Here is a 69,177-nt window from a genome sequence, read left to right on the forward strand (position 1 = left end):
GCCGAGGCGGAGAGGAGTTCAGCGGGTGCGAGTTGAGGGGAGGGAATAGCGACGTAGGGGGGAGGAGGAAGGGGGAGCCCGCACGAGAGCCAGATCGAGGGGGCCTCCTTAGATCTGGGCCTAGGGCAAGGGTCCGGTCTACCCAGACTGGGCGGACCGGGAGCTGCGGGGTGGGCCGAACCGAAGCGGGCCGCGAGGGGCCCATCAGCCGTGGTGGGCCGAGGCCCAGCAGCCCAACCAACCGCGCGGAGCAGTCCACGCGCCGGGAGGGAGCGGGTGCGAGGAAGGAAACCCTACCGAGGCCGTCCACCGGCGCCGCCGCCGCCGCGGGACCAGCCCGGGCGGCAGGAGAGGCCAAGGCGCCCCGGTCCGCATGCACCTGGAGCCTGGAGGATCCGAAATGCGCGATGAACGGCCTGCACGGGGCGGTGCGGCGCGTCTTGGACGGGAGGAGGGGAGGGAGGGAGAGAGGCGACGGGGAGGAGGAAGGGGGGGATCGGCGGCCGCGCCACCACCACTGGGCGGCGCCAGGAGGAGCGGGCGGCGCCCCGGTCGGAGCGCCCGGCCACGCCCCAGGCAAGCTCACGTCGGCGGCGCGAAGACCGACCAGCCAAGGTCCCCCCTTGGATGGCATCCGCCCGAGCCGGGCTCAGGGGAGCCGAGGGGGGAGGGCGGCGCCCGCCTGCCAGGAGCCGAAACCCTCGCGTGGGGGGCTGAGCTCCCTGGCCGGCGGGGCGGAGCGAGCCGGCGACCGGAGCAGGGAGACGCAGGGGCCGGGGGAGCTATGGGAAGGGGGAAAGGGGGATCATCCGCAAAGTCAGCCCAGCAGAACCTGGCCAGCGGAGCGGCGGCTGAGGGGGTGCACGCCGGGGAGGGCGGCACCGGGACCGCGGAGGAGGAAGGGGGAGCCGTGGAGAGGGCGAGGCAGGGCGCCGGCGGCGAGGGGTCGGGCGTGGCGAGGGCGCCCGTGGGGTCGCCAGGAGAGTCGCCCATTATGCTGGAGATGTTTTAGTCACCAATTTAGCATCGGAGACTGGCTCGAGCACATTTTTCAAATTTCCCCTTTCATCCCTCACTAGTAGAAAAAACCCCATTCGTCCCGGTTCATGAGGGTCATTTGTCCCGGTTCCCCAATCAGGACTAAAGGATCGGTACTAAAACCCTACACCTTTAGTCCCGGTTCGCCCAGGAACCGGGACATATGGGGATCCACGTGGCCACTGCCGCTTGCCCAGGCAGGGGGACCATTTGTCCCGGTTTACAAGTCTACATACTCGACTACCACAAGTTTACAAGTCTCGGGATGACACAAGATGAAATAGTTCTCAAGCACATACAAGGAGCAGTTTCAAACACAACATAACATGAAGTTCACATGGTTTTGGATATCGGAGTGGTAACATCAACATCCTGTGTGGCGTTTGCTTCCCCAACTCCACCAACTTGAGGCGGAACTACCGGAACATTGTTTGACCATTGTGATGAATTGACCCAATAATGAGATGAATGCATATGGTAATGCCGAAAATGGTGATAGAAATAGTTTGAACGAAACTCACAATGTTCCACTCTAGCGTTGGTGGCATCTCTAGCACTGGTTTTCCTTGCATGGAATAAAGATTGGCCACCATATGTTGTAAAGACTTCACTAGATAATCTTGTGCCTTCAACTTAGCCCGGTCTTCATCTCGTTCTTTCTGGGTCTCAATCAGTCGAGTCTACAATATAGCAATGCAAATGTCATTCATGTTGAAATGCAAACATGCAGGACCATGAAGGATCAACAAAGAAGCGCTGACCTGAATATCCTCAATAATGGTCGTGGTATGTGGTACGTACGTGACGCTCTATGGTAGGAGTAGAGCCGGTACTCATAGCACGGACCGTGTTGACTCTCGGAAGGCAGGAGGTTATGAAAGAATCGGGGTGAACCGCCATTCGGCTATTCGGTCTACCGCCTGCCGCGACAATGGCCACAAGAGGGTCAAACGGCAGCACATGAGGATCAGCCTCTTGCCATATGTCTCCTTCAATTTTTCGTGTAGTTCTCCCCATCTGACCAGGCTTTAGAGCTGATCCGGTCCCCCTCCGGGTGGAGAGGGTTCGTGTCCTTGTCGTCTATGGTACGTTAGATGGTCCATGCCTCGAAGTAAGAGATATCCTTGCCAGTGTCTTCTTCCTGCAAAAGAAAACGATCCAAACAATCAAGGGAATGCCCACAAATGAAAGAGAACATGATGAAAATAAAAGGATGTTGTTGCCTACATGTTTGCAGAAGACACCTTGATGGTGAGGTTGCCTTGAAGGTGTCCTGGACAACCCATTAACTTACACAGTTACCCTATGATGTAGGGTAGAACCCTAGACGTCTGATCTTTCACGTTTGGAGAGAATCCTACCAAGAAAACGAAGAACACGAGAGGGGAACATGAGAGAAACACAAGAGAAAACACTCAACCAACAAGAAGATAGTCACACATGTGCTAGATCCTCGAAACACGGTACAAGATCCGAATCCAACAAGGGATGATACATAGGGTAACAGGTTCTTCTCCGTGAGGAGGTCTTGAAGAGGGTCTTCTCCGAGAGGAGGTCTTGAATCCAAGTGGATCTTCTCCGAAGAGGTGATGGTCCCTAGCGATGGGGTAGATCCGGATGGATGAGCAAAGCTCTATCTCAAAGTATGAGCTATCACAATGCTAACCTTGACTAGGAGGAGGAGGAGGTCTATTTATAGTCTAAGTGCAAAATGGGGACGAAGTGAAGGGGTACATGGCCTTTGGGGCCGAGACTGCGCATTCAGGTAGCGGATGTCCGGTCTCTACCGGTCGTCTAGTCGCTTGCAGAGGTCCGGACGTCTAATAGGGCTCGGACTTCCGCTGATTTGGCTCGGGTGCAGGGGTGCCGGACGTCTGGTGGTTTCCAGTCTTCTGGCCGTCGGCTGCCTGCTAGCTTCGGTCTTCTGTAGATTCGGCTTGCTTGCTGACTCGCCGGTCGTTCGGTGTAGGTCGGTCGTCCGATCGCTTGGTGGTGTAGTCGGCTGGGCCTTCAGGGGCCGGACGTCCGATCCTTGTCGGACGTCCGCTGGCTGGAGCATCAGGCGCCGGACGTCCGGTCCCTGGCGGACGTCCGCTGGCTGGAGCTTCTTCGGTCGCACTTCTTCTTGTCCTTCATGCTCGGTGTCCTCGCTGTCTTGGCCATTGGGCGTAGCTGTTCCGTGGCCTTCTTCTAAGTACCTGATCACACATAGTGTTTCCGCTTGAGGTAGTATCCATGTCTCATGTGTAGAAAAGGGTAGTTCGAAGAGGATTGAGTTCACCTTATCTTTGATAGCCTTTGCTGGAGCTTTTGTCATTGGTCCAAGTGGTGTCGTGGGAGATGTAGGTACGTCCATGGGGATGATCGTGGGATGCTTCACATCATCTCCCCCCCGGGAAAGATCCAACCTCGGATCAAAAGCTTCATCACCATGGTATGGCGAGAGATCTTTGACATTGAAGCTGACGCTCACGTTGTACTTGTTGCTTCGAAGGTCGATCTTGTAAGCGTTGTTGTTGTAGCATGCTAGCACCTTGAAGGTTCCATCGGCTCGTGGTAGAAGTTTCGACTTGCGTTCGTTGGGGAAGCGGTCCTTGCAAAGGTGTAGCCACACTAGATCTCCAATGTTGAATATCATGGGTTTCTTGTTGATGTTGAGCTTGGTCGCGATTCGTTGTACTTGGCGCTCGATGGTGTGCCTTGTATCTTCATGCATCTTCTTGAGGTAGCTTGCTCATGCACTCGCGTCCATGTTGGTGCACTCTTGTAGTGGAAGAGGTAGAATGTCCAATGGGGACAAAGGGTTGAAGCCATAGACGACCTCAAAGAGGGACTTGCCGGTAGTCGAATGTCTTGCGCGGTTGTAGCATACTCGGCGATGGGTAGGCACTCCTCCCACTCCTTGATGTTCCTCATAATTAACACGCAAAGTAGAGTGGAGAGTGTACGGTTCGTCACCTCCGTTTGGCCGTCGGTTTGAGGATGGTATGCCGAAGAGAACAAGAGCTTGATTCCAAGCTTGGCGCATAGAGTCTTCCAAAAGTAACTCAAGAACTTGACATCGCGGTCCGGGACGATCGTCTTGGGCACTCCATGTAGGCGCAAGATTTCCCTACAAAAGATATTCGGAATATGTGAAGCATCGTCTATCTTGTTGCACGGGATAAAATGAGCCATTTTAGAGAATCGGTCCACAACAACAAACACGGAATCCTTTCCATTTTGAGTTCTAGGCAAACCAAGTACAAAGGCCATGCTAATGTCTTCCCAAGGTTGATATGGTATAGGAAGAGGCATGTAAACAACATGGGATTGAGCTTTTGACTTAGCTTTGCGACATGTAGAGCATCGGTTGGTGAAGCGTGAGACGTAGCGGAACATCTTGGGCCAAAAGTAGTTCTTGGAGAGCATGGTGAATGTCTTGTCGCGTCCAAAGTGTCCCATGAGTCCGCCTCCATGAGCCTCTTGCAAAAGGAGCAAACAAAGAGAAGACTCGGGAATACAAAGTGTGTTAGCTCTCATAAGATAATCATCCTTGATGTAATATTGTTCCCAAGAAATATGCGTCAAACACTTGGCATAAGTGATATGTCTCCAACGTATCTATAATTTTTGATTGCTCCATGCTACTTTATCTACTGTTTTGGACTATATTGGGCTTTATTTTCCACTTTTATATTATTTTTGGGACTAACCTATTAACCGGAGGCCCAACCAAGAATTGATGTTTTTGCCTATTTCAGTATTTCGAAGAAAAAGAATATCAAACGGAGTCCAAACGGAATAAAACCTTCGGGAACGTGATTTTCTCACCGAACGTGATCCAGGAGACTTGGACCCTGCTCCAAGGAACAACCGAGGAGGTCACGAGGGTGCCCCCCAGGCGCGCCCCCCTGCCTCGTGGGCCCCCTGTTGCTCCACCGACGTACTCCTTCCTCCTATATATACCTACGTACCCCCGTCAAATCAAATACGGAGCCAAAAACCTAATTCCACCGCCGAAACTTTCTGTATCCGCGAGATCCCATCTCGGGGCCTGTTCCGGAGCTCCGCCGGAGAGGGCATCTACCACGGAGGGCTTCTACATAAACACCATAGCCTCTCTGATGAAGTGTGAGTAGTTTACTTCAGACCTTCAGGACCATAGTTAGTAGCTAGATGGCTTCTTCTCTCTTTTTGGATCTCAATACAATGTTCTCCCCCTCTCTTGTGGAGATCTATTCGATGTAATCTTCTTTTTGCGGTGTGTTTGTTGGGACCGATGAATTGTGGGTTTATGATCCAGCTTATCTATGAATAATATTTGAATCTTCTCTGAATTCTTTTATGTATGATTGAGTTATCTTTGCAAGTCTCTTCGAATTATCCGTTTGGTTTGGCCAACTAGATTGGTACTTCTTGCAACGGGAGAAGTGTTTAGCTTTGGGTTCAATCTTGCGGTGTCCTAACCGAGTGACAGAAAGGGTTGCAAGGCACGTAATGTATTGTTGCCATCGAGGATAACAAGATGGGGTTTTTATCATATTGCATGAATTTATCCCTCTACATCCTGTCATCTTGCTTAAGGCGCTACTCTGTTTTTAACTTAATTCTCTAGATGCATGCTGGATAGCGGTCGATGAGTGGAGTAATAGTAGTAGATGCAGAATCGTTTCGATCTACTTGTCTTGGACGTGATGCCTATATACATGATCATACCTAGATAACCTCATAATTATTCGCTTTTCTATCAATTGCTCAACAGTAATTTGTTCACCCATCGTAGAATACTTATGCTCTTAAGAGAAGCCACTAGTGAAACCTATGGCCCCTGGGTCTATTCTCATCATATCAATCTTTATTATTTTATTACTTGCTTTGTTTTTACTTTAGCTTTTACTTTTCACTTTGCATCTCTATATCAAAAATACCGAAAATATTATTTATCATCTCTATCAGATCTCACCCTTGTAAGTGACCTTGAAGGGATTGACAACCCCTAATCGTGTTGGTTGCGAGTAGCTATCGTTTTGTGTAGGTACGAGGGACTCGTGCGTGATCTCCTACTGGATTGATACCTTGGTTCTCAAAAACTGAGGGAAATACTTACGCTACTTTACTGCATCATCCTCTCCTCTTCAGGGAAATCCAAAGCAGTGCTCAAGAGGTAGCAAGAAGAATTTCTGGCGCCGTTCCCGGGGAGGTTGCGCAAAAGTCGACCATACCAAGTACCCATCACAATCCCTATCTCTCGCATTACATTATTTGCCTCTCGTTTCCTCTCCCCCAGTTCACCCATGCCATTTTATTCACCCTCTCTTTCCCAATCTCCTCCTCTCTTTCTCTTTCGCCTTTTTCTCATTTGCCCTTTTGTAGCTTGTGTGTTGGATTACTTGTTGGCATGGCGCAAGGTAATACCAAATTGTGTGATTTCTCGAATACCAATAATAATGATTCCTTAGTACTCCAATTGCTCCTCTTAATAATGATGAGTCTTGTGAAATCAATACTGCTTTGCTGAATCTTGTTATGAAAGATCAATTCGCCGGCCTTCCTAGTGAAGATGCCGCTACTCATCTAAACAATTTTGTTGATTTGTGTGATATGCAAAAGAAGAAAGATACGGATAACAATATTGTCAAATTGAAGTTATTTCCGTTTTCACTTATAGATCATGCTAAAATTTGGTTTTCGTCTTTGCCTAAAAATAGTATTGATTCTTGGAACAAGTGCAAAGATGCTTTTATCTCTAAGTATTTTCCTCCCGCTAAGATCATCACTCTTAGGAACGATATTATGAATTTTAAACAACTTGATCATGAGCATGTTGCCCAATCTTGGGAAAGAATGAAATTGATGCTTCATAATTGCCCTACTCATGGTTTGAATTTATGGATGATCATACTAAATTTTTATGTCGGATTAAATTTTGCTTCTAGAAATCTTTTAGATTCGGACGCGGGAGGCACGTTTATGGAAATTACGTTAGGAGATGCTACAAAATTGCTTGACAATATTATGGCTAATTATTCTCAATGGTATACCGAAAGATCTTCTAGTAAAAAAGTGCATGCTATAGAAGAAATCAATGTTTTGAGTGAAAAGATGGATGAACTTATGAAGATGTTTGCTACTAAAAATACTTCTCTTGATCCCAATGATATGCCTTTATCTACTTTGATTGAGAATAATAATGAATCTATGGATGTGAATTTTGTTGGAAGGAATAGTTTTGGAAATAACGCATATAGAGGGAATTTTAATCCTAGGCCTTATCCTACTAATCCTTCCAATAATTATGGAAATTCCTACAACAACTCTTATGGAAATTTTAATAAGATGCCCTCTGAATTTGAGAGTAGTGTTAAAGAGTTTATGAATTCACAAAAGAATTTTAATGCTTTGCTTGAAGAGAAATTGCTTAGGGTTGATGATTTGGCTAGGAACATTGATAGATTTTTTCTTGAAATTGATTCTTTAAAGCTTAGATCTATTCCTCCTAAGCATGATATCAATTAGTCTCTCAAAGCTATGAGAATTTCCATTGATGAGTGCAAGGAAAGAACCGCTAGGATTCGTGCTTCCAAAGATGCCTTTATTAAAGTGTGTTCTTCCAATTCCTATGAAAATCAAGATGAAGATCTAAAAGTTATTGATGTGTCCCCTATTAAATCTTTGTTTTGCAATATGAATCTTGATGAAACTGAATATGATCTTCCTTTACCTAGAAGGCGTTCTAAGAATTCGGAGTTTCTAGATCTTGATGATGAAATTGATGAAAGTGGGATTGAAAGAAATAAAAATCTTGATGTTGCTAAAACCCACTATTTTGGATCTCAAGGAATTTAATTATGAAAATTGCTCTTTGATTGGTTGTATTTCCTTGTTGCAATCCGTGCTAGATTCTCCTCATGCTTATAGTCAAAATAAGGCCTTTACCGAACACATTGTTGATGCCTTGATGCAATCGTATGAAGAAAAACTTGAGTTGAAAGTTTCTATCCCTAGAAAACTCTATGATGAGTGGGAAACTACTATTAAAATTAAAATTAAAGATTATGAGTTTCATGCTTTGTGTGATTTGGGTGCTAGTGTCTCCACTATTCCCAAAACTTTGTGCGATTTGCTAGATTTCCGTGACTTTGAAGATTGTTCTCTAAACTTGCATCTTGCGGATTCCACTATTAAAAAGCATATGGGAAGAATTAATGATGTTCTTATTGTTGCAAATAGGAATTATGTGCCCGTAGATTTTATCATTCTTGATATAGATTGCAATCCTTCATATCCTATTATTCTTGGTAGACCTTTCCTTAGAACGATTGGTGCGATTATTGATATGAAGGAAGGGAATATTAGATTTCAATTTCCCTTGAGAAAGGGTATGGAACACTTCCCTAGAAAGAAAATAAAATTACCATATGAATCTATCATGAGAGCCACTTATGGATTGCCTACCAAAGATGGCAAAACCTAGATCTATCCTTGCTTTTATGCCTAGCTAAGGGCATTAAACATAGCGCTTGTTGGGAGGCAACCCAATTTTATTTTGTGTTTTTAGTTTTTTTGCTTATGTTTAGTAATAAATAATCCATCTACTTTCTGTTTAGATGTGGTTTTATGTTTTAATTAGTGTTTGTGCCAAGTAGAACCTATAGGATAAGCTATGATGATAGTTGATTTGATTCTGCTGAAAAACAGAAACTTTGCGCTCACGAGAAAAACTTCAATAAATCACAGAAACGTGCTTTTGTATTGATTCTTTTTGCTGCTGATCAATAAACAAATTTTCCAGTACGTCCTATTTTGGTAGAAGTTTTAGAGTTCCATAAGTTTGCATTAGTTACAGATTGCTACAGACTGTTCTGTTTTTTGACAGATTCTGTTTTTCGTGTGTTGTTTGCTTATTTCAATGCATCTATGGCTAATAAATTAGTTTATAAACCATAAGGAAGTTGGAATACAGTAGGTTTAACACCAATATAAATAAAGAATGAGTTCATTACAGTACCTTAAAGTAGTCTTTTGTTTTCTTTCACTAACGGAGCTCACGAGATTTCTATTGAGTTTTGTGTTGTGAAGTTTTCAAGTTTTGGATGAATTCTTTTGATGCATTATGGAACAAAGAGTGGCAAGAGCCTAAGCTTGGGGATGCCCATGGCACCCCCAAGATAATCCAAGGACACCAAAAAGTCAAAGCTTGGGGATGCCCCGGAAGGCATCCCCTCTTTCGTCTACTTCCATCGGTAATTTACTTGGAGCTATATTTTTATTCACCACATGTTATGTGTTTTGCTTGGAGCGTCTTGTATTATTTGCGTCTTTGCTTGTTAGTTTACCACAATCATCCTTGTTGTACACTCCTTTTTAGAGAGCCATACATGATTTGGAATTTGCTAGAATACTCTAGTGCTTCACTCATATCTTTTGAGCGTAATAATTTTTGCTCTAGTGCTTCACTTAGATCTTTTAGAGCACGGTGGTGGATTTGTTTTAAAGAAACTATTGATCTCTCATGCTTCACTTAGATCATTTTGAGAGTTGTTAATAGCATGGTAATTTGCTTAAAGATAATATACTTGGTATTCAAGATTTGTGAAACTTTCTTTTGAGTGCGTTGAATACTAAGATATGTTTGATGCTTGATAATTGTTTTGAGATATGGAGGTGATAATATCAAAGCAATGATAGTTGGGGTGATTATGAATTTAAAGAATGCTTGTGTTGAAGTTTGTGATTCCCGTAGCATGCACGTATGGTGAACCGCTTTGTGATGAAGTCGGAGTACAATTTTATTTATTGATTGTCTTCCTTATGAGTGGCAGTCGGGAACGAGCGATGGTCTTTTCCTACCAATCTATCCCCCTAGGATTATGCGTTTAGTGCTTTGGTTTTTGACGACTTCTAAATTTTTGCAACAAGTGCATGAGTTCTTTTGATTAATGTTGAGTCCATGGATTATACGCACTCTCACCTTTCCACCAATGCTAGCCTCTCTAATACCGCGCATTTTTCGCCGGTATCATACACCCACCATATACCTTCCTCAAAACAGCCACCATACCTACCTATCATGGCATTTCCATAGCCATTCCGAGATATATTGCCATGCAACTTTCCACCGTTTCGTTCATATGACACACATTACTTTTGTCATATTGCTTTTTGCATGAACATGTAGTTGACATTGTATTTGTGGAAAAGCCACCGTTCATAATTCTTTCATACATGTCACTCTTGATTCATTGCATATCCCGGTACACCGCCGGAGGCATTCATATAGAGTCATATTTTGTTCAAAGTATCGAGTTGTACTTGTTGAGTTGTAAGAAAAAAATAAAAGTGTGATGATCATCATTATTAGAGCATTGTCCCAGTGAGGAAAGGATGATGGAGACTATGATTCCCCCATATCGGGATGAGACTCCGGACTTTATGAAAAATAAAAGAGGCCAAAGAAGACCAAATAAAAAAAGAGGCCAAAGAAGCCCACCAAAATAAAAAATAAAAAATGAGAAAAAAAGAGAGAAGGGACAATGCTACTATCCTTTTACCACACTTGTGCTTCAAAGTAGCACCATGATCTTCATGATAGAGAGTCTCATATGTTGTCACTTTCATATACTAGTGGGAATTTTTCATTATAGAACTTGGCTTGTACATTCCAATGATGGGCTTCCTCAAAAGTGCCCTAGGTCTTCGTGAGCAAGCAAGTTGGATGCACGCCCACTTAGTTTCTTTTGTTGAGCTTTCATATACTTATAGCTCTAGTGCATCCGTTGCATGGCAATCCCTACTCACTCACATTGATATCTATTGATGGGCATCTCCATAGCCCGTTGATACGCCTAGTTTATGTGAGTCTATCTTCTCCTTTTCTGTCTTCTCCGCAACCACCATTCTATTCCACCTATAGTGTTATGTCCATGGCTCACGCTCATGTATTGCGTGAAAGTTGAAAAAGTTTGAGATTACTAAAGTATGAAACAATTGCTTGGCTCGTCATCGGGGTTGTGCATGATTAAATACTTTGTGTGATGAAGATAGAGCATAGCCAGACTATATGATTTTGTAGGGATAACTTTCTTTAACCATGCTATTTTGAGAAGACATGATTCCTTTCATTTATTAGCTTGAAGTATTATTACCTTTATGTTAATATGAACTTTTGTCTTGAATCTTTCGGATCTGAATATTCATGCCACAATTAAGAAGATTCACATTGAAATTATGCCAAAGTATCACTCCGCATCAAAAATTATTTTTTATCATTAACCTACTCGAGGACGAGCAGGAATTAAGCTTGGGGATGCTTGATACGTCTCCAACGTATCTATAATTTTTGATTGCTCCATGCTACTTTATCTACTGTTTTGGACTATATTGAGCTTTATTTTCCACTTTTATATTATTTTTGGGACTAACCTATTAACCGGAGGCCCAGCCCAGAATTGTTGTTTTTTGCCTATTTCAGTATTTTAAAGAAACAAAATATCAAACGGAGTCCAAACGGAATAAAACCTTCGGGAACGTGATTTTCTCATTGAACATGATCCAGGAGACTTGGACACTGCTTCAAAGAACAACCGAGGAGGTCACGAGGGTGGGGGCGCCCCCCTTGGGCGCGCCCCCCTGCCTCGTGGGCCTCCTGTTGCTCCACCGACGTACTCCTTCCTCCTATATATACCTACGTACCCCCGTCAGATCAAATACGGAGCCAAAAACCTAATTCCACCGCCGCAACTTTCTATATCCGCGAGATCCCATCTCGGGGCCTGTTCCGGAGCTCCGCCGGAGAGGGCATCTACCACGGAGGGCTTCTACATCAACACCATAGCCTCTCCGATGAAGTGTGAGTACTTTACTTCAGACCTTCGGGACCATAGTTAGTAGCTATACAATGTTCTCCCCCTCTCTTGTGGAGATCTATTCGATGTAATCTTCTTTTTGTGGTGTGTTTGTTGGGACCGATGAATTGTGGGTTTATGATCCAGCTTATCTATGAATAATATTTGAATCTTCTCTGAATTCTTTTATGTATGATTGAGTTATCTTTGCAAGTCTCTTAGAATTATCCGTTTGGTTTGGCCAACTAAATTGGTATTTCTTGCAATGGGAGGAGTGTTTAGCTTTGGGTTCAATCTTGTGGTGTCCTTACCCAGTGACACAAAGGGTTGCAAGGCACGTAATGTATTGTTGCCATCGAGGATAACAAGATGGGGTTTTTATCATATTGCATGAATTTATCCCTCTACATCATGTCATCTTGCTTAAGGCGTTACTCTTTTTTTAACTTAATACTCTAGATGCATGCTGGATAGCGGTCGATGAGTGGAGTAATAGTAGTAGATGCAGAATCATTTCGATCTACTTGTCTTGGACGTGATGCCTATATACATGATCATACCTAGATGACCTCATAATTATTCGCTTTTCTATCAATTGCTCAACAGTAATTTGTTCACCCACCGTAGAATACTTATGCTCTTGAGAGAAGCCACTAGTGAAACCTATGGCCCCCGGGTCTATTCTCATCATATCAATCTTTATTACTTTATTACTTGCTTTGTTTTTACTTTACCTTTTACTTTTCACTTTGCATCTCTATATCAAAAATACCAAAAATATTATTTATCATCTCTATCAGATCTCACCCTTGTAAGTGACCGTGAAGGGATTGACAACCCCTAATCGCTTTGGTTGCGAGTAGCTATCGTTTGGTGTAGGTACGAGGGACTCGTGCGTGATCTCCTACTGGATTGATACCTTGGTTCTCAAAAACTGAGGGAAATACTTACGCTACTTTACTGCATCATCCTCTCCTCTTCGGGGAAATCCAACGCAATGCTCAATAGGTAGCAGTAAGCAATAGCAAAAGTAGGATCATCCGCATACAAGTCTTTTATGTTCTCAAAACCAATGACATTCAACTCAAGTTTTGTGACGAGCGTGCATATGTGGGAAAGGGCATCCGCCACTACGTTTTCCTTACCTTTGATGTACTTAATGACATAAGGAAAAGGCTCGATGTATTCCACTCCATTTAGCGTGACGCTTATTCAACTTAGTTTGTCCTTTTAAGTACTTAAGCGTTTCATGATCGGTATGAATGATAAATTCATGAGGGCAAAGATAATGTTCCCATTCACGCAAAACTCGCACTAAAGCATGTAGCTCTTTATCATAGATGGGGTAATTGAGTTGCGCTCCAGAAAGTTCTTCACTAAAATATGCTATGGGGCGCTTCTCTTGCGTTAACACACCTCCTATATATGCCATGACCTTTAGCATCGCAATGAATTTCAAAAGGTTTGTCAAAGTTGGGTAAAGCAAGCACGGGAGCATGTGTAAGCAAATTCTTAAGCTCATTAAATGCGGTATCTTGGGATGGTCCCCAAACAAATGGTGTATTTTCTTACTCAAAGAATGTAAAGGAGAAGCAATGGTGCTAAAATCCTTCACAAAGCGACGATAGAAACCGGTTAAACCAAGAAAACTACGCACTTGTTGCAAGTTGGTTGGTTGGGGCCAAATTTTAATAGCATTGATATTAGATTCATCTACATGAACACCCTTAGAAGACACAGCAAAACCCAAGAAAACAAGCTTATCAACACCAAAAAGGCATTTTTCCACATTAGCATAAAGGCGCTCTTTCCTAAGGGTTTGCAACACGGTTCTAAGATGGGTGACATGATCTTTGAGAGATTTGCTAAAGACAAGAATATCATCAAAATAGACCACAACAAATACACCAATATAGGGACGAAGAACAAAGTGCATGACTCACATGAAAGTACCTGGTGCTTCAGATAGACCCATTGGCATAACTAGCCATTCATATAAGCCAAATTTGGTCTTAAATGTGGTTTTCCATTCATCACCTTCTTGGATGTGTATTTGATAGTAGCAACTCTTAAGATCAATCTTAGAGAAATGGTGGCTCTGCTAAGCTCATCAAGCATATCATCTAAGCGTGGAATAGTTTAACGATATCTAACGGTGATAGCATTGATGGGACGGCAATCGGAAACCATGCGATAAGTACCGTCTTTCTTTGGAACAAGTATGACCGGAACGGCACAAGGGCTCAATCTTTCACGTACTTGAGCATTGTCGATGAGTTGTTGGACTTGCCGTTGGATCTCCTTAGTTGGGTTGACACGGTAGGGAGCCTTGTTAAGAAGAGGTGCTCCGGGGATGAGGTCGATTCGGTGCTCAATGCCTCATAGTGGGGGTAGACCCCGAGGTAGCTCATCGGGGAAAACATCTTGGAATTCCTGCAAAAGAGAAGACAACACTAAAGGTAGATCGTGAGAGGTGTTAGTTTTTGGTGCCTCGTCCTTGCACACAAGGACATAGTGCATAACATGTGATGGGTTCTCACACACTTCTCTCATCTCACTTTTGGTGGAAAATAGGACTAAGTTTTTCTTGTCGCTCCTCGTGGAGGCACTTGATTTTGGCTTGTGATGCTCACTCTCTTTTGGGTGGATCACTCTCTCACTCTTTTCTCCATGATGGGTGGCTTTCTTGTCGGCGATCACTTGACTTGGAGACATAGGTCGTAGCACATATTCCTTTCCTTTCATCTTGAAGCTATAGTGATTGGTACGCCCGTCGTGGATGACGCCACGGTCAAATTGCCATGGTCGACCAAGAAGGAGGTGGCAAACGGACATCGGGACGACATCACACTCCAAATTGTCTTCATGTGCTCCAATTTTGAAGGAGACTTTGACCGTATGCTCAACTTGTATAGTGCCAGAATCACTTAGCCATCGGACCTTGTAGGGGTGCGGGTGCTTCATCTTGACCAATTGGAGCTTGGAGCATAGTTCTTCACTTGCCAAGTTGTGACAACTACCTCCATCGATGATGACCTTGACGGACCTTCCATTGATGCCGGCCTTTGTGTGGAAGATGTGGCATCTTTGGTCTTCATCTTGTTATTGTTAAAGAGTCAGGACTTTGGAGACAACGAGAGCGGGGCTCGAATCCTCACCACAAAAGACTTGATCATCTTCATCTTTGTTCACGCGTCGGTGCATGGCCACTTGCTCAATGGGCTTCCAATTCCTCTTCACTCATGGAGTCATAGGTTCCATCGTCGTTGAGGATCATGGTGCGCTTGTTGGTACACTCAAAAGACTTGTGGCCTCGGACGCCGCAAGTGAAACACTTGATAGAACTTGTCTTGACGGTCTCATCGGTTGGAGTAGATGATGAAGCATGCGGCTTGAAGTTACTTGTAGTAGGAGGACGACTTGAGGTTGTCAAAGTTTTCTTGTAACTCTACTTGTCGTCGTTGCTTGTAGATGGCTTGGTTGAGATAGAACGTGTTGGAGTCGTTGAAGCTTGGGTGTTGGAGAACCGTAGCTCTTGGACGAGTACTTGGCGTACTTGAAGTCATCTTGCACATGACGTTCCGCTTTGGTAGCTTGATGCACGAGCTCAATGAGGTTAGAGTAGGGTTGGAAATCGGCGATCTTCTTGATGGGATGATTGAGGCCATTCAAGAAACGGACCATAGTTTGCTCATCATCTTCCATGACATTGGCTCTTATGATGGCTATCTCCATTTCCTTGTAGTATTCTTCAACACTCTTTGTTCCTTGCTTGAGGAGTTGGAGCTTCTTGAAGAGATCGCTATTGTAGTAGGTGGGCACAAAGCGTGCTCGCATGACATCTTTCATTTGAGCCCAAGTGGTGATTGGTGGTTCAACTCTGGCTTCTCGGCGCTCAAGGACTTGTTCCCACCATATGAGCACATAGTCTTGGAACTCAAGTGATGCCATAGTGATCTTCTTCTCTTCCTCATAGTTGTGCAAGCAAAAGATTTTGTCGACCTTCAATGCCCATGAAAGGTACTCTTCGGGATCATTGCTTCCGATGAACTTGGGCATGGTAAAGTTGAGCTTGCCATAGCGTTGCTCTTCATTGTGTTGGGGTCGAGGATGACGCCCTTGACGTGGAGGATTGTCGACCTCATGTTGCTCTTGGCGTGGAGGATGTTCGTAGTCATCATGTTCTTGTTGAACTTGAGGTTCTTGGCGCGGTTGAGGAGGAACTTGACGAACTTGAGGAGGAGCTTGTCGAGCTTGACGATGCACTCTTGGTTTGTAGTGCCGCTCTTGGATTTCTTCGCGAAGTGCTTCCTCTTGATTGCACCTATCTCGGTTGTGGTTGGCAATGGCTCGACTTGATTCTTGAAGGGCACGTTATGCCTCAAGAGCTTGTGCTTCACGATGTTGTGTTTGAAGACGTTGAGCCTCGATGTCTTGTTCGTCTTGATGTTGTCGCGCTCGCTCTTCCTCTTGGTGACATTGACATTGTCGTTCTTGAGCTTGTGCAAGAGGAACTTGGTGTTGACGATGACAATGTGCTTGCTCGCCGACTTGATCTTGTGGATGATTGCCGTGTGGACGATTGCGAGTTGCTTGATGGTCTTGACATGCGGCTCGGCGTAGAGTGTTCGATGACGGTGTACTTGAGTCGGAGAGGATTTCATCGCAGTGTCGACTCGAGTGGATCCGTCTTGAGTAGGACGAAGTGGTAGAATGGCGGTTCACCAACGAGGCACGAATCTCGTCCATTCTCTCTTGTTTGTGAGCATCCAGCTTGTTGTCGAAGTAGTCTCTTGTTCGTTGCTTGGAGAGTCGCAAGTCGGTGGCAAGATTGGCGATGCGGTCGCTCATTGCTTGTTGCTCTTGATGCAAAGCTCTTTGTGCACCGAAGAGGTGGCTCTTGGTGACGTAGGATGACATGTCGTCGTCTTGCTCGATGAAGAGTGGGTTGGTAGAAGAACTTGGCCTATCCATCATTCCAAGAAAATATGTGAGTGGGAGAAAGAGAAGAACTTATACCAAATGCACCTTGACAGATGTTGAAGATGGATCAATGATCACTGAAATGTGGACAAGGAAATAGCACAATTGGTACTAATTCTTGTCGGTTCTCACGCCTACACACGTAAAAGCTTATGGTGGAGCTTGGTTAGGATGGTGGCACAAAATTTGATGCAATTGTTAGTGAGCTTCAATAATGTTGGAAAAGATGCACAAATTTGCAAATGCAACAAGTAGACCAATAGCAAGATATGGTACAAGGAAACACACACGCAGATAGATAAGTGGGGTCGTGCAACCAAGGGATGAGCCAAAATGTGGAATCCATGAAAATGCTCATGTTGCACAACACTAGAGAGACGCTAGCACGATTGCACAATAGGCGGATACGGAACTTGTGTACAAACTACTAGGCAAAAATGCAACGACTTCTATCCCAAGTATGCTATATGTATGGTATTCCGATGCTATGATCCAAGATGATCGGATATGACAATCTTAATGTAGTATAATGCTATAGTTCTTGCTTATAAGCTCTTTGCTTATCTTTCCCTTTTTGCTTAAAAGATTATTTGGCTCTTTGAATTTTGAGCTTGTTTCTCATGCAAAACTTCATGAACCAAGGTAGCAATTGTGTATGCGATGACAACTTTGTGACACAAAAGATAATGCCAAGATATGCACCACTATGATATGGTATGTATGCTATGTGGAATATGATCACTAATGTGCACAAGTCACGTTGCCGGCAATACTCAAAGGCTAGTCTCGATGGGTAAGCAACACAAAAGTAAGCCTATGTCAGCAAATGGCATGGAAAGACAAAGATGGCGTCGAGGTTACCGCCGCGGTAGTCGTTTGTAGGCATGGACGATAGTTGGCGATGTCGAGTCCTTGACGAAGATGAGCGGTGGTGATGTAGATGTCGAACCGTACCTATATACCCGAAATACAATAGGACACGGGAACCACAACTCAAATTCTCAAAGACCAAAACGGTTCAAAATCGTCGTATGTGGTAGCGGTGATCGATGGTGGAAGGTGGAGAGTTGGTGGTGGCCGAACTGAACTTTTTCAGTTTCGTCAGGGTTCAGCGGACGTCCGGTGGAGAGCGGTCGTCCGGTCGTCGGACGTCCGGTGGTTAGCGGTCGTCCGGTGCCTGGGTGGAATCGGGCACGGGATGAACACACGGGGTCGTGGAGGAGGGAGGTGGAGACGTCAAATCCGAGCGATTTTGTGGATGGAAATGGTGGAGAAGATGGGGGAAAGCTAGATCCACACGTGTCAAAGAAAATGCATGGATCAAATCCAACAAAACTTCATCACACCAACAAATCACAAAATAATTTGGGGCTATTTTTGGTGTGGATTTTTGGATTAGGACAAAAAACAACAACATCAAGCTAGAAAACAAAGGGTAGGGGCTCGAAAAAAGTGATCAACGTGGCTCATGATACCAAGATGATGTAGGGTAGAACCCTAGACACCCGATCTTTCACATTTGGAGAGAATCCTACCAAGAACACGAAGAACACGAGAGGGGAAACGAGGGGAACACGAGGGAAACACAAGAGAAAACACTCAACAAACAAGAAGATAGTCACACCTGTGCTAGATCCTCGAAACACAAAAGAGTACAAGATTCGAATCCAACAAGGGACGATACATAGGGTAACCGGTTCTTCTTCGTGAGGATGTCTTGAATCCAAGTGGATCTTCTCCGAAGAGGGGTCGGTCCCTCGCGGTGGAGTAGATCCGGATGGATGAGCAAAACTCTATCTCAAAGTATGAGCTATCACAATGCTAACCTTGACTAGGAGGAGGAGGATGTCTATTTATAGTATAAGTGCGAAATGGGGACGAAATGAAGGGGTACATGGCCTTTGGGGCCGAGACTGCGCATTCAGGTAGCGGACGTCCGGTCTCTACTGGTCGTCCGGTCGCTCGCGGACGTCCGGACGTCTGGTAGGGCTCGGACTTCCGCTGATTTGGATCGGGTGCAGGGGTGCCGGACATCCGGTGGTTTCCAGTCTTCCAGTCGTCGGCCGTCCGCTAGATCCGATCTTCTGTACATTCGGCTCGGGTGCTGACTCACCGGTCGTCCGGTGCAGGTCCGTCGTCCGCTCGCTGGGCAGTGTAGTCGGCTATGCCTTCAGGGGCCGGACGTCCGGTCCTTGTCGGACGTCCGCTCGCTGGAGCATTAGGAGCCGGATGTCCGGTCCCTGGCGGACATCTGCTGGCTGGAGCTTCTTCGGTCGCTCTTCTTCTTGTCCTTCATGCTCGATGTCCTCGCCGTCTTGGCCATTGGGCGTAGCTGTTCCGTTGCCTTCTTCTAAGTACCCAATCACACATAGTGTTTCCGCTTGAGGTAGTAGCCATGTCTCATGTGTAGAAAAGGGTAGTTTGGAGAGGAGCGAGTTCACCTTATTATCGATAGCCTTTGCTCGAGCTCTTGTCATTGTCTAAGTGGTGTCATGGGAGATGTAGGTACGTCCATGGGGATGATCGTGGGATGCTCCGCATCACCCTGTTGCCTTGTGTTCATTCTGCCACCCTGGATCTGTCCATTGTTCGACGATCTTCTCCCAGCACGAACATTTGTTAGCGCACCACCGAGGAATCACTTGTAAAGTAAACAAATACATATTAGCAAGGAATATAATTTGCGGTAATGTAGGGAATAGCAAGATCCATCTTCACATGCCTTGAAGTAATTTTCCCGTGAAAGATGCTTCCCTCGAGCGTCCTTTTTAGAAATCTTCTGGTTGAGATAGTCCGTGTGATACTTGACCACTAACCGGACGTGCTCCTCATAGTGCATGTCATGGACTAGTTTCTTGGCAATATTCTCAACCACCACATTTGCACGATCCTTCTGACCCTCTACGCATGTATAGAAATCCTACAAACATGCATACATGTGAGAAGGGTAAAATCATGACTATGGCAAATTTAAACCTTTTGGTATTGACATTCAAGTGTTTGAAAGGACTTACCCAGAAATTGTTGACTGCTACTTCTTGAGCTTGTGTTGGTTTTTCTCTTGAAGAGGAAAGGGTGGTGCAGCAAAGTAGAGATAAGTATTTCCCTTAGTTTGAGAACCAAGGTATCAATTCAGTAGGAGACAACACACAAATCACCGAATACATGCACAAATAATCAAACAAACTTGCACCCAACGCGGTAAAGGGGTTGTTAATCCCTTCACGGTTACTTGCAAAAGTGAGATCTGATAGAGATAGATAAACGATAAAGTAAATATTTTTGGTATTTTTGGTTTATAGAACGGAAAGTAAAAGATTGCAAGAATAGTAGATCGGAAACTAAAATTGTAGATCAGACACTTGTATGATGGAAAATAGACCCGAGGTCCATAGGTTTCACTAGAGGCTTCTCTCAAGATAAAAAATAATACGGTAGGTGAACAAATTACTGCTGAACAATTGATAGAAAAGCGATAGTTATGACGATATCTGAGGCAATGATCATGAATATAGGCATCACGTCTGTGTCAAGTAGACCGAAACGATTCTGCATCTACTACTATTACTTCACACATCGACCGCTATCCAACATGCATCTAGAGTATTAAGTTCATAAAGAATGGAGTAATGCATTAATTAAGATGCCATGATGTAGAGAAATTAACCCAAGCAATATGATGAAAACCTCATCTTTTTATCCTCGATGGCAACAATACAATACGTGCCTTGCTTCCCCTACTGTCACTGGGAAAGGACACCGTAAGATTGAACCCAAAGCTAAGCACTTCTCCCATTGCAAGAAAAACCAATCTAATTGGCTAAACCAAACCGATAGTTCGAAGAGAATTACAAAGATATCAAATCATGCATATAGGAATTCAGAGAAGATTCAAATAATATTCGTAGATAAGCTGATCATGAATCCACAATTCATCGGATCTCGGCAAACACATCACAAAAAAGGATTACATCGACTAGATCTCCAAGAGCATCGAGGTGAACATGGTATTGAGAATTAAAGAGAGAGAAGAAGCAATCTAGGTACTAGCTATGGACCCGTAAGTCTGTGGTAAACTACTCACGTTTCATCGGAAGGGCAATGGTGTTGATGTAGAAGCCCTCCGTGATCGAATCCCCCTCCAGCAGGATGCCGAAAAAAACCCGTAAATGGGATCTCACGGGTACAAAATGTTGCGGCAGCGAAAAAGTGTTTTTATAGATGCCCCTGTTTGGTTTGGGGATATATGAAAATATATAGACGAAAGGATTATGTCAGGAGGTGCACGAGGGGCTCCGTCCTTGTGGCCACCTCTCTGCCGCTGTCGTCCAGCGCAACTCCATGCCAACGCTATCTCTGCCTCAGTACACAACATCGGGTAGCCGGAGGTTGAGGTTGATGGCGTATTAAAGAGGGAAAAAAAGATACTTGCATGCTGTCTAGCAAAGATGACGTCTCGGTCTTGGTGCTGCGCCTTGCCTCCTCCTTCCTTTCCCGCAAAAATGAACCACTCCAAGTCCCCAATGCAAATTCAGTTAACTTACATATAACTATTGCAATAAATATTACTCCTCCCTCCATCACAAAATAATTGACTTAAGTTTATATTAACTTTGTACTGAAGTTAATACAAAGTGAAGTCACTTATTTTGGAAGTGACGGAGTACATGGACTCATGCATCCTCAGCAGTCAGCAAAACCATGTCGTCACCCATGCTTCGATTTGCCGACCACTGGCCGTGTCACCGGCCTGCCTCGTCTGTGTTCTATACTCGGCTGTCAGTCTCAGAGATGCAATCCATGAGCTAAAAATAGCGACGGAGTTGCCATCAACAATCGGAGCATCTTGGCATTTGGCCACAAAGTAGAGACTGCCTTGAGAGTTAAGTAACTCCGTTTCCTTGGACTGTTCCATCTACGCTCGCTCGCCGCTTCTTCTCGCCTCCGACAGCTCCTCCTCACCTGCTCCCACGCAGACGGCGACGATGATGACGACAACGACAACGACTACACGCTGCTCAGCTTCAACCTAAGCAGATCACCAGTTCACCACACGAATCATTGGCATTATATATATGTGTGCAGGTCGAGCTACAGCTTTCCATCGGGACAACACCAAGAGGACGTCCAGTTGCAGCAATGGCGGCAATCATGGTAGAGAGGTGGGCGGGGTTCGGGTCGGCTATGGCGACCGTCATCTTTCTCTGGTCCGTGGTGCAGAACTACGTACCTCCCACCTTCCGCCTCTACCTCACCGCCTGGGCCGCAAAGGTCGCCGCCTGCTTCAACCCCTACCTCCAAATCACCATCTCCGAGTATGGCGCCGAGCGCTTCCAGCGTAGCGACTTCTTCCTCGCCGTTGAGGCCTACCTCAGCGAGGCATGCGCCCGGCGCGCACGGAAGCTCAAGGCCGAGCTCGGCAAGGACAGCAAGAACCTCCAGGTCACCGTCGACGACCACGACGAGGTCACCGACGACTTCTCCGGCACGACCATCTGGTGGTACGCCTCCAAGCGGCAGTCCAAGGCCCAAGTCATCAGCTTCTACCCCGGCGAGGACGAGCGGCGCTTCTACAAGGTCGTCTTTCACAGGCGCCACCGCGACCTTGTCGTCGACTCCTACCTGCCCTTCGTGCTCGGCGAGGGTCGCGCCGTCACCGTCAAGAACCGCCAGCGCCGTCTCTTCACCAACAACGCCAGCCGCAACTGGAACCCCTACCGCAGCAAGAGCGTCTGGAGCCACGTCCCCTTCGAGCACCCCGCCACCTTCGACACGCTCGCCATGCACCCCGATGAGAAGGAGGCCATCGTTGACGACCTCATGGCATTCCAGGAGAGCAAGGACTACTATGCAAAGGTCGGCAAGGCGTGGAAGCGCGGGTACCTCCTTTATGGACCGCCAGGCACCGGCAAGTCCACCATGATCGCCGCCATGGCCAACTTCCTTGACTACGATGTCTACGATCTCGAGCTCACTGCTGTCAAGAACAACACCGAGCTGCGGAAGCTCTTCATCGAGACCACGGGCAAGTCCATCATCGTCATAGAGGACATCGACTGCTCGATTGACCTCACCGGAAAACGCCGCAAGGACAAGAAGGCCTCTGGAGACAAGGACTCCGACAGTGATGACAAACCCAAGCTACCGATGGATCCAGAGAAGGACGACGCCACCAAGGTGACGCTCTCGGGCCTCCTCAACTTCATCGACGGGCTATGGTCTGCTTGCGGGGGTGAGCGGATCATCATCTTCACCACCAACCACAAGGAGAAGCTCGATCCGGCGCTGATCCGTCGAGGAAGGATGGACAAGCACATCGAGATGTCATACTGCCGCTTCGAGGGCTTCAAGGTTCTAGCCAAGAACTACCTAGATGTCATTGAGCATGACCTATTTGGGGAAATTCAGCGGCTACTCGAGGAGACCGACATGTCGCCCGCCGATGTTGCAGAGAATCTGATGCCAATGTCGAAGAAGAAAAAGAGGGACCCTGATTTGTGTTTCTCAGGCCTCGTCGAGGCGCTCAAGCAGGCCAAGGAAGACGCGGCAGCAGCGGCGGCCAAGGCGAAGGCGGAAGAAGAGGCCAAGGAGGCTGAAGCAAAGAAAGTTAAGGAGAAAGAGGAGACGGAGGTGAAGAAAGCAAAGGAGGAAAACAAAGGGAAGGACAAAGCACCGGAGGAAGCCAATGAAGACATCAAAGAAGGTGACAAGTGAAGTGATACCAAGAAAGGAAGCAAAGGAAAAAAGAATGAGCTTGTTCACTAGTACAAAAAGAAAATGCAGTGTTTGGTCACAGAAAATATAAACTCTCAACCGAAATATTATGTGTTGTATCTCTCATTTGTAATATCTGCCCCCTTATATATATAAGCGCTATTCGTTCCCCTGCGTGAGAAATAGTTATTCTTCACCCATTTTCTATTTTGACTTCAATGCATCGTATTTTTACATTTCGTAAATTTTGCCTTATTTCATACATAAAAAAAGTAAGAAAATATATACTCGCCTCAAAAAATATTTTATGTTACGTAAAATAACGAATGTAAAAACATAGTGTAAAACGTACATAAAATGTGATTTTTCTGGTCTTATAACCTATACTTTTGTTTTTTATACCAAAGTTTATATATTAAACCAATATGCATGTAACTATTTATATTCTAAACATAATTTATTTAGAAAGCGATCATAAGATTACCTCGGGTGAAGAATAAATTATTGTGCATCCTGGATGATGAATATTAATACTATATATATATATATATATATTCGGTAAAACTATACAAAATGCTAACAAGACCCATCCGCTTTACCTACACCAAAATGCTAACAACTTTTTCTATCGGGAATTAAACCTAAACATGGCATAAGAAGCTTCTCTACCATTTCACCAACACAATATCGTCACTACGCATGACAGTGACACAGCATGCAACTAGCAATCGGAACTTACCCTGCTCCTTCCAGTTAATTGATTAAGCAACCCAAATTTGAATTTGCCTTTCCACCAAGTAATTAATTGATTAAGCAACTAAGTTCTGCATCTTTTCCATGCGTTGCATGAACTTACCCAGCCCTGATAGCTACTCTTCACCTGCTCCGACGGCAACAACGACCACCGGTCGCCCTCAAGTCAACTTAAGTAAATCACCAGCATTATATACACACACGAACAAGTGGCATCAAGAAGAAGAGAGCTTGCCGGCCATGGCAGCGATGGTGGAGAGGTGGGCGGGGTTGGGTGATGAGCATCATCTTCCTCGGGTCCGCTGGAGCCGTTTTATGAAGCTTTCCTTCGATACAAGCACTTCAAGCACGGTCTTTGGCAAAACTCACATTTGTTAGTCCACGCACGTGATCACCTTTGAGAAGACTTTACAAAGATCTCATATTGACATGGGCTAGTCGGTGATGCCAAAGCCAACCCACATCAACTTTAGCCATTAGGCAAGTCGCGGTCTTAGTGGGTCGTTCCGAAAAGTTCACCACATAGAGACCGTTCTCGACATGCCCAACAAAGGCTACTTTAAGAGTATTGCTCCACAAAAGGGCCACGGTGTCAAGATCAAAGAATGTTGCAAAGCCCATAATTGCAAGTTGCCGAATGAAAAGTAAATTGTATGCAAGAGACTCAACAAGTATGAGCTTCCCAATAGTTAAATCTTGAGAGATGACTACCTTGCCAAGTCCCAATACTTTAGAAGTTGAGGCATCACCAAATTAAAGATGGGTGGGCATAGATGGAATTGGATGCACATCCACCACCAAGTCCTTACTCCCGGTCATATGATTTGTTACTTCACTATCAAGCAACAATGACACTCCACCGGAAAAAAAAAACTCCTACAAAAGATCAATGCTTGGATTTAGGTACCCATTTTTGAATGGGTCATTTGATGTTAGCAACAAGGGTCTTAGGAACCCAAATAGACCATTCAATGTACTCATAGTAAGAACCAACGAATTTGGCATAAACATGCCCATCACTAGCACGGCATAAACGTCATCGTCAAGAACCGCCAGCGCCGCCTCTTCACAAACTGGGACGTGGATTTTTTTGAACATCTGCACCCGGGCCCAGCTATCCTGGCTGTCTTAAGATCCGTGCAACACAACTAACTTTCTATATGAAATTTTCTCTTTTTTGTTTCTTTCACGTAGAACATGTCTTGAACTTCAAACCTTTGCAGCGCGGCAAAACTTTCTTTTTAGAATCTAGGATAAATCTTTCAGAATTTTTTGTCAAACATAAATATACAAAATATGATTTTTTTTATCTAGAAAATCATAATTTGTATATTTATATTTGATAAAAAAAATCTGAAAGATTTATCCTAGATTCTAGATAGAAAACTTTGCCATGCTACAAACGTTTGAACTTCAAAACATGTTTTATGTGAGAGAAACAAAAAAAAGAAATACGTTTACATGAATCACGATGCGCAGAATGGATGGCTAGATAGGAAGGACCTGGGTGCAGGTGTTCTATTATATGCTTTCGTCACCAACTGTGGCGGTAAACGGAAGCGCTACCTTCGCAATAGCGTCTGGGACTATGTTAAGTTTATGCACCCGGCCACGTTCGACACGCTCGCCATGGATACCAACCAGAAGGAGGCCATCATCGACGACCTCATCGCATTCAAGGAGGGCAAGGAGTACTACACAAAGGTCGGCAAGGCATGGAAGCGGGGTACCTATTGTACGGCCCACCCGGCACTGGTAAGTCCACCATGATCGCCGCCATGGCCAATTTCCTTGATTACGACGTATATGACCTCGAGCTTACGTCGGTCAAGAACAAAACCGAGTTGAGAAAGCTCTTCATTGAGATGACAAGCAAGTCCATCATCGTCATCGAGGACATCAATTGCTCCATTGACCTCACTGGTAAGCGCCGCAAGGGCAAGAAGGCCTCAAGTAACAAGGACTCTGACAATGAATATGAAGCGGACCCGACGGAGCCACAGAAGGACGATGAAAGCAAGGTGACGCTCTCAGGCCTACTCAACTTCATCGACGGGCTATGGTCAGCAAGCGGCGGTGAGCAGATCATCATCTTCACCACCAACCACAAGGAGAAGCTGGACCCGGCGCTAATCCGGCGGGGTAGGATGGACAAGCACATCGAGATGTCCTACTGCCGCTTCAAGGGCTTCAAGGTGCTCGCCAAGAACTACCTAGACATCGTCGAGCATGTGTTGTTCGGCGAGATCCAGCAGCTTCTCGAAGAGACCGACATGTCACCGGCCGATGTGGCAGAGAACCTGATGCCCATGTCAAAGAAGAAAAAGAAGGACCCCAACATGAGCTTGGCAAGCCTTATCGCCGCGCTCAAACAGGCGAAGAAAGATGCTGCCACGGCTGCGGCAGCGGCAAAGGCCAAGGAGGAAGAGGAGGCAGAAGCAAAGAAATCCAAGGAGAAAGAGGAACCCAAGGAAGACAAATGAAAGGTAAAAAACATGACAGGAAGCCAGGTAGCCAACCAAGACATCAAACAAGTTTGCTTGTTCACTAGTGCTCGATTACAACAACAAAAAGGATGTATAGTGTTTGTTCAAATAAATTATGTATCACTCAGCTGGAATAAAATGGTTTTGCTTTCTCTTCTCAATGGTTAATTCACACGGGAAGTTACCTTCAAAAAGTTGCTATATCTGACACCACAATGCATAATTCTAATATGATACTGTTGCAAGTACACAGCGAACATTTTCCTCATTTCTCTACAAAAGACAGCATTCTGGCGTATATAACCTGCCTACAGAACTTGCTCGTCCCAACGAATAATACGAGCGGTACAAAGACAGCATTCTGGCGTATATTCTAACATGATCATGAAGGAGAGTGTGAAGCCAAAGAGAAAGGCAAATGGAGGCACAAAACAAAATATGTATCCCTCAACAAAGAATAATAATGATGATAATTCCTGTGTATGTATGGAATAGTACTACAATACGAAATGCCAACCTCTCACTCCCCTGTCTGAAACGTACTGGGCAAAGGTAATCCACGGGTTTTTTCCATGTGTGCATGTACTGTAGATTCTTCTCAGCTCTGACAGATCCTCCTCACCTGCTCCGACGACAATGAAGACGAATCTCCTCTATCCTCCTCTGGCGACAAAGAAGAACACGAACCTGCTCCGATGACGACAAACACAAAGTCGAACCTGCTCCAACGACGACGACAACAAAAACGAAGACGGAGACAAAGACCTAGGTCAACCTAAGTAAATCACTACACAACTCTAATCCGGCGGGGTAGGGTGGACAAGCACATTGATATGTTGTACTGCCGCTTCGAGGGTTTCATGGTACTCGCCAAGAACTACCTAGATGTTGTCGAGCATGTATTGTTCGTTGAGATCCGGCAGCTACTCGAAGAGACGGGCGTGTCATCGGCGACATGGCAGAGAACCTGATGCCCATGTCGAAGAAGAAAAAGAAGGACCCCAACATGTGCTCGGCAGGCCTCACCGAGGCGCTCAAACTGGCCATAAAGGATGTGGTTGCGAGTTGCCATTGCAGCAGCGGCAAAGGCGAAGGAGGAAGAGGAGGCAGAAGCAAAGAAAGCCAAGGAGAAAGAGGAAGCAGACACGAAGAAAGAAAAATGTAAGGATAAAACATTGGAGGAACCCACCCATCACTTAATTTCTTTTTCCCGATAAAGATGTGTCACTCAACTCAAATAAAATAATACTGGTTTTATCTCATTTGCTTATTCACACAGGAAGTGACCATTGTCATGTTACCATATAGAGATGGTACTACAATACCGCCAAATGCTAACATGATTTGTAAGAACAGAATGAAAACTGAGCGCCGTTTGCATATATACATTTCCTCATTTCTCTACAAAAGACAGCAATCTGGTGTATATAATATAACCCGCCTATAAAGCTTGCTCGTTCCGACGAACAATACGAGCGGTACGACGCATGCCAAGATCATGAAGGAGAGTGCAAAGCCAAGGAGAAAGGCAAAGGGAGGGACAAAACAAAATATGTATCTCTCAACAGGAATAATAATATTCCTATGTGCTGACTATGGAATGGTGCTACAATACGAAATGCTAACATGACCCTTTGGCTACACCCAACCTCTCACTCCCCTGTCTCAAACGTACTGGGCAAAGGGAATCCACAAGTTTTTTCCATGCGTGCATGGACTGTAGATTCTTCTCAGCTCTGACAGCTCCTCCTCACCTGCTCCGACGACGGCAAAGAAGAACACAAATCTGTTCCGATGACGACAAAAGGTAAAGTCGAACATGCTCCGACGACGACGACAAAAACGAAGACGGAGACGAAGACTCAGGTCAACCTAAGTAAATCACCCACAACTCTCCCGCATTATATATACACATATGCAGGCGCTTCCAGTGCAGATCGAGCTATAGCATTCCAACAAGAAAGCCTCAAGACACAACATCAAGAGGTCCAGCCATGGCGCCCATGGTGGAGTGGTTGCCATGGTTTGGATCGGCGGTGGCGAGCGCCATCTTCTTATGGTCCATGGTGCAGAACCACGTCCCGGACACCCTCCGTCTCTACCTCACCACCCGGGCAGCCAAGCTCGCCGCCTGCTTCAACCCTTACCACGAGATCACCATCTCCGAGTACGGCGCCAAGCGATTCCAGCGTAGCGAATTTTTCCTCGCTGTCGAGGCCTACCTGAGCGATGCCTGTGCTCACCATGCACGGAGGCTCAAGGCCGAGCTCGGCAAGGACAGCAAGAACCCCCAAATCACCGTCGACGACCACGAGGAGGTCACCGACGACTTCTCCGGAACCACACTCTGGTGGTATGCCTCCAAGCAGCAATCCAAGGCTAACGTCATCAGCATATACCCAGGCCGGGATGAGAAGCGATTCTACCGGGTCGTCTTTCATAGGCGACACCGTGAACTCGTTGTTGGCTCCTACCTACCATTTGTCCTCAGCAAGGTCCGTGCCGTCACCATCAACAACCGCCAACGCCGCCTCTTCACCAACAACGCCGGCGGTAGCTGGAACCCTCACCGGGCCAAGAGCGTTTGGAGCCACATCGCATTCGAGCACCCAGCGACGTTCGACACGCTTGCCATGGACCCCGATCAGAAGGAGGCCATCATCAACGACCTCATGGCCTTCCAGGAGGGCAAGGAGTATTATGCAAAAGTCGGCAAGGCATGGAAGCGTGGGTACCTCCTATACGGTCCTCCTGGCACGGGCAAGTCCACTATGATTGCCGCCATGGCCAATTTCCTCGACTACGACGTCTACGACCTCGAACTCACGGCCGTCAAGAACAACACCGAGCTGCGGAAGCTCTTCATCGAGACAACAGGCAAATCCATCATCGTCATAGAAGACATTGACTGCTCCGCAGACCTCACTGGAAAACGCCACAAGGACAAGAAGGCTTCTGGCGATAAGGAATCTGATGACGATGACAGACCCAAGCTACCAATGGAGCCAGAGAAGGACGATGACACCAAAGTGACGCTCTCTGGCCTGCTCAACTTCATCGACGGGCTGTGGTCGGCCTGCGGAGGTGAGCGGATTATCATCTTCACGACCAATCACAAGGAGAAGCTGGACCCTGCACTGATCCGGCGGGGCAGGATGGACAAGCACATCGAGATGTCCTACTGTCGTTTCGAGGGATTCAAGGTGCTCGCCAAGAACTACATGGACGTCGTCGAGCACGAGCTGTTCGGCGAGATCCAGCAGCTGCTCGAGGAGATCGACATGTCGCCTGCTGATGTGGCGGAGAACCTAATGCCCATGTCAAAGAAGAAGAAGAGGGACCCCGATGTGTGCTTGGCAGGCCTCATCAAGGTGCTCAAGCAGGCCAAGGAAGACGCGGCAGCGGCAAAGGCTAAGGAGGAAGAGGAGGCCAAGGAGGCTGAAGCGAAGAAAGCCAAGGATAAAAAGGAGGGGGAGGCCAAGAAAGACGAAGGGAAGGACAAAGCATTGGAGGAAGCCAATGGAGACCTCATCAAGCAAGGTGACAAGTGAAGTTACAGGAGTTGAGTGTTCCCTTACAAACACAAAAGGATGCAGTGTTTGTTCAAATAAAATATATATCACTCAACTGCAATAAAATAATTAAATAAATAAATAACATTGCTTTCTCTTCTCCAGGAAATGGGCATTATAATGTTGCTACATATTATGTTACAATACCAAATGATAACATGGTATTGATGTAAGAACACAAATATATATCACTCAGCTTCTTTTTTTTTTGATAAAGATGTGTCAATCAACTGAAATAAAATAATATTGGTTTATTTTCTCATTTGCTTACTCACACAGGAAGTGACCATTGTATTGTTACTATATAGAGAGAGTGCTACAATACCAAATGCTAACGTGATATTGCTGCAAGAACACAAGGGAAACTGAGAATCGTTTGCATATATACATTTCTTCATTTATCTACAAAAGAGAGCAGTCGGGCGTATATAACCCGCCTATAAAACTTCCTTGTTCTGACAAACAATACAAAAGCAACAGCAGACCCAAAGACGCAGACACATGCCATGATCATGAAGGAGAGCGCAAAGCAGTGCTTACCGGCGCAGGCAAGCTCACCTTGCGGTGACTCCTTGTCATAGATGAACCCGACCACGCGCACCGAGAGGATGTAAGAGCCAACAGGGCTCGCGACGGCCACCGTGTTGAATATGGTGCCGAAATGGTTTAGCCCGAAGATCTCTGAAGTTATGCTCGGCATCAAAGCCCACTGAGACCCGTAGCACAGTCCTACAAGGACGGAGCCGACGTAGAGCGACGCGTGGAAACCGGAGGAGATGATGGCATGGCCTACGCCCATGACCAGAAGCGTCGCGGCTATGAAGAAAGGCCTGCCGACTCCTCGCGACCGGAGGAAGTGATCAGAGACGTAGCCTGCGCCGAACCTCCCTGAGAAGTTCCAGATGATCCATAGCGACACCAGAGTGCTGGTCTCCCTGCTCGTGTAGCCAAGGGAGCCCCCGATCTGGCTGATGTTGTTCACGGTGGCCAGCCCCGACCCCATCCCGCAGGCCATCGCAACGAAGAGCAGCCAGAAGTCAAGTTTGCACATGGCCTGCACCACGTTCAGGTTCTCTGCTTTGTCCGACGACATGTCCTGACTGTTAGATCCCACGAGCGCCATGCTAGAGCTGGCGTTCTCCGAATCCTGCTGCGCAGTCTCCTCATGAAGAAGTAAACCAGTTTGTTCTTCCGGCGTTGGTTCTTCTTGCTGCTTCGGTTCCGTCCTCTGAGCCCTTACAACAATAGCTGCGGGAGACAGGATCAATAGAAGGAGTATCCCAAAGCAAACGCTCTGCCCGGCTGAACTTATCACGAATACTTGGTCGCAGATTATGACAACCATCAGGAACCCAGCAACAGTAACGGCCATGAGAGAGAAAGCATCGAGGAACTTCTTGTTGTACCGCTCATGAGCGCTGTGGACGTCGACAAAGTACATGAGCAGCAACGCGATGGCTGTGGGTAGTATTGCCAGCATAAGTATGAAACTGCCGGGATCAATACGGAGAGTCCGCTGTACTTGGACCAGTATCGCCCCACTCAAGCCTAGAAACCCCTGTTTGGAAATTAAACAGATGAATCGATGTCATTGGAAGGAGTAGGACATATCTATACTTGTTGTGTAAGAAGACAAATACTAAGTAGTTTGATTTGTTTTTGAGAAACAGAGTGCAGGCTGGGATTATTGAGCAAATTAAGTGTGTGCTATGTACGATCCACACAAGTTGACATCATCACGAATACAGCGCTAGGCGAAAACTCAAGACAACAACGCTGAAAGTTCGGGCAATTAAGACAAAAATGATACTCCACCAGCGAATGAACACTGCATTATTGCCTCTCTGATGTCTCTGGACCAGAAAACATTATAATGAGCTACACAATTGTACTTTTCTATAACCAGCGATGCTGCCTCCCTGGGAGCAAGCATGAATTCCTAGAATGGTTGTGCTGGATGATGAACTACTACAAGTCTTAACAAATCACATTATTCTAGAACTGTTTATCTGTAAGGCTGTGTTGCATCAAAATCACTTTCAGCATATATCTCTGTACTGGTGTGGTATAGCATGCCACCAAAACAGATTTCTCCACATAAAAATGGAACAAAACAAATACTGTTTTCGGTTTGTAGATTGGAGCAGACAAAGGCTGTTTTTGGATTGTTTTCTTGGAACTCACAGAGCAAATTACTGATGCAGAGCAACAGAGCAGAGACTGAATACTACTGTACAAGAAAACAGAGTAAGGGGATCGTACCTTCATGATGCCGATGACGGTGCCGCGGCGGTCGGGGAAGTTCTCTACGGCGGTGACGACATCGGCCGTGTTCATGAAGGTCTGCGCCTGCGCGGCGAGCAGCATGTAGAGGCAGACGAGCGGGAGCGGGGCGGGGACGACCCCGGCGACGGCGAGCCACATGGGGAGGTACCCGGCGGCGCAGAGCGCGGCGCCGGTGAGGAGGACGAGCCAGGGTCACCTCCGGCCCCCAGAGGGAGCCCACGCGGCGAGGATGCCGGAGAGGACCCCGACGTTGGCGCCGACGTCCTTGAAGAAGGCGACGGCGTCGAGCGCGGACTGGTCGTAGCCCTGCGACGCCTTGAGCGCCGGCGAGTAGACGCAGAAGCAGTAGCTGCCGCCCGCGAAGCACTGGATCAGCGCGCTCGCCGCCAGCGCCGACCACCGCGTCCGCGCGCGCGACGCCATCGCCATCCCCGCCGCCCCTGCCGGAACAGAAGAGGAAGAAAAGAATTGTCTTTTTTAGCTCGGTGGCTTCAAGGACCTCCCTTTATGCTGCCACGTAAGCTACGTGACACCCACTAGCCGCCGTGTGTCACTGACAGCGTGGGCCCGCTGAGAAGAAACCATCGCAAATGTGAGAAATGGAGAATGTTGTTTTTCTAGGAGAGAGGATGACTGTTTTTTAAAAAGAAATTAAAACAAATTCAATCTATTCATCAACTGTTAAGTTAAGGTAGTACAAATAACACTAGAACTAAAATTTACATCGAGGTTCGTACACCGCCTAGGACGACTACTAAAGCAAGCCGAAGGCACGCCGTAGTCATCTCCCCTCCCTCACCAAGCCGGACAAACCTTATCGTAGTAGATAGTCGGTAAGTTGTCGTGCTAAGGCCCTACAAGACCAGAGCACCAGAACAGCAACTTCTGTCGAAGAAAAGAAGTGTAGATCAGAAGGATTCAACCTGTAGACACACGACCATTGACGAACAAAGAACGAATTCACGTGGATCCACCGTAGACAATCGCCAACCGAATCCTGGATTCGCCGGAGATAAATCTTCACACGCCCTCCAACAATGCAAGAAGCGCCGCCGAAACGGGGACAAGGAGGGAAGAAACTTATTCCATCTGCAGAGGACCATCGTCACCTCGTCTTTCTGAGTAGAACACAAACACTAACAAAACTTAAAAAGATATTAGAAAACGAAGTCCTCACGTTGGTGAAGACCTGGATCCACCGTGTCTCGATGGCCCTAAGGCCACATAGGACCAGGCATGGACGGCTAACACCGACGGGAGGCACAAGCCAAGCAGTGTTTTTTTTTAATTTGAGCATGATTATCAAAAAATGAATTCTTAACAAGGATCCTAGCCAAGTTGTTGGGCATTTTCTTTTACATTGTAAATAATGCATCTGAATGTTGTCGTCATCTAGCTATGGTTTTGCTTTTGTCATGTGGACATGTGGTATTCAGATACACGCGCAAGTTCTCTTGTGAGTTTGGCTGCGTATTTGTACCAAGAAACATACATATATAGGATAATCTTTTTCATATATTATTATTTCAGCACTTTCATATATTATTATTTCAGCACTCTATTTATTGGCTACTCACTGTGGACCAAGAAACATATGTATAGGTGTGATCTTCTGCTAGCTACAATTTTACCAAAAAGGATGGATCAGAGCATCCCTAGCAGATTGTACAAAAGCTCGACGGCTCGTAAAACTCTGCCATTTTACGGGATTAAGTATTTTTCCGGCTAAAATATATCCATTAGATTTAGAATAAAAGCTTATAAAACATAAAAATAATAATGCTTCAAAGCATACTAACAAATAATCATGTAATATCAAAATAGCATAGCCAAAGAAAGCTTATCCCTATAAAATCATATAGTTAGGCCATGCTTCATTTTTATTACACAAAATACTCCCATCATGTACAACCTCGATGACGAGCCGAGCAATTGGTTTATACTTTTTAACGCGCTTCAACTTTTTCAACTCTTACGCAATATATGAGCGCAAGCCATGGACATAACACTATGGTGGTTTATGGTGGTTGTGAGGACAAAAAGGGAGAAGATAATCTCATATCAACTAGGCATATTAACGGGCTGTATGGAGATGTCCATTAATAAATATCAATGTGAGTGAGTAGGGATTAACATGCAACGGATGCACTATAGCTATAAAATATATGAAAGCTCAACAAAAGAAACTAAGTGGGTGTGCATCCAACTTGCTTGCTCACGAAGATCTAGGGCACTTTGAGGAAGCCCATCATTAGAATATACAAGCCAAGTTCTATAATGAAAAATTTCCACTAGTATATGAAAGTGACACCATATAAGACTCTCTATCATGAAGATCATGGTGCTATTTTGAAGCACAAGTGTGGAAAAAGAGATAGTAGCATTGTCCCTTCTCTCTTTTTCTCTCATTTTTTTCCTTTTTTTCTTTTTCTTTTTTTTCTTTAGCCTCTTTTTTTTCTTTTTGGCCTTTCTCAAATTTTTTCCTCTTTTCTCATTTTTTCTTTTTTTTTTCTTTTTGATGGGCTTCTTTGGCCTCTTTTATTTTTATAAAGTCCGAAGTCTCATCCCGACTTGTGGGGGAATCATAGTCTTCATCCTCCTTTCCTCACTAGGACAATGCTCTAATAATGAAAATCATCACACTTATATGGATTTACAACTCAAGAATTACAACCCGGTAGAAGCGCTTCTCATCCCGGCCGGGGTATATGCTGATGACATTGGCCTTGGATTGCTGCTTGGAGGCATACCACCAGAGTGTGGTTCCTGAGAAGTCGTCAGTGACCTCCTCGTGGTCGTCGACGGCGATTTGGGGGTTCTTGCTATCCTTGCCGAGCTCGGCCTTGAGCCTCCGTGCATGGTGAGCACAGACACCGCTCAGGTAGGCCTCGACAGCGAGGAAAAATTCGCTACGCTGGAATCGCTTGGCGCCGTACTCGGAGATGGTGATCTCGTGGTAAGGGTTGAAGTAGGCGGCAAGCTTGGCTGCCCGGGTGGTGAGGTAGAGACGGAGGGTGTCCGGGACGTGGTTCTGCACCATGGACCATAAGAGAAGATGGCGCTCGCCACCGCCGATCCAAACCATGGTAACCACTCCACCATGGGCGCCATGGCTGGACCTCTTGATGTTGTGTCTTGAGGCTTTCTTGTTGGAATGCTATAGCTCGATCTGCACTGGAAGCGCCTGCATATGTGTATATATAATGCGGGAGAGTTGTGGGTGATTTACTTAGGTTGACCTGAGTCTTCGTCTCCGTCTTCGTTTTTGTCGTCGTCGTCGGAGCATGTTCGAATTTGCCTTTGTCATCATCGGAACAGATTTGTGTTCTTCTTTGCCGTCGTCGGAACAGGTGAGGAGGAGCTGTCAGAGCTGAGAAGAATCTACGGTCCATGCACGCATGGAAAAAACCTGAGAAGACAGGGGAGTGAGAGGTTGGCATTTCGTATTGTAGTACTATTCCATACATACACAGGAATTATCATCATTATTATTCTTTGTTGAGGGATACATATTTTGTTTTGTGCCTCCATTTGCCTTTCTCCTTGTCTTCACACTCTCCTTCATGATCACGGCGGTACCTCTCGTATTGTTCATATAGGCGGGTTATATACGCCAGAATTTTCACTGTCTTTTGTAGAAAATGAGGAAAATGTTCACTGTGTACTTGCAATAGTAGTATCAGATAATGTTAGAATTATGCATTGTAGTGTCAGATATAGCAACTTTTTGAAGGTAACTTCCCGTGTGAATTAACCATTGAGAAGAGAAAGCAAAACCATTTTATTCCAGCTGAGTGATACATAATTTATTTGAACAAACACTATACATCATTTTTGTTGTTGTAAGCGAGCACTAGTGAGCAATCAAACTTGTTTGATGTCTTGGTTGGCTAATTCATTTGTCTTCCTTGGGTTCCTCTTTCTCCTTGGTTTTCTTTGCTTCTGCCTCCTCTTCCTCCTTCGCCTTTGCCGCTGCCGCAACCGTCACCGCGTCTTTCTTGGCCTGTTTGAGCGCCGCGATGAGGCCTGCCAAGCACATGTTTGGGTCCTTCTTTTTCTTCTTTGACATGGGCATCAGGTTCTCTGCCACGTCGGCCGGTGACATATCGGTCTCTTCGAGCAGCTGCCGGATCTCGCCGAACAACACATGCTCGGTCACGTCTAGGTAGTTCTTGGCGAGCACCTTGAAGCCCTCGAAGCGGCAGTAGGACATCTCGATGTGCTTGTCCATCCTACCCCGCCGGATTAGCGCCGGGTCCAGCTTCTCCTTGTGGTTGGTGGTGAAGATGATGATCCGCTCACCGCCGCTTGCCGACCATAGCCCGTCGATGAAGTTGAGTAGGCCTGAGAGTTCCAACATGTTAATATAAGTTATTGTCAAAAGTAACATGTTAATATAAGTTATTGTCAAAAGTAACATGTTCCAGCATGGATAGTCTAGCTAGGAGATCGAGCGACACCAGAACTAACCGAGACAAGGCGTTGGGCGGTCTTGCCATAGAATCGGCCCTTGGTTCGGCTTGGTCATTGGCCCTAGGTCCGGATGGTCCAAATTGAGACCAAGTGACCCGGACACATCCCCGATGTTGGTTCAGTGCCAAACCAAGCAACCCTAGACTTGGTCGGAGTAGTGCCCGAATGGTCTAACGGGTGCTCAGATCAGCATATGCATGCTCACACCTCCGAACGGTCCGGACAGCAAATTCGAAGCACTTTGACAAGAAGAAAACAATATGATTTATAGTCTTTTTTGCTTTGGTTTCTTTGGTGGATGGGAAGGCTATATGAGTGAAGAAATCACTTGAGCATGCACTTCACCAACCACGTCCCCTCTAAATAGTGGAGGATCCCTAAACTCATGAAATGTGAATAAAACCTATAAAATAACCTCTACCGAGGCACATTCTTGTGTTATTTTCACTTTTGAGGGTTCTTCGATTCTCGACAACCTTCACGGTTGAGACTAAAATCTGTTCACAATTACGCCCTAATTAGCCCATTTAATTTTCCGCCATCTATACCAAAACACAGAGGCCTATATGCACTTCCACACATTCCTTTTGTATTGGCACAATTAACATTATTTTCTTGATAGACACATGCATAATTAGATGTTTGTAAGAGAAACACATACATACATAAGGGAAACTATAGTATATATTATTCCATGGTCACATTTATTGGTCACATACAGTGGTATGTGATAGTTTATTGGTCACTAATGGAAGCTACATCACCAGTAATATCCGCTAGTGATGGGGATGTTGCAGTATTTTGGATCAATGTTGCACTTGGAGGGAAGGCTCTTCGCCGTCTGCACCGTTCTGGCTTTCAAACCTTGTTGAACGCCCTTGAAGCCACTTAGATCGCCTTGGATTGATGTCCAAATAGCCTTGCAGCGGCAACGCGGCGTCGTTTGTCTCAATTGCTGACAACACTGGTTTCGGACCTCCTCACAACTTCTCTTCCCCCAAGTCCGAGGAAAGATCCAAGAGAGCGGCATATCCTTCATCACACACCGATCCATAACATAATCACTACAAGAATCTAGCTTTGGATGCTCTTCCTCGCAATCCTCAAAACCACTCGCACTAGGCGCTATCGCAACCCATTCCCCAAAAACATCCGCGGTGGGAGCTTGCGTAGCTGGGCTGGGAACTTCCGCATATTGCGCAATAGCAGTGCTCACTACCAGAGCAAGGAAAGCTAGGAGGAAGAAGGTCTTCATGTTGCCAATGTTGTTTTGGTAGTGGCGAAGATGAAAGTTGAGGTGAGGCCACTATTTATAATGGATGATGTGACATGATATATGTCTACCATTCTGTGTTGCTTTTGAATGCTTACAAATTTAGTTGGATGACCAAAGTTACTTTGCAAGCACACATAATTTTAGCAAGTTGTTGAGATGATGTTTCGTGCACTGAATCTGCAATTTTCCTCGAAAGAGACCACGTGTAATGCTATTCCAAGGCTTCTTACTTTGTTTTTTTTGTGGAACTTAATTTGTAATTGTGCGGGTCTTTAAAGAAAGATCGAGACCATGTTGGTAGAGATTGTGTTATACAAGGTAATAGAACATGATAAGTAATACATCTAGATGCCATCTTCCACTAACTTTCTTAGTTTTGTCATGTATTAGCCATTGTGTGGTAATTATATAGATGCCATTTTTCATAAAGTATCTACTCTTTTGTGGAAACATACAATGAGTAATGATGTGTGACACTTCCATGTCCTGCTTTTGGTATTGTATTGCTATAAAAAACATATGGTTAAGTGTTTTATACTTTACTCTTTCATGGACGCTAACTTGTGGACTTCCGTAGGTTGTTTCATAGGAATCCACCCAAAATTTGTTAGAACATGTGTCTTATGTGTTAGTAGTACACGATAAACAATGACTCACCAAGATGTCGTCCTCTTCTACTCGTGGTTTCGCTTTGTGATGCATACGAGACCACGTGGCTCACGAATAACATTTGTTATGATTTTTCATTGTTTTGTGGAACTGCATTTGTAGCAAGTTATTAGGACGGATGCAACCGGTTTGTATATATTTGATAAAGAAATGAAAACATTGTGCACCAAGGACTAAACCCAACCCACGTGTTATAGATAAATATGTTAGTTTCACTGAATTCATACTAAGTCATGTTTTAGACATTAACAAGGAAAATCTACCATCACAACAAATAAAAATTGGTGGTATACCCAAAATGTTAGATTCAAGGTTAAGTGTTGATGCGAACTAACCTATGATTGGATGTCTAGGAAGACAGTGATATCCCCAGCCCATCAGGGTTCAAGTCCTAAACTTGAGCTGGCGCTCACATATTTCTAGATATATTTCAAACCTCCGGCGATGTGCGTTCAGTGAGAGGAGACGTCCCCTGTCGACTATGAAGGCGTCTGTGGCGACTTTATCAATCTCAAGATGATGTGTCGGCTGAGTCTCTCGGAGGTGCTCGTAAGGGGTAGGGTGTGCGTGTGTGCGTTTATAGGGATGAGCGTATGCGTGTAGGTATAAGTGTCTATGTTTGTATTGTGTTTATTTTTTTTAATCTTGGTTAAGCCAAGGGAAAAGCAGAACATGCTCACAAAAAACTCAAATTTGATAATTGAAGTGTTTGTATAAACCTGGTTTTATATCACAGTAGATTATTAAACCCGGTTTTAGTGGTTACCGCCGTTCACCTGTCTTTACCGGCCAAAAAACCCGGCCTTTTTCCCCCTGCCAAAGCCGGCACTGCGGCTGCCCCCTCCCGCCGCCGCCGATGAAGCCCATCGTCGTCCACGCCGCCGCCGTGGACCGCCGGTGGCTGCTCCCTCTGGCCGTCGGCTCCGCGCTGTCGCTCTTCCTCCTCGTCCTCCTCACCACCGTCCCGCTCCCCTTCTTCCCCTCCTCCTCGCCCTCCCCGGCGCTCTTCGTGGAGCACAAGCTCGCCCCGACCCCGCCGGCCTCCCGCGCCGCCGGATCCCTCCCCCGCATCGCCTACGTCATCTCCGGATCCGCCAGGGACGCCGCCGCGCTCCGCCGCGTCCTCCTCGCGCTCTACCACCCCAGGAACCTCTACGTGCTGCACCTAGATGCCGAGGCGCCCGAGTCCGACCGCCGGGGCCTCGCCGCCGGCCTCGCGGCGCACCCCGTCATAGCCGCCGCCGGCAACGTCCGCGTCGTCGAGCGGGCCAACCTCGTCACCTACCGCGGGCCCACCATGGTCGCCAGCACCCTGCACGCCGCCGCGGCCCTCCTCTGGGGCCACTCCGGCGCCGGCGGGTCCGACTGGGACTGGTTCATCAACCTCTCCGCCTCCGACTACCCGCTCGTCACGCAGGACGGTAAAGGCCCGCTCCACCGCTCCCGATCCGTCCGTCACAGTGCCATAGCGCACCATTTGACCTTGTGAGCTTGCTTGCTGCAGATCTGATCCATGTCTTCTCCAAGCTGCCGCGTGATCTCAACTTCATCGACCACACCAGCAACATCGGATGGAAGGAGTAGGTGTCTCCCTTCCTTAGAGCTACCCGGATTGCTTGCACACCGTGGCTGGATAGTGAAATTAATGCGCTTCTTGTTGGTTTGTGAATCTGTATGCGTGCAGGTTTCAGAGGGCGAAGCCGGTCATCATCGACCCGGGGCTCTACATGAAGAAGAAGGCGGACGTGTTCTGGATACCACAGCGCCGGAGCGTGCCAACAGCCTTCAAGCTATTCACTGGTAATTACTAATACATTATATTGCTTCGAGTTGTTGATCCATTGGACTGTTCTTGGTTGGTAACCCAATTATTTACATATACTAGCTCCAGCATAGAAATGCTGTATACTAGGATTTTCCATGCATTTGATTGTTCACTGTGCATACTAGGCTCCTGCAAATTCTTGTTTTGCCAATGGAAGGAATTTCTCTACCAATTAAAGGAATTTGCTGTACTAGAAGAGTTTATTATTAGTGAATCTGAGTGTTCAGGGTTTAAAACTGATATATGCTGATTGATGTGTGTTTGATCATGCAAGTTGTGGAGACCAGACCACCAACTGAAATTGATTTGTTACCATAATAAGATCTTCAAAGTGTTCCTAAGATGTCATGCAGAACCCTGCGTAATAAATGTGATGCTTTTCTAGCTTAATTGCCGGTTTTCGTTCTTTTGCTGAAAACTAACATAGCATAAATGAGGAAACTCCCTGTGTTCAGATTTGCCTTTCCTGTATGACAATAATTCCAATCCTATTGAATGTAACCTTTATTTTCAGTTTCAGTTTCAGTTACTTTTTTGTGCTAGTAAACTTCACCTGTTATAAATGCTCTTATTACCAGCCCCAGAAATTTCATCTTTCTGCCTCTTTCTAGAGTCTACACCAAGATCAGCTGGTCGAAGTTTCTCAAGTAGTAGTTCTCTGGCCTGATATGCACCCTCCATGTTTTAATATCTGAACTAGATAGGTAGCTGTAAGATTCAGAGCCCGCCTTTCCACTTTCCAGTGAAGGTCAAGGCATAAGATTCCTAACTCGCAAGCAAAACATTAGCATGATTTGGCCAACTAGCAAAGAAATCTTGTGTTTCAAGAGCTTTTATGGAGTGACCAAGTTTCTTACTTTGGGCCTTTTTGAGGAACTAATCTTGCTCTTAAATCTGAGATGTTTGCAGGTTCAGCGTGGATGGCGCTGTCCAGGTCGCTGGTCGAGTACAGCATATGGGGCTGGGACAACCTGCCCCGCACCGTCCTCATGTACTACTCCAACTTCATCTCCTCCCCGGAGGGCTACTTCCACACCGTGGTCTGCAACGCGGAGGAGTTCAAGAACACGACGGTGAACCACGACCTGCACTACATCTCGTGGGACAACCCCCCGAAGCAGCACCCGCACTACCTCACGATGGACGACCTGGACCGGATGATCGCCAGCGACGCGCCCTTCGCCCGCAAGTTCCACGCGGACGAGCCCGTGCTGGACCGGATCGACGCGGAGCTCCTGTCCCGCCGCGCCGGCCCGGACGCGCCCACCCCCGGAGGCTGGTGCGCGGGGACAGGGGACAACGGGAGCGACCCCTGCTCGGTCGTCGGGAACACAAGCTTCCTTCAGCCTGGCCGCGGGGCCGTGCGGCTCCAGCGGCTCGTCACGTCGCTCCTGTCGGAGGAGAAGTTCCACCCGCGGCAGTGCAAGTGATGGCATGCTTCTTCTGATGCCAGAGCTGCTTGCGGTGTTATGATGCATGGTTCTCCTGCCGGCGATGTCCGCACGGTTGATGTGACCGCCCGCGGCTCGCCATTTTGTCGGCTAGGTAGCAGACCATGCCATGTATGATGATGTTGTACGATTAGACCACGTAGCGTCAGTAGAGCTTGTTGTTGTATCACCCACTTGTAAGACCAGTAAAGACCACAAGATGATGTATCATCGACTCGACGGTATGAACCTGAAGACGGCACGTTGAAAGCATCTTGTAAAGGCTTCTGATGTTTCTGAAGTTTGGGCATCTCTGTTGCCTGTTGGTGGAAAACAGAGAAAGGGTTACTTGTTGCTGCCTGAGCAAGAGCCATCCTGAAGGACCCATTTCTGTTACTAGGAGAATGGGTCATGTGGAGCATGCAGAAATGTATTTTTCTGTTGGAGAAACATGCTTGTAGCCAAATAAATATTTCCATTTGAGACAGAAAAGGCTGATGATTGTGTTCTACCAGTAGCAATTCCTGTTATTGTTCTCCTCAGACCATGTGCCATGTGCTTGCAAACATATCATACTGCTGTGTTCTACTTGCTGGCTGCTGGCTTTGATTTTTCAAGACGTGGATGTTTCTTGGAAACAATTTGACAAGAAATGAACATGTCTTTGTGTTACCAGCCTGCTCCTTTTTCTTTACAGCTAGCTAGTGCTGGACAAGCTACTCCCTTTGTTCACTTTTGTAAGTCGTTGAAGACATTTCAGACAACGTGCAAAGCAACTCAATTTCAATTGTCTGAAATGACTTATAAAAATGCGGTAATGATAACTCCCGAACGTTCGGGAGTTAAGCATGGCAACCCAAACGCTTTTAGATGGTAACTTTAGCTTGCGTGAGATTAGGAAAACATGACAATTTTCTGATGAAGAAACGAAAAAGGCTAAAGTTGCCATCCCCTATCAACTAAATTTGCCATGTCAAAACGTTCGGGACGAACTGCTCAAACCCCGAACGCTCGGGAGTTATTGGATTTGTAAAAGTGAACGGAGGGAGTATGTAGGATGGTCGTCCAAGGAAGGAAGCAGCTAGTAATCAACGCCGAAATCATGGTCAAATGGACGGCCAGGATGTCATCATCATGTGATACTTGCCGTTACGGTTTCCAAAACGGCGACATAGTATAGATCACCAAACCCCGTCTGCCTGCCTTGTTTCCTCCCTTTGTTTTGGCGAGCTCCACCTTTTCTTCTTCTCCTTTTTTTTTGGCAAACTTTTTCTCCCTCTGGTGGTGTTGGTGGCCGTCGTGGCCCGTTGATCCATGGATGGTGCAGCACGGGGAGGTTGGCGATGATCTATGACGCGATGGTGGCGCGGGGGACGATGGTGGTGGCGGAGCACACAACATACACGGGCAACTTCTAGGACATTGCGGCGCATTGCCTGCACAAGCTCCCCGCCGGCATGAGCCGCTTCACCTACACCTACGTCGGGAGCTCATATATCGCCCCGAGTATCTTCCAAATGCCTACCGCCATGCACCCCCCCCCCTCCCGCGCACGGCCTTTTGGGCCAGCCCATGCGCAGAGCGGGACAACCCCTATTTTTTGTTTTTTCCTATTTCTTTTTTTTTGGTTTCGTTTTTTCTTCTTTAGAATAAATCAGGAATTTTCAAAAAATGATACAATTTTTTTCAACAAATGTGATTTACAAAGATTATTTGAGAAACCATAAAATGTTCATGAATTAATAAATGCTTGAGAAATCATCAAATATTCACGGATTCAAGAAATGATCATGATTTTGCAAAATATTCAGAAAAACAAAAAACAATCATGATTTTGAAAAATTGTTTGCGTATTAAAAAAATATTCATGAATTTCAAAAGGTTGCGCATGAAGTAAAAAAATGTTCAAAACATTAAAAAAATGGTTGCGAATTAATTCTTCCCAAAATCACCAAAATTTCACCAGTTCAATTTTTTGCAGATTAAAAAATGTTCATGCATTTCAGAAAATGTGCGTAAATTTAAAAAATTGCTCCAAATTTTTTTAAAAATTGTTTCCGATTCAAAAACTATTCACACGTTACCAAAAAATGCTCAAAATTCCAAAAAAAATGTTCACGGATTTGTTAAAAAGTTCACATATTTGAAAAAATGTTCAGGATGTCAAAAGCAAATGTTCACAATTTCGAAAAAAGTTCATGATTTCAGAAAATGTTCCTAGATTAAAATGTTCACAATTTCAAAAAATGTTAATGATTTCATAAAATGTTCCTATAGATTAAAATGTTCACAATTTCAAAATATGTTCGCGATTTCAAAAAATATTAAATGTTGACGAGTTCAAAAAATGTTCAAAATTGCAAGATGTTCGCCATTTTGTAATCGGAGTATTTAAGAAGGGCATTAACCACCAAAAGTACATTTATCTTGGCATTATTAAGAACTAAGAGACAAGACACCCTGGAAGATTAGCCATGCATGCAAGCCAAATCCAACCACCGAGCTCAACCACCGGAAGTTTTTGCGTTTTAATCACTCTCCGAGCTTCCATCTGAACCAGCAAAATCAATGCAAGTACTACTGCCACCGCCATACGCTTGGCTGCTAGGGTGAACAACGGTTGGCTTGAAGCCTTCACAGCCATAGCAATGCCCTAGAAAACAGACACACACACACACAAAAAAAAAAAAGAGTCAGACAAATATTATAACACGAATAAACAAAATAGATTGCAGCTAACGCAAACCTTACGATTATTACATGCTACTAGATCTGAAGATATAGATAGCATGCATATAACTAACTGGAAGCCTCAAAGCAGGTTTCAGCATCTAAAAAATGCCACTTTTGCTTAGTTGCTTCTTCATGTATATTTACATCCATTAAGCAGCATGGCATATGATCTAGAGGAATAACTGACAGTTTCAACAAATGTTCATATTATTTGCAGGATTGTTCAACTGCGAAAGGTGACACCAACTACTCCCTCCGTTCCTAAATATTTGTCTTTTTATGATTTCAAATGGACTACCACATACGGACGTATATAGACATATTTTAGAGTGTAGATTCATTCATTTTTTTCCGTATGTAGTCACTTGTTGAAATCTCTAGAAAGACAAATATTTAGGAACGGAGGGAGTATGTAGCAGGAAGGGCATGCAACAATCTCTCTGGCAAGTACGTACCATTGTCATGTTCTCCAACGATACAGCACAGGACCACATCCTTGTCGCCATGGAAAGCAGAGTTGACCTCAGAGAAGAAGAGCTTGGTGTTGTCTGCATCAGCAGAATGACGATGATCCTCTGCTTGCTTAGCCGTGAAGTTGTAATGGATGCAGCCCCCTCCAAACTCCCAAAACTCACGGATCACTGGCACCTCCACCAGCTCAAACTGAAATAACAAGATGGAAAAGTACAGTTACAATAGAGCACTGGGTTAACACACAATACGCACACACACACACACACACACACTCTTACGAGAGAGGGAGAGAGGGGAGACCTTGGTGTTGTTTGCTCTGTTGTACTTACGCAGGGCTACCTTTGCATGGTGCCGCCCAGTCTTTTGCCTAAACGCGACTCTCTTCTCACGGAGTGCATTCCTTACTTCGGGAGGTTTCCTCTGCCTCGGTAAACACTCCTCTTCCTCACCGAAATCAGAGCCGTACTCCCCATAATCGGGTTCAGGGAAAGTGAACTGAAACCTAAATCCATGTTCCTCCATGTTGATACCTTCAGGAGCGCTCCTCTCCTTGGAAGCACAGGCAGCTCGGCTCCTGATGCATGGGGTACTCCTGTCCTTGGAAGCCCACCCAGCCCGACTCCTAATGCATCGACAAATTATGATCATGTCATAGAAATGAGCAAAGACAATATAGCACGCTCTACCACTCAAAAATAAAGTTACCAGTATCGGTTTTCCATTTTTACTTTTATGAAGTGTGGTGTGTCTCTCTGAGAGATGCGTGCAGAGTTTGTTAGAAACCGGTTACAGGAGATCAAAAACTTGAATAGTCAATCTCAAATTCGGATTTGACATTGTGAATTAAACAGGTGCCAGGCGTGGATGACAGCTGCTACTGTCAACCAGAGCTTGCGAGCGGCTGTTATATTATTATTATTATTTTCCGGAACGAATAGGTTCAGTACAATTCTTAGCCCGTGATCCATGCAGCTAGCAGCGAAGAAGAAAAATACAAGTAACCATGAAAAAAGTACTAGTTTGCAATGGAATGGAATGGCTTGATACTGGCAACCTGAGGGGATTTAAGTTAGCGAAGCCGCAAGGCCGCAATCACATTTCAACATACCCAAAATGATAACACACACACACACACACACAGAGAGAGAGAGAGAGAGAGAGAGAGTCTTTCTTTTTCTTTTACCTTGCGTACCTCCCCCTGGAAGCAGCGGATGAGACTGCAGGTTGAGCAGGGTGGCGCTGCTTTGGCTCCTCTGGCAAATTCTCCTTGTGCCTGAACCACAACATGCAAATAATTCAGAATTACTAGAGTGAACAACGGAAGCAGAGACGTCCGCACAATCTATGAGCCCAATGATTAATTCTACTCTCGCAAAATTTGACTCGGACACGTGTTAGTGGAATTCGAAACGAATCGAATCGAATCGAAGCAGACAGGAGGACGAGACGTACTGGGTCTGGGAGGGCGGCTCCGAGAGCTTGGGCAGCGGGCCAAGGGGCGGCGGCAGGCGCCTTGGGGGGACGGCGAGGGGGCGGTTCAGAAACTGCAGGATGCGCCTGTCGGCGCCGCCTTGCCCTTGCGAGCCTCCCGCTGCGCACTTGTCCAGATCGAGCTGCGACCAGCAGGGTTGCGGGCCCTTCCCCCAGCGGTCGTAGGCGGTCGGCTCCCGGAGAGGAGAGTGGAACGGGACGAAGCAGTCGTCCACCGACATGGCGGGGTGGCGCCGCCGGAGACGGAGACGGAGACGGCGGACGGACGGACGAACGAGGGTTGGTTTAATTGGGTAATTTGGGGGAACGATTTTTTTTTTCGAGCAACCGGCCTTTTCATTAAGAAGAAGAGAATTTGGGGGAACGATGGGGAGCCGAGAGACACCTTTTATTTTCACCACAAAGTCCGATTACAAGTCTTCTCGGGTACTATTTCGTAAATACTCCCAGTCCCAGTATTATAAAGTTAGTATGTATTGTACTAAGCTCGAGACGCTTATTTTGGGACAGGGAGGAAGTATAGGATTTAGAAACGGAGGGAGTGCTATTTTTTTTCTACAAATTTATTATTTAAGAGCCCTTGTGATTACTAAGTCTACTGAAAACCAGTTGATTAGGAAGACATCGGAATCAGATGTAATGACAAGTTGTTTTCTGTATTCAGTAGTACTAATAGACCTTACATTTTTGAAATATAATAACCCGCAAGTATGGACACCCTTACTGTTTGGAAAAATTTTCATACAAGGTTTGAAACATTGGAACATAAAGTATAATGTAGTGCTCACCCGGGAATATTTCACTTTTCTCGGTTGGCTTCACAAGAGGAGCTTGTTGCTTTAGGCTTCAAAAGGAGCTTGTTTGGTGTGCGGCGATGCCCTAACTAGGCGCACCATCAACAATAGGTTTTCTGGTGGAAGGAAACCAAGAAAAAAGGCGCAAGTTGAGGAGAACGATGAGGGATAAGATAGGAAGGGGGGAAAAGGCTACAATAAATAAGTGGTGGTTGGGAGGAGAAAGAAAGAAAGAAGGAGTTCATCACGGAGTAAATGGACATATGTGGAGAAGCGGTAGGGAATATTTACATTTTAGATGAGGCAAATACTTAGTTTTTGGGGAAAAGATTCCGCTGATTTACGAAAAAAGGTTCATGCATGTTGGCATGGTTTTTGTTTCATTTGGTCTCTTGTTATACATGGTTTGTGGTATGTTCATGAAGATCCTACCGCGAGGTTGATCCGTTTAGATGGTCTCTTGTTTTATTTATTATCTGTAAACCGCTCCGTTCGGTAGTGGTGTTAGGTTTTGTCTGGTCAATAATATATATATGGTCATATGTAACATTTGATGTAAAGGCGGAGGGTCGTCCCCAGTTTTCTCAAAAAAAAAAAAAATCAGAGGTGGGTTTAGAAAGTGGTGGATGGTTAGAGACACTATATGGTTAAAAAAATCATATAGTTATATAGTTCGTGACGCCATTTCAGTATCTAGACTAGACTTACCGGCGCAAAAAGTGAATTTGGATCCAGGACTACAACGAGCAATGTGTTTATTTTCTTGAATGGCACCTTTAAGAAGCCAGTTCCAGAACTTGTACATGCGGATGTGGACGATGTATGTATAAATTCCTACTCCCTCCGTCCAGAAATAAGTAATTCGCCATGTTACTTGAATTTGAATTAAAACCACGTCGCTTGTTTTCAGACGGAGGGGATATAAATTCTATCTCGATCCGTGGGCTACAGAAAAAAAGACGAATGTGTGGGTGAAAATGGATCTGCTTTATTTGTTTTCCTTTACAGACCGATAAATTTTGACTTGTTTCTGTGAATTTTAGGAACACAATATCGAATCATGTTAGAACAGGAGTAAACATAAATTTTGTGTTTTTGAAAATGTGGGGTGCGGTGCGGGTCGGTAGAAAGAGAAACCGCGCGCACTTGTATCCCGAACATCTCGCAATCCACAGACATAAAAACTGCCTACTCACCCAGCTGATGGGTTATAAGAGTGGGCAAAAAGAGTTGGTATATATTATATTCCCTCCGTCCTTAAAAAAAAATGTCTTACATTATGGGACGGACGGACGGACGGACGGAGGGAGTAGAAAGAAAAAGGAAACTGCATTGCGGTTGGAGGAGCAAAAAGGAACTTACGACGAATCTCGCGGCTGATCCGCCATGGTCGACTGATTCCCCGATTGTGTATGTACTCCCTCCGGTACTTTTTACTCTGCACATTGGTTTTGCCGAAAGTCAAACTTTGCTAAGTTTGATCAAATTTATATTAAAAATTATTAGCATCTATAATATTTAATAAATATAATATGAAAATATATTCCAAGATGAATCTAATGATATTGATGTTGTTATGTGAATGTCTATAATTTTTTATATAAACTTGGTCAAAGTTGGATGAGATTAACTTCAGACAAACCTAATATACAGAGTAAAAAGGACCGAAGCGACTACTCGCAGTTCTTCTTTCTAATCTGAAGGAAGAGGTGAGATTCGTCTCATTGGTAGGTCAGAACAGATCAATAGGTATAGGCATATATATATATAAAAGCGGCCTCCTAGTCTAGTAGGCTCCAAGACGGATGCGGTTTCCGATTCGTGCGCTCCCTCTTGTATCTACGGGAGTAAATACAGCTGTTTCCGTTTGTATCGGGGGTGGCTTACACCCAGGAGCCCGGCCTCATCCATCATGTTACTAGAAGATTGCAACGGAGCCACATTAGTTTTAAGAGTTTAATATTACGACATTGGTGATTTTTTTTACCATCGAATTCTCACACACACTCTCCCCCCTCTCTCTTCCTCACTCTCTCTCCCTCTCTCTCTCTAACACACACATAGCATATACTCCCCGTCAATAAGACTTACTCAATTGACAATAATGTGTGGATTTGTGGTGAGCTTGACTGAACTAATGGATAGTCTGATATATTCTCCAATCATTTAACAATGAAATTTTGGAAATGGGAAGATTATGTAACACCTCAAGTCGTTAGCTACAGTGACCTCCCCCTAATGATGCCATGTCATCAGGCTTGCTAAGCCAAACTGCCACTTGATAAAAACCAAAGCCCAATTTAAATTTAAAATAAAGTCAAAGAAATTATTTCGTCAAACTGTAAAACTAAAATGTTCACCATATTCTATTAATTAAATCTTGTCAAATTAATAAGAAGTCCAACAGTAGTTAAAATAACCAATTAAATATAAACCTAATTTTATATATTTCTTTTTCGCCCTAAACTTTTTGTGCCACCTAAAAATATTGTGCTCGAATTGTGTGCATAGTTTCACAATTAACAGAATCCATTTAATTGATATAAGAATAAATATAAAACAGTGTTAAAAAGGAGAAATAGATTAGAATACATTAAAAACCAAAAGGACGATGAAAAAGGGGATTCCCCCTACCCCGAGGCCTTGCCACCGAACTGGCCCAGTGGTCCAGTCTCCGTACGGTCGTCTTCTCCTGTTCCCCGAGCCCGTCGCTACAGAGCCGGGCTCCCGCCCGACCACCTCGCCGGCATCGAAGGGGAATGGATAAGGGTGACGCCCTGCCCCCCTGCCCCATGGCCTCACTCCTCCTCGACGCCCCCTCCCAGATCCACTTCTCCTCCTCGCTCGCTTGATCCCGGTGATCTGGACGAAGTCAGATGCCATGGCCACCATGACCGACCCCGTCCACACGGCCACTGCCCTCCCTGCTGGCTAGGAGCTTGTCAAGGAGCTCTGAATGCCTCCGCTACTTCGTCTGCGCCAATGAGATCAAGTCCAGCACCCCCAAATCGACGTTGTTTCCGTCTTTCTCAACCTTCGGCCACCGCGACATTGTCGTTCGATCCGCGCCGCCCTGAGCTCCCCTGTCTTCCCCTACGGTGCCATTGACACCGCTGTGATCTCCTCTTGCCTTTCCCCAATTTCCCCTCTCGTTTGCTCTCGTTAGGTATTTCGCCGTGGCCGAGAACCGCCGTCCACCATGGCCATTGCAGGGGTAGCCATTGAGCTCCTTGGATTGACCCCGTGGCACATGCCCGCTCCTATGCGTGCCCATGCCCGAGCCTTCAGCTTTTCTTCCGTGCCCGCGGGGCCACTCCCTCTCTGGCTCTCCATGCCCACGCACGTGCCACACCGCGTCCGTCGCACCCGTCGTTGCCATCACGCTCACCACAGCCACCGCACCACTGTGCCCCGCACGACGCATACCCTGGCTGCGCGTCACCCTCCCGCTGTCGCGCCCCTGCCTCGCGCCGCCTCTTGTCGCGGCCATCTTCTGCCGGCCGCCCCCTCAGCCACGCCAGCCGCATCTCTGCCCTCCATTGTCGGCCGCTCGCCTCGCCCGCTGCATGCTTCTTCCTGCTGCTATGCGCTGCTCTACCACTGGTACGCTGTTGTCCCATGCCCTCGACACCGCCGTGGACAAACATGGAGGAGGTATTGTCGATGGAGTACAAGGAGGAGGTGGCAGAGAAGGTGTGGAGAGGCAAGAGGTCTAGGGTGGCGTCAGCTGGCTGTGGTGGTGGTGATTATGCGAGAAGGAGCCAGAGCGGAAGGAGAGGTCACAATTGGAAAGAATCGCAAAAAAATCATAACCCGGAGATCTCATTCCAAAAAAAATGCTAATATCACATAGGAAATATTGGATGTTATCAAGGAAAGGTAAAAATTTAGGAAAGTTAGGATTTTGAACTGATTTCTATGCAAATGGGTTTTTATTGTTTGGTAACATGATATCAATACCTGACCATTTGTGACGTGTCTGATTAGGAAAGTTTGCAAATGTTAAGAAACTATTTATTGGGAGGAAAGTTTGTGATGTGTCTGTTATTTGTTTCCTAAAACAAATTTCACTAATGAGAGAAATCGATTGATTTAGATAAGTTGGGAAAGTTAGATTCAAATCTATTATTTGTTCCTTAAAAATTTGTTATTTGTTTCCTAAGACAAATTGAACCAATAAAAGGAATCGATTGATATGCATAATTTAAGGAATTTAGATCCGTGATTTGTTATACGTTAGGAAAGTCCTGGTTGTAACAAAGAGTGGAGAGAAAAATAAACCGATGGACCAGGATGGGAGGGGGTGGTGGGAGGAGAGACGAAAATAAACCAGTAAAAATAAATCGTGAAGACTATTCACCAACTGCTCCATTAGGAGTAGAGAAACATATATGTGCATGTATCTGTTAGGATAATCTCCTACCGGCCCCGCCTCTAGTTTCCTTGTATAGATGAGGCTGAGGGCTGCCCTTGTACCCTTATATACATGCACCATGCACCCGATCAATATATCGAGAGTTGCATTGCCTTCAACATGGTATCGTTTTTTTATCCAACCATAGCTTCCGCTCCTAGCCGCTGCCGTCGCAGCTCCTAGCCACCGCCGTCGCAGCTCCTCGCCGCCGCCGCCACCATCCACCCGCGCCGCCGCTGCACCCTCACCCGCCGCCGCGCGTGCCTCCCCACCCCGATCCCTCTTTCCCTCCCTCCCGAGCCGCCTCCCTCCCAAGCCGCCTCCCTCCCGATCGCCCTCACCACCACCCGTGCTGCCACCCCTTCCCTCGGTCGCCCCTGCGCCCACGGCCTCTCCTCACTCCGCCGCCTCCCTCCCCTCCAACCCCTTCGAGGACCCGGCCCCTCCTCCCGTAGAGGTCGTCCGCGATCTGGACATCTTTGCCCGCGTCCCCGTCGTGCTCGACTATGCCACCTCCACCTATTATGCCTGGAAAACCTACTTCTCCCTCATCTTCCGCGAGTACCACCTCATCGATCACGTCGATGGCTCATTTCGCTGATTTGGGTTCGAGCTTATCAGGTTGAAACTTTTTCACATAAGCATCGCAACCCCAAACTTTAAGAAACGACAACTTTGGTTTCTTGCCAAACCACAGTTCATAAGGCGTCGTCTCAACGGATTTTGATGGTGCCCTATTTAACGTGAATGCAACCGTCTCTAAAGCATAACCCCAAAATGATAGCGGTAAATCAGTAAGAGACATCATAGATCACACCATATCTAGTAAAGTACGATTACGATGTTCAGACACACCATTACGTTGTGGTGTTCCAGGTGGCATGAGTTGTGAAACTATTCCGCATTGTTTCAAATGTAGATCAAACTCGTAACCCAAATATTCTCCTCCAAGATCAGATCGTAGAAATTTTATTTTCTTGTTACGATGATTTTCAACTTCACTCTGAAATTCTTTGAACTTTTCAAATGTTTCAGACTTATGTTTCATTAAGTAGATATACCCATATCTGCTTAAATCATCTATGAAGGTGAGACAATAACGATACCCGCCGCGAGCCTCAACATTCATTGGACCACACACATCAGTATGTATGATCTCCAACAATCAGTTGCTCGCTCCATAGTTCCGGAGAACGGCGTTTTAGTCATCTTGCCCATGAGGCATGGTTTGCAAGTACCAAGTGACTCATAATCAAGTGATTCCAAAAGTCCATTAGTATGGAGTTTCTTCATGCGCTTTACACCAATATGACCCAAACGGTAGTGCCACAAATAAGTTGCACTATCATTATCAACTCTGCATCTTTTGGCTTCAACATTATGAACATGTGTATCACTACTATCAAGATTCATAAAAAATAGACCACTCTTCAAGGGTGCATGACCATAAAAGATATTACTCATATAAATAGAACAACCATTATTCTCAGATTTAAATGAATAACCGTCTCGCATCAAACAAGATCCAGATATAATGTTCATGCTCAACGCTGGCACCAATTAACAATTATTCAGGTCTAAAACTAATCCCGAAGGTAGATGTAGAGGTAGCGTGCCGACGGCGATCACATCGACTTTGGAACCATTTCCCACACACATCGTCACCTCGTTCTTAGCCAGTGTTCGCTTAATTCGTAGTCCCTGTTTTGAGTTGCAAATATTAGCAACAAAACCAGTATCAAATACCCAGGTGCTACTGCGAGCTCTGGTAAGGTACACACCAATAACATGTATATTACATATACCTTTGTTCACCTTGCCATCCTTCTTATCCGCCAAATACTTGGGGCAGTTCCGCTTCCAGTGACCACTCTGCTTGCAGTAGAAGCACTCAGTCTCAGGCTTAGGTCCAGACTTGGGTTTCTTCTCTTGAGCAGCAACTTGTTTGCTGTTCTTTTTGAAGTTCCCCTTCTTCTTCCCTTTGCCCCTTTTCTTGAAACTGGTGGTCTTATTGACCATCAACACTTGATGCTCCTTCTTGATTTCTACCTCCGCAGCCTTTAGCATTGCGAAGAGCTCGGGAATTGTCTTGTTCATCCCTTGCATATTTTAGTTCATCACAAAGCTCTTGTAGCTTGGTGGCAGTGATTGAAGAATTCTGTCAATGACACTGTCATTAGGAAGATTAACTCCCAGTTGAATCAAATGATTGCAATACCCAGAAATTTTGAGTATATGTTCACTGGCAGAACTATTCTCCTCCATCTTGCAGCTGTAGAACTTATTGGAGACTTCATATCTCTCAATCCGGGCATTTGCTTGAAATATTAACTCAACTCCTGGAACATCTCATATGCTCCATGACGTTCAAAACATCGTCGAAGTCCCGGTTCTAAGCTGTAAAGCATGGCACACTGAACTATAGAGTAGTCATCAACACGCGACTGCCAGTCATTCACAATGTCTGCAATAGCTGGCGCAGGTGGTACACCTAGCGGTGCTTCCAGGACGTAACTCTTCTGTGTAGCAATGAGGATAATCCTCAAGTTACAGACCCAGTCTGTGTAATTGCTACCATCATCTTTCAACTTTGCTTTCTCAAGGAACGCATTAAAATTTAACGGAACAACAACACGGGCCATCTATCTACAACAAACATAGACAAGCAAAATACTATCAAGTACTAAGTTCATGATAAATTTAAGTTCAATTAATCATATTACTTAAGAACTCCCACTTAGATAGACATCCCTCTAATCATCTAAGTGATTACGTGATCCAAATCAACTAAACCATAACCGATCATCACGTGAAATGGGGTAGTTTTCAATGGTGAACATCACTATGTTGATCATATCTACTATATGATTCACGCTCGACCTTTCGGTCTCAGTGTTCCGAGGCCATATCTACATATGCTAGGCTCGTCAAGTTTAACCTGTGTATTCTGTGTGTGCAAAACTGGCTTGCACCCGTTGTAGATGGACGTAGAGCTTATCACACCCGATCATCACGTGGTGTCTGGGCATGACGAACTTTGGCAACGGTGCATACTCAGGGAGAACACTTTTATCTTGAAATTTAGTGAGAGATCATCTTATAATGCTACCGTCAATCAAAGCAAGATAAGATGTATAAAGGATAAACATCACATGCAATCAATATAAGTGATATGACATGGCCATCATCATCTTGTGCTTGTGATCTCCATCTCCGAAGCATCGTCATGATCACCATCGTCACCGGCGCGACACCTTGATGTCCATTGTAGCATCGTTGTCGTCTCGCCAACTATTGCTTCTACGACTATCGCTACCGCTTAGTGATAAAGTAAAGCAATTACATGGCGATTGCATTGCATACAATAAAGCGACAACCATATGGCTCCTGCTAGTTGCCGATAACTCGGTTACAAAAAATGATCATATCATACAATAAAATATAGCATCATGCCTTGACCATATCACATCACAACATGCCCTGCAAAAACAAGTTAGACGTCCTCTACTTTGTTGTTGCAAGTTTTACGTGGCTGCTACGGGCTGAGCAAGAACCGTTCTTACCTACGCATCAAAACAACAACGATAGTTCGTCAAGTTAGTGTTGTTTTAACCTTCTCAAGGACCGGGCGTAGCCACACTCGGTTCAACTAAAGTTGGAGAAACTGACACCCGCCAGCCACCTGTGAGCAAAGCACGTCGGTAGAACCAGTCTCGCGTAAGCGTACGCGTAATGTCGGTCCGGGCCGCTTCATCCAACAATACCGCCGAACCAAAGTGTGACATGCTAGTAAGCAGTATGACTTGTATCACCCACAACTCACTTGTGTTCTACTCGTGCATATAACATCTACGCATAAAACCTGGCTCGGATGCCACTGTTGGGGAACGTAGTAATTTCAAAAAAATTCCTACGCACACACAAGATCATGGTGATGCATAGCAACGAGAGGGGAGAGTGTGTCCACGTACCTTTGTAGACCGAAAGCGGAAGCATTAGCACAACACGGTTGATGTAGTCGCACGTCTTCACGATCCGACCGGTCAAGTACCGAACGCACGGCACCTCCGAGTTCTGCACATGTTCAACTCGATGACGTCCCTCGAACTCTGATCTAGCCAAACTTTGAGGGAGAGTTTTGTCAGCACGCCGGCATGGTGACGATGATGATGTTCTACCGATGCAGGGCTTCGCCTAAGCACCGCTATGATATTATCGAGGTGGATTATCATGGAGGGGACACCGCACACGGCTAAGAGATCCAAGGGATCAATGTGTCTATGGGGTGCCCCCTCCTTCGTATATAAAGGAGGGGAGGAGAGGGCCGACCAGGAGGAGGAGGAGGCGTGCCCAAGGGGGGGAGTCCTACTCCCACCGGGAGTAGGACTCCTCCTTTTCCTATTTGGAGAGGGAGAGGGAAGGAAGAGGAAGGAGGGAGGAAGGAAAGGGGGGCTGGCCCCCTTCCCAATTCGGATTGGGCTTGGGGGGGACGCGCCCCCTCCCTTCCTCCTTTCCCCTCCTTTCCACTAAAGCCCATTAATGCCCATATACCTCCCGGGGGGTTCCGATAACCTCCTGGTGCTCCGGTATTGTCCCAACCTCACTCGGAACCATTCCAGTGTCCAAATATAGTCATCCAATATATCGATATTTATGTCTCGACCATTTAGAGACTCCTCGTCATGTCCGTGATCACATCCGGGACTCCGAACTACCTTCAGTACATCAAAACACATAAACTCATAATATAACCATCATCGAACTTTAAGCGTGCGGACCCTACGGGTTTGAGAACTATGTAGACATGACCGAGACACGTCTCCGGTCAATAACCAATAGCGGAACCTGGATGCTCACATTGACTCCCACATATTCTACGAAGATCTTTATCGGTCAAACCGCATAACAACATACATTGTTTCCTTTGTCATCGGTATGTTACTTGCCCAAGATTCAATCGTTGGTATCTCAATACCTAGTTTAATCTCATTACCGGCAAGTCTCTTTACTCGTTACGTAATGCATCATCCTGTAACTAACTCATTAGCTACATTGCTTGCAAGGCTTATAGTGATGTGCATTACCGAGAGGGCCCAGAGATACCTCTTCGACAATCGGAGTGACAAATCCTAATCTCGAAATACGTCAACTCAACAAGTACCTTCGGAGACACCTGTAGAACACCTTTATAATCACCCAATTACGTTGTGATGTTTGGTAGCACACAAAGTGTTCCTCCGATAAGCGGGAGTTACATAATGTCATAGTTATAGGAACATGTATAAGTCATGAAGAAAGCAATAGCAACATACTAAATGATCAACTGCTAAGCTAACGAAATGGGTCAAGTCAATCACATCATTCTTCTAATGATGTGATCCCACTGATCAAATAATAACTCATATCTATGGTTAGGAAACTCAACCATCTTTGATCAATGAGCTATTCAAGTAGAGGCATACTAGTGACACTATGTTTGTCTATGTATTCACACATGTATTATGTTTCCGTAATACAATTCTAGCATGAATAATAAACATTTATCATGATATGAGGAAATAAATAATAACTTTATTATTGCCTCTAGGGCATATTTCCTTCAGAAAAACTATGTTGAAAGATGTTAGTAGCAATGGTGCGGACTAGGTACGTGATCTGAGGATTAACCTCATTGCTGCACAGAAGAATTATGTCCTTGATGCACCGCTAGGTGACGGACCTATTGCAGGAGCAGATGCGGACGTTATGAACATTTGGCAAGCTCGGTATGATAACTACTTGATAGTTTAGTGCACCATGCTTTACGGCTTAGAACCGGGACTTCAAAAATGTTTTGAATGCTACTGAGCATATAAGATGTTCCAAGAGTTGAAATTGGTATTTCATACTCATGCCCATGTCGAGAGGTATGAGACCCCTGACAGTTCTTTGCCTAAAAGATGGAGGAGAATTGCTCAACTAGTGAGCATGTGCTCAGAATGTCTGGGTACTACAATCACTTGAATCAAGTGGGAGTTAATCTTCCAGATAAGATAGTCTTTGACAGAGTTCTCTAGTCACCATAACCAAGTTACTAGAACTTCGTGATGAACTATAATATGCAAGGGATAACGGAAACGATTCCCAAGCTCTTCGTGATGATGAAATTGGCGAAGGTAGAAATCAAGAAAGAGCATCAAGTGTTGATGGTTGACAAAGACCACTAGTTTCAAGAAAAGGGCAAAGGGAAGAAGGGAAACTTCAAGAAGAACGGCAAGCAAGTTGCTGCTCAAATGAAGAAGCCCAAGTCTAGACCTAAGCCTAAAACTGAGTGCTTCTACTGGAAAGGGACTGGTCACTGGAAGCGGAACTTGTTGTGGATATAACTACTGAGTATAAACCGCCCAGGAGGGGCCGGGTTATACTCATAAGGAGTCATCCGCATTGAAGCCCATGAAGGTAAGGAGTATGGCGCTTTACTATTGAGATCTAAGGGCCCAAGGCCCAAAGGCGGATTAGAGCCCGTAGACATAAACCGCCATGTACTATGTAACTTGTGTTGTAAGATAGGAAAGGGTAGAAACCGAGCCGGACACATGTATGAGCCGGCCTCGGGAATCTGTAAACTGTCGGGTGTCAACTTGTGTATATAAAGGGACGACCCGGCGGCGGTTCAAGGACAAGAAACAACAACTAGAGATCTAGGTAAAGAGGATTCGCTCCCTGATCATCGAGACCCTATCAATTCCACCACAACTAGATCGTAGGCTTTTACCTTCACCGCAAGGGGCCGAACCAGTATAAACTCCCCGTGTCTTTTATCCAGTTTAACCCCTTTAAGCTAACCTTGTTGCGATGGCTCCACGACTAAGTCCTCACACTAGGACATCTGACGTGATAATTCCACGATAGTTGGCGCCCACCATGGGGCTATCGCACGATGGTTTTGAGTTCTTGAAGGGCAACTTTGAAGGACTCAAGGGATACGTAGTGGGCCGGATGACCAAGAGTCGTCGTGGCAAGCTCTACATTGACGATGCAGGCTGGGGCCCTGACGCCGGCTCAATCGAGTATGGGGACCGGGTCCCCTTTGGAGGAATTCACGTCTTCATCGGCAAGATTGGCGAACCGGGCCCTGAGCCGGACATCTGCGCCGACCTCATCGAGACGGCTCAGCGTGCAAGCCCTGCCCGGGTTCAGCCTGCCATGAAGCGTGCGTTCGTAGGATTCATCAATGGTGCGGAGTCTGAACCGGTGTCCGATGGTGAGACGTTCGTTTATTTATATGGCGGGTCATCCACCGGTGAGACCGAGTCACTGTACCAACTACCAGATGGTCGGTTTGGGGGTTGTTCCGATGGCGACAGTATTCCGGACCCCGTTGAACCGCCGAACCGGGTTGCGATCTTCATGGCCGATACGGAGCCCACATTGCACTCTTCAACTGCAGCAGCGATGATTTCCGGATCAGCAGTTGGGGCAGGAGGCCCCGCGCACCGGCCGGCTCAAGTCCTGTCCGGTTTATTGGACGCCTGGACGACATTGCTAACCACAAAGGTTACCCTGGAGAATCAAGATCAGCATAACACAGAGGTCACAAAGCTGCGAGATCAGATAGCTCAGGCCAAGGAGGACTTGGCGGCCGAGGAAACCAGGATGGCTGATGAGCGGGCCTCTTTAGATGCTCAGGTGTAGCGGATTCAAGCAGAAAATTACCGGCTCATGCTAGATCAGAACGCTTAAAACGGCGTGTTGAGGAGGATACATCGGTCTCGTATACCACCAGTTTATGAAGCAATGAATCTCTTCAACACACCAGGAGCAGGAACCAGTAATCTGGCAGCGGTGAACCGGGTTGAAGCACCAGGGACAGGAGCACCGGATCAGCCACGAGTGACGGACCCGCTTCGACGGACCCATGACCCGCCGCAGTATATGCCAACACCACTGGGTCACTTCTCCACCCCTTTGGATAACATGATCGTTGCAGCATCGCGGCTGGCAGCTATTCCAATGGAGGGTGAGTCTCTAGTGGCGGTTGAGACGCGGCGGGCCAGATATCTTCCTCAAACAGCTATGGTTCAGCAGCAGGCTTATTCGTATAGTCGAGATAGAATTCATTCAACCCCTCACCCGAGCAGGAGTTACAGCAGGCACATTGATGAACCGGCTGTGTCAAGCAGTGCACGGAACCGTGACGCCCCTCGAGGGCCTAATCCGGCGCGCGGTGGTGCAAATGCTCAGGACGTGGTGGATAATGGTAGAGTGCGTCGAGAAGCCGAGTTAGCGGCGCAGTACGCGGACCGTCAGCTTACTCTGGTTCGTTCGACGATGTCAGTGGAATGAGGTCTTGCTTTCAGCTTTTGGGGGGTGTCGTGTCTCACCCCGGCTCTACGCAATGTGCGGCTACCCAAGGATTTCGAGGGTTCGCGTAAGGTTCCCAATTACACCACTGATTTACCCCCCGAGTCATGGGTCAAAAGTTATGAGATGGCAATGGAGATGTTAGATGTGGATGAAGCGGCATGCGTGAAATACTTCACCATGATGTTGGATGGAACGGCTCGCACTTGGCTGAAAAGTTTGCCTGCTAACTCCATTGGGTCATGGGCCAAGTTAAAAGGCCAGTTTATAACGAATATCAAGGACACGTGCAAGCAACCCATGTCAATTGTGGACCTAGCCGCCTGCGTTCAAGAAGAAGGCGAATCAACAACCCATTGGGTGCGCCGGGTTTCGGAGATCTTGCATTCATCGGACCGCATCAATGCCGATTCGGCAGTCATAACGTTGGAGGGCAATTGCCGGTTTAAGCCTCTGAAGCTGAACTTGGGACGGCTCAAGCGTCACTGCAATGACATGGGAACACTTATCGCAGCTCTGGTTAAGTATGCCGATTCTGATAGTACCAAGGATCCCGAGTCTGACGATGAGAAGCCAGGGAAGGGAAAGAAGAATGGCGGTGCGAAAGGACAGCAGCATAACCAGACGGGCCATGGGAACAATAGTAAGCGTAAAGTGGATAGTAATTCGGATTTTGTGGCTAACACCAATGCGCAGGACAATGGCTAGCGTCGTAAGGGTAGGCCGTCCCTGCGTAGTGGAGGATCAGGTGTCAATCTTGAGCGCCTGTTAAATCAGCCTTGCCCAAGGCACGGGACACGAGAAAAGCCAGCTACGCACCTCTGGAAGGATTGCTTTATTGTGAGAGAGTTCAAAAATTTGGATCTCTTCCGGTATGATCATGGACCGTCCAGCGGTTCAGGACCCGAGGCTCATGGGCCGGGTTATGGTGGAGGCAATTCCGGTTCAAGTTTTCAAGGCAATCAAGGTGGACATGGCAATCAAGGCAATTAGGACAACCAGGGTAGTTATAATCAACAGGGGGGTCAGCAGCAGCAATAGTCGGGTTACCAGAGCCACCCGAAGCAGTTGAATAGTGGGCAGTATCATGTCTTCACCACTAGCCTGTTTGTAAGCGCGATCAGAAGCTTCATAAAAGGTGATACATCTCCAACGTATCTACTTTTCCAAACACTTTTGCCCTTGTTTTGGACTCTAACTTGCATGATTTGAATGAAACTAACCCAGACTAACGTTGTTTTCAGCAAAACTGCCATGATGTTGTTTTATGTGTAGAAAACAAAAGTTCTCGGAATGACCTAAAAATCCATGGAGGCAAGTTTTGGAAAATATAAAAAATACTGGCGAAAGAATCAAGACCAGGGGGCCCACACCCTGTCCACGAGGGTGGTGGTGGTGGTGGGGGGGGGGGCGCCCCCTGTCTCGTGGGCCCCCTGAGGCTCCACCGACCTCAACTCCAACTCCATATATTCCGTTTCACGGAGAAAAAAATCAGAGAGAAAGTTTCATCGCGTTTTACGATACGGAGCTGCCGCCAAGCCCTAATCTCTCTTGGGAGGGCTGATCTGGAGTCCGTTCGGGGCTTCAGAGAGGGGGATTCGTCGCCGTCATCATCATCAACCATCCTCCATCACCAATTTCAGATGCTCACCGCCGTGCGTGAGTAATTCCATCGTAGGCTTGCTGGACGGTGATGGGTTGGATGAGATTTACCATGTAATCAAGTTAGTTTTTTTAGGGTTTGATCCCTAGTACCCACTATGTTCTGAGATTGATGTTGCTATGACTTTGCTATGCTTAATGCTTGTCACTAGGGCCCGAGTGCCATGATTTCAGATCTGAACCTATTATGTTTTCATGAATATATGTGTGTTATTGATCCTATCTTGCAAGTCTATAGTCACCTATTATGTGTTATGGTCCGACAACCCCGAAGTGACAATAATCAGGATACTTCTCGGTGATGACCATAGTTTGAGGAGTTCATGTATTCACTATGTGTTAATGCTTTGGTCCGTTTCTCTATTAAAAGGAGGCCTTAATATCCCTTAGTTTCGGCTAGGACCCCGCTGCCACGGGAGGGTAGGACAAAAGATGTCATGCAAGTTCTTTTCCAGAAGCACGTATGACTATATTCGAAATACATGCCTACATTACATTGATGAATTGGAGCTAGTTCTGTGTCACCCTATGTTATAGCTATTACATGAGGAATCACATCCGACATAATCATCCATCCTCTGATCCAATGCCTACGAGCTTTTCACATATTGTGCTTTGCTTATTTACTTTTCCGTTGCTAATATTACAATTCCTACAAAACTATTATCTTTACTTTTGCCACTGTTACCTTTATTATCATACTACTTTGCTACTAAATACTTTGCTGCAGATACTAAGTTATCCAGGTGTGGTTGAATTGACAACTCAACTGCTAATACTTAGGAATATTCTTTGGCTCCCCTTGTGTCAAATCAATAAACTTGGGTTGAATACCTTACCCTCGAAAGTTGTTGCGGTCCGCTACACTTGTGGGTTATCAAAATTTCTGGCGCTGTTGCTAGGGAGCATAGCTCTATTCTTTGAGTCACTTGGGATTTATATCTGTTGATCACTATGAGGAACTTGAAAGACGAAAGAACCAAGATTTTGCCCTCAACTACGAGGGGAGGTAAGGAACTACCATCTAGCTCTGCACTAGATTCTCCTTCTGTTATTAGCAAGCTTGCGACACCTAAACCTGCTACTGCTATGAATTCTGATATGTCGCATGTTATTGATGATGCCACTTCTGCTATGCATGATACTTATGATGAAACTACTTCTGTGCGTGATACTACTTGCCATTAGGTGAATTTCTTGATGAACAACTTGCTAGGGTTAGAGAGAATGAAATTATTGAAGATGCTATTATTGATGATAGTGATGATGAAAGCTCTCCCCCTGATTATGAATTACCTATTGTTCCTGAGGGTTACATTATGGAAGAGGAAGCTGCTAGAGCTATCTTTGCTTGTAAAGATAGATATGATCTTAAAAAGTTATTAGCTAAATGGAAGCAACAGTCTCTTAATGCTACAATGAAACCTGACCCTACTTTTGCTACTTCACCTATCTGTGTTACTGATAAGGATTATGAATTCTCTGTTCATCCTGAAATAATTACTTTGGTAGAATCTGATCCTTTTTATGGCCTTGAATCTGAAACTGTTATGGCACATCTTACCAAGTTGAATGATATAGCCACCCTGTTACTAATGATGAGAAGTCTCACTATTATTATATCCTTAAGATATTTCCCTTCTCATTAAAGGGTGATGCTAAGACTTGGTTTAATTCTCTTTCTCCTGGTTGTGTGCGTAGTCCCCAGGATATGATTTATTACTTTTCTGCTAAATATTTCCCTGCTCATAAGAAACAAGCTGCCTTGCGGGAAATATATAATTTTGTGCAAATCAAAGAAGAGAATCTCCCACAAGCTTGGGGGAGGCTTCTCCGATTACTTAATTCTTTGCTTGATCATCCTCTTAAGAAAAATGAAATACTTGATATCTTTTATAATGGACTAACCGATGCTTCCAAGGACTACTTGGATAGTTGTGCTGGTTTTCAGGGAAAGAACAGTCGACGAAGCTGAATTACTATTGAATAATATGTTGACTAATGAAAATAATTGGACTCTTCCCGAGCCAATTCCTGAGGCAATTCCTGAGCCAATTGAGCCAGCTCCTGAGCCTATTCCTAAACCTACTCCGAAGAAGAGAGGTGTTCTATTTCTCAGTCCTGAAGATATGCAAGAGGCAAAGAAATCAATGAAAGAAAAAGGTATTAAAGCTGAAGATGTTAAGAATTTACCACCTATTGAAGAAATACATGGTCTTAATATACCACCTGTCGAAGAACCACATTGTCTTGATAACCCGACACAGGTAGTAAAGGTAAATTCTCTCTATAGATATGATAAAGTTGAAATTCCCTCTACTAAATTTCATAGCCCATGCTTAGATGAATTTGATGACTTTATGGCTAGACAAGAAAGTTTTAGTGCTTATGTTGGTAGAAAATTAAAGAATAATGCTTTCGAGATAGGACGCTTGAGTGATTATATGGCTAGAGTTAAAGGTGAACTCAAACTCATTAACAAATATGCTTCTATGGTTGCTACTCAAGCTGAGCAAGTACTTAAAGCTCAAAATGATATGCTTGATGAATTAAATAATAAACCTGACTTTGCTGTTAGAGTGGCTACTAGAACTGGTAGAATGACTCAGGAACCTTTGTATCCTGAAGGCCACCCTAAGAGAATCGAGCAAGATTCTTAGAGAAATAATTTAGAGGCACCTAGTTCTTCCAAAAAGAAGAAAAAGAAAAAGATAGGACTTTGCATGCTTCTAGTGAACCTACTGTAGACACACATGAGAATCCCAATGATACTTCTATCTCTGATGCTGAAACACAATCAGGTGATGAACATGAATCTAGTGATAATGTTAATGATAATGTTCATGTTGATGCTCAACCTAGCAAAAATAATGATGTAGAGATTGAACCTGCTGTTGATCTTAATAACCCACAATCAAAGAACCAATGTTATGATAAGAGAGATTTTGTTGCTAGGAAGCACGGTAGAGAAAGAAAACCATGGGTTCAGAAACCCATGCTCTTTCCTCCTAAACCATCCAAGACAAAGGATGATGAGGATTTTGAGCGCTTTGCTGAAATGATTAGACCTATCTTCTTACATGTGCGCTTAACTGATATGCTTAAAGTGAATCCTTATTCTAAATATATGAAGGATATCATTACAAACAAAAAAAGATACCTGAAGCTGAAATTTCCACCATGCTTGCTAATTACACTTTTAAGGGTGGAATACCAAAGAAACTTGGAGATCCGGGGGTATCAACTATACCATGCTCCATTAAAAGAAATTATGTTAGAACTGCTTTATGTGATCTTGGAGCCGGTGTTAGTGTTATGCCTCTCTCTTTATATCGTAGACTTGAATTGAATAATGTCGTGGAATTAACACGTCAGATGTCCTTAGTGTCAGGACTTAGTCGCGAGGCCAACACATCTATGTGGTAGCTTGAGAGGGGTTGATCAGGAAGAGAGACGCAATATGCAAGACAAGGATTTAGACAGCTTCGGGCCCCGGGAAAATTCATCCGGAATAGCCCTACATGCTGTTTGAGGCTAGGTCTCATTATGCTCATCGAGAGTCGCCGCATAAGCCGGCTCCCCCTTTGTGTCTAGCCCTAGATATTGTTTCTTGTTTCCTCTCCCTCTTTGGGGAGCCTTGCCCCTCCTTATATAAGTTAGAGGGGCGGGTTACATGTGGAGTCCTAGTAGGACTAGGACTAGTCTATCTTTTCTTACAAGTTGAATACAAGTCCGGGTCTTGCTTCCTTCCTCTTAAGCCGGCCTTCCATAACGTAAACCGGCCTTCTGGGCCTTGAGCCTCTTGGGCCCCTAGGTCTTGTCGCTCCTCTGATCCGCTTTCCAGGTCACCCATAAGTTGCTAAATTCGGGCGGGTCACTTAGTGAGTCGTCCAGTCAGGGCGGGACATTAGTGAGTCACCAAGTCCGGCCGGGTTATACATCCGGCCGGGTCATACCACGGGGTATATCCCCGACATTAGCCCCCAAGTTTAATTTGGATTTATCCATGTTAAACTGATCCTGCAAAATGACTCAAGAACAATTTGACAGGTTGTGCTCCGGGTTAAATATTATGTAAGCCGACACTTGATCATCCTTAAGTCCTTGACATTTTCTCCTGGAAAATCCGGGTCAATAGGCCAGCTTTATAATCCATTTGCTGACATTGGCTCTTGTAAAGAAATATTATAAGATATACTCCATTTGAGTCGGCCTTCAATTCTCTGATTTGACAAAAATATTGGTCTTGAAATATTCAACTGATATTCAGCCAGCTTAAAGATGCAGATCTTGCCGATTTATGATTGCCAAATTTGCCGGGTTATAAACAAATGATGTCGGGTCATGTAATTGTTGCTGATGCCGGGTTAATATTATGATGACGCCAGGTCATAAACTTTGCAGATTTCTCCGATAATAATATAATACCTGATTTGCTCAAAACTGAGAATTTGAAGTTATTCCTCCCTTATATGCATATCACCTATAGCCCCCAAGTGCCGGGTTGTCATGCTTGCAGCAACCTGGGACTTGTAATTGCCTTATGCTCATAAAAATTTCAACCAGTGTAGCCCCCAAGGGCCGGGTCATTATGCAATAATGAGCAGGGACTTTGTAAATATGATCATGTAAACTTGAACAACAACGTGTAGCCCCCAAGGGCCGGCTCAGTAAGATATTACTAAGCTAGGACTTTGTATATGATTCATTGATAATACCATCAAATGATGTAATCTCCACCATGGGGCTTGAATCCACGTCCACAAGGTTAAGAGCTTTGTACTCTACCAACTGAATAATGGATCTTTCAATATAATGGATTAAGGCTTGTGTACCTTGAATTTCCGACAGGAGCAATTGGTAGCCTCCAAGGGCCGGCTCATTTAAAATGTGATGACTCGGGTCTTCAATAAGTTGAGCAAAAAATGACTTTGCATTAGCCCCCAAGTGCCATGGTGCATGCTGGCAGTGACATGGGACTTGTATATTCGATGTAATCTCGATTTGAACAATGTAGCCCCCAAGTGCCGGGTCGTAAGCCTGCAGCGACTCGGGACTATTTCCTCCATTGTAAAATAAATCATGCCCATTGATAAAAATAATAGCCGTTGCGCTAAAGCGACTTTTAAAATCTCAATCATGACACTGGTTATTGATAATCACAATAGAAATTCAGCCATGTTGGCTATTCAAGACTTGAATAATATAATCCAGTATGAAAACCTCAATTATTCAATATCATCATGAAAATCCAGCCAGTTTTGGCTATTTAAAGATTTGAATACCTCACCGGTTGACAAATAAATCCGGAGTTTAAATACCTGGCGGCTCTTGGCCGATGACGACTTAATACGCATTCATTGTAAGCCGGTGGCCTATAGCCTTTTGAAAATCAATAATTGATAACCCTTTTGAGACACCAATTTCAGTGATGAGCTTGGACTGAAGCATTTATATAAGTCATAGTTCTACAAATCCTGCACAGAGTTTAAACAACAAATGCCCTGGCGACTTAACGTCAAGAGCCAGGGTGGGTAACCGCCCAAATTTAGTCTTACCCTGCACACAAGTAGATCACAAGAACCCTTGGCGGTTTACCGCAGGGCGGGTCATAATACCTAACATATAACCACTGTGATATTGAATTTGTACTGCCGGTTTACATGACCTATGCAGTAAGGGTGATAACCCAATCCTTAGAAGCCAATGCTTCCACATAGATGATGATTGTCATAAGCTGGCGACTTATAGTCAAAAGTCAAGCCGGGTTAAGCATAAAACAGTTATATACATTTGAGATATAATCCAAAGAAGGTCTCAAGTCAAACCCAAAATTGTTCACAAAAAAGACTTAAAAAATTTAAGTCTTCTGATTCGTATACGATCAGAAAACCGCTTCAAAGGGGTTGAGCTAAGATTCGAATACGATCATATAGCCCCCAGTGGCTTTGACATTGCCGATCAAGAGGGTACCGACAGCTATGTTCTCTTTGGTTCAAATACTACCTATGTTTGAACAGGAAGCCCCCAAATGACCTTGAGAGTTGTTTAACGACGCTGATTCGAATACGATCCATGTCGGACCCAAAAGAGGTTAAGCTATGATTCGGATACGATCAAGAAGCCCCCTAGTGAGTTTGGCAGTGTGCCGATCAAAAGGGTTTCGACAACTATGTTCTCTTTGGTTCGAATACGACCTATGTTTGAACAGGAAGCCCCCAAGTGACCATATATTAGCATTGCATTGATCAAGAGGGTACCGACAGCTGTGCTCGATGAGCAGGAAGCCCCCAAGTGACTATGATAAGATAAGCCGTAAGGCAGGATACCTATGTTTGAACCGCGCATCTTGGCAGCAAGTTCTTTTTGGCAACCTTTAATTTTTCTTAGAACTCAAACTTGCTAGAGATTAATTCTTTTTCAACCGGAACTTTAAACCAGATTTGAAAGCTTCAAAAATTTATGAGGGACAAATTTGCCTTGGGCCGGATTTTGAACCGGATTTGAGAGCTTAAAAAATTTGTGAGGGACAAATTTACCTTGGGCCGGATTTTGAACCGGATTTGAGAGCTTCAGTGCTTTGTGGGAGAAAATGGGCTTTTCGTCCTGGGCGGGCTGGAGACGTAGCTGCATGACATTCTTTGGGCCATCCATGACGGAAAAACCCGTGGTAGAAGCGAGGGGGAGGAAAATTCGGGGAGTTGCCAGTTACAGTGGGAGGCCGGGGGCTGAGCGATGCGCGTTTCTCTCGTACACGTACACGCGTGTGTGCGAGGTGTTGGCTCTAACTGAACCCGAGCAAGGCGTTGGGCTCTAACTGAACCCGAGCGATTGCACTGCAGGCTACGCGTTACTGAACCCGAGCGATCGATCGATGGCTGTTAACTGAACCCGATCGAGCGATTCCTTTGCTACTGCTGCTAACTGAAGCCGAT

At 45.5% G+C, this 69,177-nt stretch overlaps 7 protein-coding genes and 1 pseudogene across 7 annotated transcripts; 4 read left to right on the top strand and 4 right to left on the bottom strand.

The window, feature by feature from the left end:
* Window positions 1–21,938: 21,938 nt before the first annotated feature.
* On the top strand, window positions 21,939–23,731 carry LOC119306951 (AAA-ATPase ASD, mitochondrial-like). Its single transcript, XM_037583021.1, has one exon. The coding sequence runs from the start codon at window positions 21,987–21,989 to the stop codon at window positions 23,559–23,561; it is 1,575 nt and encodes a 524-aa protein (XP_037438918.1). The 5' UTR covers window positions 21,939–21,986; the 3' UTR covers window positions 23,562–23,731.
* An 823-nt stretch (window positions 23,732–24,554) lies between these two features.
* On the top strand, window positions 24,555–26,797 carry LOC119305638 (annotated as a pseudogene).
* Window positions 26,798–28,756: 1,959 nt separating this feature from the next.
* Window positions 28,757–30,476, top strand: LOC119306952 (AAA-ATPase ASD, mitochondrial-like). The gene has a single exon (XM_037583022.1). The coding sequence runs from the start codon at window positions 28,795–28,797 to the stop codon at window positions 30,349–30,351; it is 1,557 nt and encodes a 518-aa protein (XP_037438919.1). The 5' UTR covers window positions 28,757–28,794; the 3' UTR covers window positions 30,352–30,476.
* LOC119306953 (protein NUCLEAR FUSION DEFECTIVE 4-like) lies at window positions 30,442–33,093 on the bottom strand. Its single transcript, XM_037583023.1, has 2 exons — window positions 32,635–33,093; window positions 30,442–31,930 (listed from the first exon to the last, which is right to left on the bottom strand). Exons 1-2 carry the CDS (start codon window positions 32,794–32,796, stop codon window positions 30,767–30,769), a joined length of 1,326 nt encoding a protein of 441 aa, XP_037438920.1. The 5' UTR covers window positions 32,797–33,093; the 3' UTR covers window positions 30,442–30,766.
* A 3,460-nt stretch (window positions 33,094–36,553) lies between these two features.
* On the bottom strand, window positions 36,554–36,995 carry LOC119306900 (AAA-ATPase At3g28540-like). Its single transcript, XM_037582996.1, has one exon. It carries the CDS (start codon window positions 36,887–36,889, stop codon window positions 36,554–36,556), a length of 336 nt encoding a protein of 111 aa, XP_037438893.1. The 5' UTR covers window positions 36,890–36,995.
* A 798-nt stretch (window positions 36,996–37,793) lies between these two features.
* LOC119304971 (puroindoline-B-like) lies at window positions 37,794–38,428 on the bottom strand. Its single transcript, XM_037581631.1, has one exon. It carries the CDS (start codon window positions 38,384–38,386, stop codon window positions 37,892–37,894), a length of 495 nt encoding a protein of 164 aa, XP_037437528.1. The 5' UTR covers window positions 38,387–38,428; the 3' UTR covers window positions 37,794–37,891.
* Window positions 38,429–39,864: 1,436 nt separating this feature from the next.
* Window positions 39,865–42,842, top strand: LOC119306954 (beta-glucuronosyltransferase GlcAT14B-like). The gene is made up of 4 exons (XM_037583024.1): window positions 39,865–40,497; window positions 40,581–40,656; window positions 40,761–40,876; window positions 41,811–42,842. Exons 1-4 carry the CDS (start codon window positions 39,933–39,935, stop codon window positions 42,329–42,331), a joined length of 1,278 nt encoding a protein of 425 aa, XP_037438921.1. The 5' UTR covers window positions 39,865–39,932; the 3' UTR covers window positions 42,332–42,842.
* A 1,820-nt stretch (window positions 42,843–44,662) lies between these two features.
* LOC119306956 lies at window positions 44,663–47,370 on the bottom strand. Its single transcript, XM_037583025.1, has 5 exons — window positions 46,991–47,370; window positions 46,722–46,811; window positions 45,839–46,160; window positions 45,520–45,727; window positions 44,663–44,984 (listed from the first exon to the last, which is right to left on the bottom strand). The coding sequence occupies exons 1-5, from the start codon at window positions 47,248–47,250 to the stop codon at window positions 44,860–44,862; spliced, it is 1,005 nt and encodes a 334-aa protein (XP_037438922.1). The 5' UTR covers window positions 47,251–47,370; the 3' UTR covers window positions 44,663–44,859.
* Window positions 47,371–69,177: the final 21,807 nt, after the last annotated feature.

This window comes from Triticum dicoccoides, chromosome 5B (genome assembly GCF_002162155.2).
Source record: "Triticum dicoccoides isolate Atlit2015 ecotype Zavitan chromosome 5B, WEW_v2.0, whole genome shotgun sequence".
NCBI classification, from domain to species: Eukaryota; Viridiplantae; Streptophyta; class Magnoliopsida; order Poales; family Poaceae; genus Triticum; species Triticum dicoccoides.

Bases quoted from the DNA above. Each gene is read 5' to 3' on its own strand.
- LOC119306951 (XM_037583021.1), top strand. From the start codon at position 21,987: ATGGCGGCAATCATGGTAGAGAGGTGGGCGGGGTTCGGGTCGGCTATG.
- LOC119306952 (XM_037583022.1), top strand. From the start codon at position 28,795: ATGGCGCCCATGGTGGAGTGGTTGCCATGGTTTGGATCGGCGGTGGCG.
- LOC119306953 (XM_037583023.1), bottom strand. From the start codon at position 32,796: ATGTGGCTCGCCGTCGCCGGGGTCGTCCCCGCCCCGCTCCCGCTCGTC. The intron at 31,931-32,634 runs GTACGATCCCCT...ATTTCCAAACAG, and splicing joins CCGTCATCGGCATCATGAAG to GGGTTTCTAGGCTTGAGTGG.
- LOC119306900 (XM_037582996.1), bottom strand. From the start codon at position 36,889: ATGGACAAGCACATCGAGATGTCCTACTGCCGCTTCGAGGGCTTCAAG.
- LOC119304971 (XM_037581631.1), bottom strand. From the start codon at position 38,386: ATGAAGACCTTCTTCCTCCTAGCTTTCCTTGCTCTGGTAGTGAGCACT.
- LOC119306954 (XM_037583024.1), top strand. From the start codon at position 39,933: ATGAAGCCCATCGTCGTCCACGCCGCCGCCGTGGACCGCCGGTGGCTG. The intron at 40,498-40,580 runs GTAAAGGCCCGC...TGCTTGCTGCAG, and splicing joins CCCGCTCGTCACGCAGGACG to ATCTGATCCATGTCTTCTCC. The intron at 40,877-41,810 runs GTAATTACTAAT...AGATGTTTGCAG, and splicing joins AGCCTTCAAGCTATTCACTG to GTTCAGCGTGGATGGCGCTG.
- LOC119306956 (XM_037583025.1), bottom strand. From the start codon at position 47,250: ATGTCGGTGGACGACTGCTTCGTCCCGTTCCACTCTCCTCTCCGGGAG. The intron at 45,728-45,838 runs GTCTCCCCTCTC...TTGTTATTTCAG, and splicing joins ACAGAGCAAACAACACCAAG to TTTGAGCTGGTGGAGGTGCC. The intron at 44,985-45,519 runs GTACGTACTTGC...TCTGTTTTCTAG, and splicing joins CGTTGGAGAACATGACAATG to GGCATTGCTATGGCTGTGAA.